Raw genomic sequence first — 72089 nt, 5'->3', positions numbered from 1 at the left:
TTGTCTTGTGGTTCTTTCTTTTACGAACAAAGGTTCGTAGTTAAACTTAGTCCATTCATTCAATATCTTTATCGATCCTTGTTTACTGCTAGAGGATTTCTGAAGCAGTTTAGTTAGTTAGTTGTTCATATCGATTCTTTAGGTTAGATCTAGTAAGATCACTGTATAAAGTTAGTATGTAGGGATCGATGTTGTTAGTTCCTGTTGAGTAAATCTTGGTGACGATGTGACGTCGTGCCGATTAGATAAATCTTGGCGACAATGTGACTTCGTGCCTATTTGACATAAATTGTTGAAGGAAAACAATGTTGTCACCCCGGTGTTTGTTTTATTTGACATAAATTGCTGAGAAAGCAATGTTGTCACCCCTAATGAAAATCCTTAGGCTAGGTTCCTTGTGATAGTTGTTTTAGGGATGTAACGTGAGGATAACGGGAATGGGTAATTGGGGTAATTTGGTTGACTGATTGATGTTTAAACATAATAAATTTATGTATTGTGGGTTGAAAACCCTATATGCTCACCAGGCTTCCAAGCCTGACCCACTCAGCTTTTTATGATTACAGGTAGTGGACCCCGAGCATACTCGGATGATGATGATGAGTGATTTTGGATTATAGGCCATTAGTTATAAATAACTGTTGTAAGGCTTATAATGTCTTGTTTATGCTTTTGATCTGTATCGGAACATGACATCCCGAGGTTTTGTTATGAAATAAAAATATATATTTCTTAAAGCAAGGTTTTGATAAATTTTTATCATGTTTGACTTTGGGAACAAATTCCGCAACACTTTTAATGAAATACTCTGATTTTATTTTAAAAAGCATAAACGAAATCGGTCTTTTCTGGCCGTGAAATTGGGGAAAATGGGGATGTCACAGTTTCTAAGGTACTAAGGTGCTGTTTGTTTTCTTAAAAAAATCTCTTCAAACCACTTTGTGATACGCGGCGCAGCACACGTGCAACACCTTACCTCTCGCAACAGTTTGTTTTTTGGAAGACTTCAGACTACAAAACCTCTGCGCGTATGCTGCGTGGCGCAGCACTTGACTTGCTCTTCAGCTTTATTTTTTCCAAGTGTTTTTTTAGAATTTTGGTATAACTTATTTTTTAAAAAGCTTTTATTTTTTTTTTGAACTTTTATTTACGGATTTGATTCACTTTCTTTTTATAGTTTCCATAAATTTTTTTAACTAGATTTTTTTTGGAAAAAGCGTTGATTTTTAAATTTTTTTTTTACCATTTCGGTTAATAATATTTTCAATTTCAGTTGCATCGTTTTTAACTTGTGTAATTTTTTACAAATTTTGTGAACATCATTTGCAATACTTTCTTAATTTTTATTTTTATTTTTTCTACAACTAGTTTTTTTCTAAAATAAAACTGTTAGCTTCTTTTATATATTTTTAAGTTCTTTTTAAAAAGTTTTGTATTTTTATTTTTTGCATGCTCTTTTTAGTATTCTTTTAATGTTTTAAAACTAGAATTATTAAAATTTTGGCGTTGAGAACTATTTTCACTTTATAAAATTAGTTTATTTAAATTTCAGTTTACTGCAGCAGTTTGCAGATGTTAAAAAACAAACATGCTTCTTATTATAGGGTGCAGCCGTTTGTTCCACCTCTTCTGCTATTGCAGAGGTGGACCGCAGACTTTATAGATTTTCTCTTCGAAAAAACAAACAACACCTAAGTTTCTACAGCGAATCTTGAGAACATCCTTCAATCTCTAAAACTTTCAACCATTATAGTCTGTCAAACTCCTTGCTTAAGGTTGGTTGTTCACCTGCCCGACAATAAATAACATAGGCGTACGTTCCAGGTTTATTTATTATAACAACCATCTTTTTATCCCAAAATATTTTTGTATTATATATATATATATATATATATATATATATATATATATATATATATATATATATATATATATATATATATATTATCCAAAACAAGGTCATACTTAATATACAAACGAAAAATAGCCAAAATGACTAAAGGTTTACAAGAAAGTATAACTACATAATGTTTCTACATAAAAGTTTAGTAAAAAAATAGAAATATTTTCTGTAACATCCAGAATTTCAGGTATTATATTTATTCGTTGTATTTCAAGTTTTGTGGAAAAACTCGGCGAGTTGGTGCGTAGACTCGCCGAGTAGAGACGCGAATCATTATCCGGGTGGATGGCCGGACTCGGCGAGTCCATGCTGTTTAATGAAACCCTAATTCCTCGGGTTTGGGGCCTATTTAAAGGGCCTTATGGGCTTCATTTTCGGCTACCAGACCCCAGAGAGAAACCCTAAGTGAGCTAAAGCGATTGTGAGACGAAAGGAGCCATTTCTTGATCATTTGTTAGTGCTTTTGCAAATAGAAGAGGACCAAGACAAGAGGAGGCTGAAGAGGGTGCTAATCCAGTGATTCCAGGGCTCAGAGACTTCATTTTGAGGTATTCATTCGACCCTTCTTCAGTTTATGGTGTAATTCCTAGAGTTAGGGCTTTTTAGCCCCTTTAGAGGAAGGTTATATTGTGTAATTGGTCCCTTCTCGTGTTGGTGCTGTAGATCTGGACCCAAAGAGGTCCAGAGACCCTTTTCCCTTGAGCTTTATGAGTGTTAATGGGGGTTATAAGCTTAGGATGTCATTTTAGAGGTCATATCTTCAAATAAGGCCTTTGAGCCTTTGCATGAGCACCAAGATGTTAGCTTTACGTGATTATAATGCTTTGGGAAGCAGGATCTACGGTTTAGAGGAGCGGATCCGACCTCAGGAGATCAGTTTAGCTTGAGCATGGCATGAACTCGCCGAGTCCAATAGCCGACTCGCCGAGTAGGACGAGGGTTTTCCCGATAATCACACAGTTGGTGACTCACTGAGTTGGGGAAGTGACTCGGTGAGTCAGAGGGAATCTAGAGGACAGAGTGCACGATGGTACTTGCCGAGTCAGGAGCCGGACTCGGCGAGTTGGGTCGGGACATTTCACAGATTGTGATCGGTGATGATTTGTAGAGTTGAGGTTGACTCAGTAAGTCGAATGAGGACTAGGAGAGTGAAGAACACGTGTGGACTCGCCGAGTCACAGTTGTGCACTCGGCGAGTTTGGTCAAGGTTGACCGTTGACTTCGTTGACTTTTAGGGTTAGTCAATGTTTGGACCTTAGAGTCATCGGAAGGGTAGGATAGTCTTTTACCTTTCCTAGAGGATGTGTAGAGAGAGAGAGAGATAGATTAGCCTAGCCCTGAGGGTTGTATTAATTAGAGTATTTATTTCATGTGATTAGTCAGGAGCTAGACCAGGGTTTACCGAGTCAGAGATTTACTGAGATATCCGAGTTGAGTCTTCTCACTATACTTTACCTTGAGTAGGTAATCAGAGTTATGTGATACAGTGTTTGTATGTTATATAAGTGTTATGTGTTGCACTGCATTATTCTATGTGATTTATGTTGTGCATGTTTACAGAGTTAGAACCGGAAGGTTCACAGAGATAGAACCTCACTTAGTTTCGTGCTTACAGTGTTATGTGTTATGTGTTTCAGGTACTAGTGAGGATCGCGGGAAGGCGCCGACCTGATCAGTACACACACAAGATTTTTATGTTATGAGATCTTGGGATTGATATATGTTATGAATTGACTTTCAAACAATGATGTTTTTATGAGCAATGAATGAATTATGTTTTTATAAAATGCGAAAAATTGTTTTGAAATTTACGGTGTTACAACTTGGTATTAGAGCCTTGGTTTGAGGGATTCGAGTACACCTTCGGGCGTATTTGAACTCAAACTGAGGATTTGAGAAATATTTTCAAAAGAGAACCAAGTTTTCTAAAAAGAGTAAAAGATTTTTGGAAAACACATAGCAGAGTCGTGTATACAATCAGTTAGCGCCCGAACGGTGATTTCCTAAAATACCCTTATGTTATATGTTTATAAGATTGATATGATGTATTCTCGTGCTAGATTGGGCTAGGTATTCCTATTAGGACTTGAGTGGCCTGATTTGTGATGCCTTAGCCTAGGGGGGTGAGCTGCTATGAAATGCTTGAGAGTAAGTAGGTAGCAGTGAGGAGCTTATGAGAGATCTGTTAGAGAGTGGATTATGCATAACAGAGTACTTGGGATTTAGGATCCTAGGAGGAGGACTTGGGGTGTATACTGATACGGTGTGGACGGTAGTATTGGGCCCGTACTACCGAAAACACCGGGGCGGTGTACAGTTCAAGTAAGAATCTTCGGGATGCCAGGGATCAAGGAGGGATGAGTTATCGAGTGCGAGTATGCTCGAGTGAGTTTCTAATATATCGTATGTTGTATTTCAGAGGTAAATCATGGTGAGGAAATGTCATGCGCCAGAGAGCAGCGGGTCTAGTGATGAGGATATCCGCCGGATCATCCATGAGGAGGTGGCTGCGGCCATCAGGGCAGAGATACCAGAGATGTTTGGGTCTATTTAGACCACGCTGATTGAGACTTTTAACGAGCGTTATGCCGCTCTTTCTGAGGCTGCTGTTGCAGCGGCCACCGCAGCCGTCATTGCTGCTAGGCCGTAGGGGGGTGACTCGTTGTTGTTCAGGGAGTTCAGCAACACGAAGCTACCAGAGTTTGATGGGATGCAGGATCCGATTGCAGTGATGAGATGGGTATCTGACATTGAGAGGTGTTTCTATACATGCTCGTGCCCGGAGCACTTGAGGGTTCGGTTTGCGCTAAACCAGCTTCGCCTGGGGGCGAAGGACTGGTGGAAGTTCACGACAGCACACTATTCTCCAGCAGAGCTTGCTGCGGTGACCTGGGAGAGGTTCACCGCCATGTTTCGTGATGAGTACGTTCCCCCGGTGGAACGGGATCGGTTGGCACATGAGTTTTTGACCCTCAAGCAGGGTACGGAGTCTGTTACGGTTATTACCAGGATGTTTCATGAGAGGGCGATGCTCTGCCCTGAACACGTGTCTACTGAGCAGGCACGCATGAGCCATTATCTGAGTATTTTGAGGAGAGATATTCGGGAGTTCATGGCGAACTCCTCATACCGGACATTTGCCGAGCTTCAGGAAAATGCCCGTAAGAGGGAGATCGAGCTAGAGACTCAGGCTAGGGAGGAGGCGGAGTCTCAGGGGAGGGATCGACGGCTGACACGGTCTCAGCCGATAGCCAAGCGGGCCAAGCCCGATGATCCCAGAGCAGGGAGCCAGAAGGGCCGCACTTGTGGAAAGTGAGGCAAGAGTCATGATGGAGTTTGTAAAGCTGGATCTTGATACAACTGTGGCAAGGAGGGGCATATGGCCAAGGACTGCCCTAAGGGGTTTGCAGTGTGTTTCCACTGCAACCAGACCGGACACCAGAAGGCCGAGTGTCCACTGCTGCGAGGGTCAGCACAGGGAGCTTCTCAGGGGTTTGCCCCTGCTGCTATTAGAGCTTCTGATAGTCGGCTGGTGAAGACCGAGACGCCGAAGGCTCGGGGGAGAGCCTTCCAGTTGACTACGGAAGAGGTCCGCGCAGCGCCCGATGTCGTGGCTGGTATGTATTCTTTCATGTATTTATTTTAATTTCTGAGATTTTGTGCTTATATTATGTTATGCGTAGGTACTTTTCTTGTGAGTTCTGTACCTGCTTTGGTGTTATTTGACTCGGGTGCGAGTCGATCTTTTATATTGTTGGCTTTTAGTCAATACATCAGTATTAGTCGAGAGGCGTTGAGTCGGCCTCTGAGAGTCTCCATCGCCGACGAGAGAGCAGTGTATGCCACGGAGGTGATTCGAGGATGTGTACTCAAGATTTTCGGTGTAGAGTTTCCTATTGATTTGGTCCCGATTGTGATGGGGGACGTCTGTGTCATCGTAGGCATGGATTGGTTGAGCAGATTTGGAGCAGTTATCGACTGCGAGCGGCAGCTGGTGACTATACGAGACCCAAGTGGGGGAGTTCTTACGGTGTACGGCGAGGGTACCCGTCCCGATTCAGCGTTTTGTTCGACTGCTAGAGCGAGGCAGAGTCTACAGCAGGGCTGTAGTGGTTTTGTAGTGGATGTGATAGATACGAGAATTGATGCAGAGAGACTAAGTACGGTTGAGGAGGTTCCGATGGTGCGTGAATTCCCGGATGTCTTTCCCAAGGAGTTACCGGGTGTGCCTCCCGAGATGCAGGTTGAGTTTCGCATTGATTTGATTCCAGGGGCAGCACCTATTGCCAAGGCGCCCTATCGCCTTGCACCTCCAGAGATGCATGAGTTATCCTCGCAGCTTCAGGAGCTGTTGGGGATGGGGTTTATACGGCCGAGCAGCTCGCCGTGAGGAGCACCGATCCTTTTTGTGAAGAAAAAGGATGGTTCGCACCGAATGTGCATAGATTATCGAGAGCTAAACAAGTTAATGGTCAAGAACCGTTATCCTTTGCCGAGGATCGACGATTTGTTCGATTAGCTGCAGGGAGCATCTTGGTTTTCCAAGATTGATTTGAGATCTGGATATCATCAGATGAGGGTGCGCGAGGAGGATATCCAGAAGACCGCATTCATGACTCGTTATGGGCATTACGAGTTTGTGATGATGCCATTCGGGCTCACCAATGCGCCTTCAGCGTTCATGGATCTTATGAACAGGGTATGCAGACCGATGCTAGATCGATCAGTGATTGTGTTCATTGACGAAATTTTGGTATATTTGAGATCCAGGGAGTAGCATGATGAGCATTTGCGAGAAATCCTCAGTTTGCTGAGATCGGAGAGGCTTTATGCCAAATTCTCGAAGTGCGATTTTTGGTTACGAGAGGTGCAGTTCCTTGGTTGCCTCGTTAACCAAAAGGGGATTTTGGTTGATCCGGCCAAGATCGAGGCGGTGATGAGTTGGGAGGTGCCGAAATCTCCTTCCGAGACCAGGAGTTTTCTAGGGTTGGCCGGCTATTATCGGAGGTTCATCAAGGATTTCTCCAAGATTGTTGTTCCTTTCACTAGGTTGACCCAAAAGGGTGTGGTGTTCAGCTGGGGCCCAGAGCAGTAGGCCTCATTTGAAACTCTTCGCCAGAGATTGTGCGAAGCCCCGATGTTGGCTCTTCCAGAGGGAATGGAGGACTTCGTGGTGTATTGTGACGCATCAATATCTAGGTTGGGCGCGGTGTTGATGCAGAGGGGGCATGTGATCGCGTACGCATCGAGGCAGCTGAAGCCCCATGAGGCAAGGTAACCCACCCACGATCTAGAGTTGGGGGCTGTGGTGTTCACCCTCAAGATTTGGCGCCATTATCTGTATGGGGTTCGGTGTATGATATACACGGATCACAAGAGTTTGAAGTATTTGATGGATCAGTCAAACCTGAACATGCGTCAGAGGAGATGGTTGGATGTAGTAAAGGATTATGATTGCGAGATCCTGTACCACCTGGGCAAGGCTAATGTTGTAGTCGACGCCCTGAGTCGTAGGGCAGAGAGTGCCCCGCTTCGGGATATTTGTATGAGGTTGACGGTGATGACTTCGGTGTTGGACACCATCAGAGGGGCTCAGGCTGATGCAGTGAGACCGGAGAACCGTAAGAGAGAGCGAGTTATCGGGCAGGTGTCAGAGTTCGTGACCGATAGCAGAGGGCTTATGACCTTTCAGGGTCGGATTTGGGTACCGTTTGTTGGAGGAACGCGTACCATCTTGATGGAGGAGGCGCAAAGATCAAGATTCTCAATCCATCCCGGGGCCACTAAGATGTTTCTGGATCTTAAAAGGGAGTATTGGTGGCCATGTATGAAGAGAGATGTAGCGTGGTTTGTTGAGAGGTGCCTAACCTTTCATAGGGTTAAGGCCGAACATCCGAGACTGCATGGTAAGTTGCAGCCACTGGAAGTCCCAGAGTGGAAATGGGAGCAGATATCCATGGATTTTATCACCAAATTGCCGAGAACGACGAGGGGTGTCGATGCGATTTGGGTGATAGTAGACCGCTTGACAAAGAGCGCTCACTTTCTCTCCATTAGTGAGAGTTCTTCTGCGGAGAAGTTAGCAGAGTTATATGTGAGAGAGGTGGTATCGTGGCATGGGGTGCCGATCTTGATTGTGTCAGATCGGGATGTGCGTTTCACTTCCAGATTTTGGAAGAAATTCCATGAGTAGTTGGGTACGAGGCTGCATTTTAGTACCGCATACCACCCACAGACTGACGGTCAGAGCGAGCGGACGATTCAGATGCTCGAGGACATGCTCCGAGCATGTGTGTTGGATTTTGGCGGAAGTTGGGACACGTATTTGCCCTTAGCGGAGTTCTCTTACAACAAAAACCATCATTCGAGCATTGGTATCCCGCCCTTTGAGCTGTTGTATGGGAGGAGGTGTCGGACTCCCATTTGTTGGGGAGAGGTAGGGCAACGAGTGATGGGTAGCACGAAGATTGTGCTTCAGACGACAGAGCAGATACAGTGGGTCAGGCAGAGATTGTTGACCGCTCAGAGTCGCCATAAGAGTTATGCGGATAGGCGACGATCTGAGCTTGAGTTCCAGGTTGGTGATTATGTTCTCCTGAAGGTATCTCCTTGGAAAGGAGTGATTCAATTCAGGAAGAGGGGCAAGCTAGGGCCCCGGTATATTGGGCCGTTTAGAGTGATAGCGAGGGTGGGCAGGGTAGCGTATCGCTTGGAGCTACCTGCGGAGTTGGAGCGGATTCATAATACCTTCCACGTGTCTCAGTTGAGGAAGTGTATAGCCGACGAGTCGGCGGTAGTGCCGTTAGAGGACATTCAGGTGGATGCGAGCCTGAACTACATGGAGAGATCAGTTGCGATTGTGGATCAGAAGATCAAGGTTCTGAGGAGCAAGGAGGTGCCTCTGGTGCAGGTTCAGTGGAAACATTGGAGAGGATCCGAGTTAACTTGGGAACCGGAGCGGGAGATGCGTGAGCAGTATCCGGAGCTATTTCTTGGATGAGACTTCAAGGACGAAGTCTAATTCAAGTGGGGGAGAATTGTAACATTCGGAATTTCAAGTATTATATTTATTCGGTGTATTTCAAGTTTTGTGGAAGAACTCAGCGAGTTGGTGCGTAGACTCGCCGAGTAGAGACGCGAATCATTATCCGGGTGGATGGCCGGACTCAGCGAGTCGCCCGGAGGAGTCGGCGAGTCCACGCTGCTTAATGAAACCATAATTCCTTGGGTTTGGGGCCTATTTAAAGGGCCTTATGGTCGTCATTTGCGGCTACCAGACCCCAAAGAGAAACCCTAAGTGAGCTAGAGCGATTGTGAGAGGAAAGGAGCCATTTCTTGATCATTTGTTAGTGTTTTTGCAAATAGAATAGGACCAAGACAAGAGGAGGCTGAAGAGGGTGCTAATCCAGTGATTCCAGGGCTCAGAGACTTCATTTGGAGGTATTCATTCGACCTTTCTTTAGTTTATGGTGTAATTCCTAAAGTTAGTGCTTTTTAGCCCCTTTAGAGGAAGGTTATATTGTGTAATTGGTCCCTTCTCGTGTTGGTGCTATAGATCTGGACCCAAAGAGGTCCAGAGACCCTTTTCCCTTGAGCTTTATGAGTGTTAATGAGGGTTATAAGCTTAGGATGTCATTTTAGAGGTCATATCTTCAAATAAGGCCTTTGAGCCTTTGCATGAGCACCAAGATGTTAGCTTTACGTGATTATAATGCTTTGGGAAGCTGGATCTACGGTTTAGAGGAGCGGATCTGACCTCAGTAGGTCAGTTCAGCTTGAGCATGGCATGAAATCGCCGAGTCCAATAGCCGACTCGCCAAGTAGGACGACGGCTTTCCCGATAATCACACAGTTGGTGACTCACTGAGTTGGGGAAGTGACTCGGTGAGTCAGAGGGAATCTAGAGGACAGACTGCATGATGGTACTCGCCGAGTCAGGAGCCGGACTCGGCGAGTTTGGTCGGGACATTTCACAGATTATGATCGGTGATGATTTGCAGAGTTGAGGTTGACTCAGTAAGTCGAATGAGGACTAGGAGAGTGAAGAACATGTGTGGACTCGCCGAGTCACAGTTGTGCACTCGGCGAGTTTGGTCAAGGTTGACCGTTGACTTCGTTGACTTTTAGGGTTAGTCAATGTTTGGACCTTAGAGTCATCGGAAGGGTAGGATAGTCTTTTACCCTTCCTAGAGGATGTATAGAGAGAGAGAGAGAGAGATTAGCCTAGCCCTGAGGGTTGTATTAATTATAGTATTTATTTCATGTGATTAGTCAGGAGCTAGACCAGGGTTTACCGAGTCAGAGATTTACTGAGATATCCGAGGTGAGTCTTCTCACTATACTTTACCTTGAGTAGGTAATCAGAGTTATGTGATACAGTGTTTGTATGCTATATATGTGTTATGTGTTGCACTGCATTATTCTATGTGATTTATGTTGTGCATGTTTACAGAGTTAGAACCGGAAGGTTCACAGAGATAGAACCTGAGGGTTCACAGAGTTTGGGTGCACGTACCCACAGAGTTATAGCCTCGAGTGGCTAATATGTGTTATATATGGTATTTTGGGGAACTTACTAAGCTTCGTGCTTACAATGTTATGTGTTATGTGTTTCAGGTACTAGTGAAGATCGCGGGAAGGCGCCGACCTGATCAGTACACACACGGGATTTTTATGTTATGAGATCTTGGGATTGATATATGTTATGAATTGAGTTTCAAACAATGATGTTTTTATGAGTAATGAATGAATTATGTTTTTATAAAATGCAAAAAATTGTTTTGAAATTTACGGTGTTACATTTTCTATCCCCGTTTACATAAGATCTTCACATCCTTTTCTTTGATCCTAAAAATAAAATTTGCATTTTGAAACATATGATTAAGTTAATGAATTTCCAAAATAAACCCTTTATATAATTTTCAATTTCCAAAATTCATATAAGTTGTTAAATCAACATCATAACATCATTTTCCCCTTTCTCCAATTCTTAACTTGTTAACCAATTCCATGTTCCCATTTTAGTCTCCATTCCAAGACTCTCAAATTTCACTTCAAACGTAGTTTATCATGTAACTCCATTTTGAGTTATGATCAAGTTTTCCTAATAATTCTATCACCATCATATACCAAGACCTTGATAACTAAACATCATATATATATATATATATATATATATATATATATATATATATATATATATATATATATATATATATATATATCTATAACTAAAAAATATTCGTTCAAAAACTTGTAAGTAAAATGCACTTTTAATCACATTGTCTCCTACAGCTTGTGTGGATGATAACTTGAAATTGAGACTTCTTTGCTTTTACCTTCCTTTTGTTTCCCTATTAAACAATCATTTATTGTTAACACAATGAATCACACATTTATGCTCATTCATATCACTCTTTATTATTAAGGTCATACGATCCTTGATTATTAATAAGAATCTTTACATATACAACTTGAATTTATACATAAATTCCCTTATCAAGTTCATTGTAACTGTGTTATATACATAAACATCACAACTAATCAATTAAGGACTTAACTCATTAAGTCACTTCTTCCTTAACCTAGAGCTCAATTCCTCACAAATTCCAAATAGCATATAAAGTCCATAAACAATGTATTAAGCTATATTCAAAGTATGTAATATCAATTAAAGAAAAAACTTTCATCTGTTGAACAAAAATTACCCATCTAGGTTTTCAATAAAAAAAACTACATCTACCCTTAATTTCAAAGAAATTGATGTTATAAACGTATAAGTGTTACCTTAATGCAACAAATTGAAGTTCAGACCCTTCAATCCTTTCAAAATAGCACTTAGGGAGTTTAAGTATGTAAATTGCACCGTTGGGTTAGTGTTTTGGGGTATTTTATCCGTAATGTTCTGTTCTTAATCAGAATAATTTAAGCCTGTGATTCTTGTTCACATTGTGAGCCTGTTATGCTCACGCCAGGAGCTACTTTTCATGACACATTCCTCGCATGATAAAAATAAGATTTGTCATTAATCATATTTAACAATCTACTTTCTGACGCTGTAAGAATTGGACGCTTACATCATGAGGAATCAAAGTATGATGTTTTCACTTTTTATTTGCGTAACTTTGATCCCGTTCTTGCATACTCACGCCGTGATACATTATGCTCACATCGTGAACCTCAAACTTTTGTATATTTCTTCCATTCATTCCTAAACACTTATACTCTAGGTACAAGGAACTTGTTGGTGTTCTACTTATTCATTAAGTAAACAAATTATACCTAGCATATGTACTCATATAGAATTGAAATAAGATTTATACGTAATAACCTTCCTTGATTTAAGTATATGAAGATTTTAGGTATATCACTTATTTAATAAGTAAACTATTATACCTAGGATATATACTATATGTTGGAGACAAGTATGAGTCAGAATGACACTTTTAAACTATCTTTTATACTTTTGAACGTGGAAAAATTACTATTTTACTCGAAGTGAAAACATGTGGACTCACCAACTTTATATTGACGTATTTTAAAAATGCATATGTTTTCAGGAACTTGATAAGCTAAATTTCTCGAATAGGATAAGTTTTACTATTATCCTTTCTGTTCGTATCGAACATATATCTATTAAGACGTGTACCATATTTCGGATACTATGTAATAATTACTAGGAAACGAGAATAATGTAACTTTCTATCATCAATAAAGGTGTGTAGTTTATAAAATTGTTTTGTACTGTTCAATATATATTTGATAATTGTGATACAAGAATGAATTTACACTGCCCGGTGTTTATGCTGCCGGTCGGGGGTGTGACATGATGATTAGATGAGAGATCTTTGGATTATTGGCCATTAGAGTATTAGATCTTTGTAAGACATGTATTATTTCTGATTATGCTTTTACACTGTATTGACGATGACATCCCAAAGTTTTTAAAATGACCATAATACGTATATGAAAATTTTATACTAGTTTATTCGTAACAAAATGATAAATTGTTAAATAATGATATTTTTATAAACTATATTTATTATATTTCTGCATAAAAAGAAATTGATTTGTATAAACAAAATATTTAGGAACATGTATCCCCCCCCCCCCCCGCGAAATATTAAAATATTAAAAAATGCCATAAGCACTCACCCGTGAAACGTGAGTTGGAATCGTTCGAATTCGGTTTCTTTGAGAAGCTGGACATGATAAACTGCAAATCCAGAATTCTTGAACTTTGAAATACTCTAGGTCCATTTTGTAAAGAATTTAAACTATTGGGGGGGGGGGGGGGGGGATTTGGTAATTTAATTAACCAAAAATAGGACTGCATTTGTTAAAATATTTCAAAGGAGAGACTGAAAGGGTTTAAATGGAAGTTAAGTTTACAAAATGGACTGATTTTGCTATGAAATCTCCATGGGAGGGGCTGGTTTAAATAAATGAAATGAATGTTTGGGGATTGAGACTGATCTTGTTAGGTATTTGTCAAATGAAGGTAGATTTTGATAAATTTAAATGAAAGTTTGAGTTTCTTTAGATTTTGACTTGGTCAAAATCAACGTGTTTTTGTTGAAGCCTGGGAGACGATCGGTTGATCTAACTTAAAGGAAATTAGGGCTCATTTGTCCCCGTCATTTGTTGAAGGATGAAATGAATCAACGAAGTTGGTGGAACGGATGATTACAGTCGAGAAGAGGCGCACGAAGGCAGTAGCGCGGCTTCTGCTCCCTTGCTCGTCGCAGGCCTAGAAGAGGACTGAAAGAAAGGAAAAGCTCGCACGAGGAGGTGGAGGCGGCGAGGCTTCTTCTTCTCGTCCCGCTGCGGGGTGTGAATGGGGATAAGAAGCGGGTCCGCCTGGAGCGATGCGAGCAGCAGTAGCGACGAGTCTAGATCCTCGGTGGGTTTGCTCGACGGAAGAAGTGGAGGGTGCGAGGGGCTCGATCAGTGGAAAGGGAGGGTTCCGGTATGGCCGAAGAGATGGAAAAAGGGGAAAAAGCTTCGCTCTCGGTGGTGATCGACGAGCAATATGGAGAGGGACAGCCTCCCTCCGGCGATTTGCAGGTAATTAAATGGGGGCTGCTCCAGCAGCTCCCTTGTTCTTCTTTTCTCTTTCTCTCTCTCTCTCTCTCACTCTCTTTTTTTTTTTTTTTTTTTTTTGTGTTGGCTGATATCGATGGATGAACTGGGATAGATGTTTGGGTTTATGTTTTACAGGGAAATCGATGGGTGTTTGTTCTTGTGTTCTTGACTGGAACTGATGCGGAATGAAAGGAAACATGGAGGCGTTTGGGTTTGTTTCATTTGACAGTTCACGAAGAAGAAGAGTCCAGGTGAAACTTTGAATGGTTTGAAGGCCGATTTCTTATGATTTCATTTTGTAATCAGATGAGAGATTTTAAGTTGAGTTTGAGTCTTAATTCTTCCTTTCTTCTTTTAATTGGGTATGCATTTGTTTGATTTGGTATGTATTATTGGTGTTTTCCTCTTGCATACACATGTATGTATACTAAAAACTTTTACAAACCATTTCTTAATAATTATAATCTATTTTCATATCATAATTAGTTATATAACCTGTACAATATATATATATATATATATATATATATATATATATATATATATATATATATATATATATATATATATATATATATATATAAAAGTTTAAACTCGTTCCTTATGAATGTAAAATTTATAAATTTGTTAAACCTTGGTTTGCTAAATTAAAAATATACGTACAATTATGACAATTTTACCAACCATATGTAATTGATCATGACACATGTTAATACCCGTATATACATACATATATATAGTTGTTTACGAAATTATATATACATACATATATATAGTTGTTTACGAAATTATTGAGTGTTGGACTATTCCTATCGTAAAAATCCACCACAATTGGTTTGGATTCCTATATTTTTCCGGAATACATTACCAATAATAGAAATTATGTTGAAATTAATCGTTTAAGGTTTCGCGATTAATAATTTGAAAACATCTGTTTTTTTTAACTTTTATAAATACTTTTATAAAAATATTTCAAATGTGAAATTAAATATTAAGCTATAGCTTGAGTCCAAAATTTCTTTCAAATTTTCCATTTGAGGTGTGCAAGGCCCTCAACGGATATAAATAGTTTTAGCAGTTTTAAGAAAATCAGTAGTATATTTGTTTTGGATTTTTAAAATGGTCATATCTTTTGCATACAAACTTTGTTTTGAATGTTCTTTATATTTTCGGAAATCAAGGAAATACGTACTGCAAAACTAGAGTGTTTGTATTGCTCACAACGGCTTAGTATGAAATTTCAGTTTTTCAGATGCATTGCTAAAGTTGCAGTTTGAGCTATTTGATTTGGTTGTCAGATTCTATATTTGCAAGTAAGATACCATCTGGTATCTCATGATAGTTGAAATAACTCATTTATTTTACATTAGTTGTACTAAAACTCAATGAGTCAAATTACCAAGAGATTTACTATGAACCTGACCATTCACAGTCTTTGACCTAAATTTCGGGATGTCACATTAGGCATTATCATGACTAGGCATAATATCTTTCTTAAAACATAGGCAAGGTAACTACCAAACATAGTATTATACTAATGTTGCATTCAGTTTAAAAACTACTGATATATTACAAGAAATAATTTTTTGTAAAATCGTTGAAATAGTTTTATAACATGTATTCCACCCATAAAACATTTGAAAACAATAAAAATGGGTCGTGAAACGCACCTTAACAGCGTGATTTGAAAGACTCAAGTTAACACATCGGGAACTTCCAACCATCTCGGGAGGAGGAGAGGATTCCATATCAATTTATAAAGAAAGCGAAAGAGTTTGAGGTGTGAAGATTTGGAGAAGTGAAGGTCTATTTATAGGGTCGATTTTTGGCATGTGCGCGACACAAATATCTATGCGCGTCATACACGGGCTTCCTGGCTCCATTCAGAAGTTGTAACGTGTAACTTTCCTGATAGTCCATGTCTCTTTTATCTCAACGAATCTGGGTGTTAGACATGTGTGTCGTGTGTGGCGTGCATTACGCTCACACGATTAATATTTTATAAAAGTTCATATATTTTTTTATATGAATTTTGTTTCTTACATTCTTTATATATTTGTGTAGTACTTACTCCGTTTTTGGCCTTCTATGCCTCTAAGTTCTTATTTCGGGGAGCACTACAACTTTCATTTTAATAGTTTTAGCCAAAATTCAACCAATCTCTTAGTACTATTTTGATGTTTTTAATTTTATTTACGTGAATGATATTACTTTTTACAAAAATCATAACTCCTCCAATTGAAGTTAGATTTTTATAAAGTTTCTATTCCTTGAAATAGCCTCGTAACCTACTTTCTTAATATGTTACCCATTTATACTAGTTAACGCAACTTTTTGTGCATTTAATAATGCAATTTGCGTATATTTTGGACTATTTTCTCTTATATACCGTGATTCTAAGCCTTGTGTTTAGATACTTATCATTTTTCGAGTTGTTTTACAACCGCTGACCGGTGACACTTGTCACAATTGCACAATATCTCAGACGTTCCAAGCCCTCGCTAAAGTAGCTGGAAACTAGAAAGTATCGGGACAAGAGCGTAGAAGGTATTCCAGAGGATTCTAGGAGAATAGTGTGAGAAAATGAGATGCATATCGAACGTTTATATAGGGTTGATCTGACTACACACTGCACGTATGGTTGGTGTGTACCGTGCACTTGGTTGGGGAAGGGTAACGTGGCTTCAGTCACCGCTTGACACATGGCAGATTTCTAGATGAGTGTCAGTGCACGCCACAGCTCTTGTATATTCGTGCGGCTGCGTGCGAAAAGTTTTATTTTCTTTAAAAATGCGCATATTCTCCGTGCGAGCTTCGTGTATTTTTATGTACACGCATAACTATTGACAAGATCTATAACTTTCATTTAGACTTTGTCAGCTAATTTTCAATTTATTTTCAAAATTATACTTTAAACAGACTTAGACTGTTAAAGTCCGTTAAAAATTCATAACTCTCTCATACGATATCCGTTCTCGACTATCTTTATATCGACGGATGGATATTGATGAGATCTTCAACTCTTGTTTAGATTGTGTTTTTTTAACAATCAACCGATCTTAATTTATGTTTCTATTCTAATACAACTACAATGAATATTTCAAAAAATCAAAACTTTCTCTTATGAAGTCAGATTTCGATGTTCTCTATATGTCTTCTCCCGTTTATTGACTACTATGACTTTTGTTTAGATTATTTTCCGTAAATAATCTTTTATCAAAAGTTTGTTTTACTGATTACTAGGTTAAAACCCGTTGAACCCACGGGTGTCAATTTTAAATAAAAAAAATAAATTATGTAATAAAATAATATATCAATAATTTTGAAAAACTTATGAATCGTAATATTGTCTTTTTTTAATAACTTTGTAATTAGTATCATTAAGAATGTATGTTCCTATATAAACTAAACATGTAATTTCAAATACTAATGTGATGGATTTATCATTAATAAATAAAATAACAAATTTAAGTTGCCCATTAGCTAAGGAAATTTCAATTTTCTGGCCAAAAGATGCCCAAGTTATATTATGTTTTACTTGCAATTTATCAAACAATTGGAACATGTCAAATAATCAAAAATCATCTAAAAGATATTTTCTAATGATACAACTTATTATTATTTTTTTTAGAAAAAAAACATACATTAGTATTTGATATTATAGCTTTTTAATCATATATAATACTAATTATTCATAAAACTCATAAAAGTTCGTGGCTAGCATTTACAGGATTCAACTTGCTTATGAATTCATAACTGGATAGTAAGGTTAACTTACTATATTGGTGAATACACTTTTGTTTGCTCATTTGATCATCCAATTATGTTTTACAACATAAAACATTTTCCCCTTGCCAACCATTGTCAAGATGTTCTATACAGTTTTGAGTATACCTGCTACAATTGACAAATCCCCATAAACACCTTTATACCCTTGGTTCTTCTTATTGCACCAGATCATCTCACCTATATTGTTCTTCCTTCCAAGAAAACTAAAAGTCGTCGGTTTATACACAAAGGTTAAAGATACTACTATTAGGTAAATTATTCAAGAGTAAATTGCACGAATGGTTCCTATGGTTTAGGGTAATTTGTGTGTTTAGTCCCTAACTAATTTTTTAACTCGGAAGGTCCCTACTGTTTGTTTATGTAAATTATTTAGACTCACTCATTTGTCAAGTCAAAGATAGTTGAGGAAGGGTGAAAATGGCTTAAAATCACAGCCATTGATCATGTTCTTGTGAAGACAATGATAGGAGTAGCAACAGTGTTGGCTATTGTTGCAGCTTGGAAGGCAAAAATTTCACCCATATGGCTCTACAATATTTATAAAATACACTTAATGACCATTTTACCCTCCCATTCCAAATTTCAAATATTCATCTATTAGTGCATAGCTTGTACGCCAAGTGACGCGAAAGAGAAACCGAGTTCAAGTTGACTTGCGAACTTGACTCGATTCTTAATGCCACAGTGTGCATAACTTTCACAGCTTTTAGTGGAAAACTGAGATAAGGTTGAATGTTAAAAATGCATTAATAATTTAGTAAAATACAGATAATAAAAATGATGATATTAATAATAAATCCAAAAAACTTACTTTCCATGATCAGTTTCACCTGAAAGCATGACAACATCAGCACCTTGTCTTACTGCTATTGCAATGTCAGAAACTTTAGCTCTTGTTGGAGTTGGATGATCAATCATGCTTTCTAACATGTTTGTTGCTACTATAACTGGTTTTTGCAACTTTTGACACCTTCTAATAACATCTTCCTATTTGTTAAACAACAATCAGTTATAAAATTATGTAAATTTAGCAAGAAATATTCAAGGTTATTATTTATTAAAATCAAGTTTACCTGCAATAAAGGAACTTCTTCAATTGGAAGCTTTGCTCCAAGGTCACCACGTGCAACCATTGCCTTAGTACATGAATATTTAAAACTTAATATTAATAATAACAATAATATTAATGGAGTTAAATCAAATCATTGAAATTAAAATGCTAACCCCATCAGATGCAGAAAGTATGGAAGGAAGATTGACAATTGAGTCTACACTTTCGATTTTTACAATCACACGGACATCTGCATTGCATCCTGCAGAATACATTTTCTAGAAGCTTAGTTAAAAAAAAATAAAAGGAAATATTATTTTATAATTTACAAAGAAACCTTACTTTTTAGATAATCTTTCTGCTCATGAACCACTTCAGCATCCTTCACAAACGAGACAACATAGAAATCTACTTCGTTATCCACTCCAAAATTTATATCTTCCCAATCTTTATCTGTAAATGGAATCAAATTCATAATTCAATAAAAGTAACAAATAGTTTTAAACTAATTGTAAAATAGGATGAAAGTAAACCCGTTATTGAATGTAAAGTTGCACTTTTTGAATGCACGTTAAGATGTCTCCTTGATTTCAATTCTCCACCATCAATTACTTCACATTTTACTAAATCTCCAGTCTTGGATTTAACACCCAATGATATCATCCCCCCTTCAAGAAAAAGAAAAAAAGCACCTTTATACATGGGGATATCTATATAACATTTTATAAATTTTGTCACTTGTATCTTTTTTAGAAGTGTTAATGAGGTAATCTTACCATCAACCAATAGTATGTCACTAGGTTCAACATCATTTATAAAGCCATCATAATTTACACTGACAATGTTATTTGTGCTGACTCCTTTTTAAATGGTGAAATTGAATTCTTGCCCCTCACAAAGGAGAATTGGCTTAGCTACATCTCCACTTCTGACCTCAAGTCCCTAATGCAACTTAATTCATATGAAAAATAGTAGAAGGAATACTTTTATATGTACTTTTGATCTCTTTGATTCTAGGCTTAATAGTTTAGAGATGAAAACAAAATGCATACCTTAGTATCCAACATTATAGCTATGACTTTTTCATTGAACCGAGCATTGTATTCTTTGACAATATCAATGGTGTTCTGGTGTGATGCATGATCTCCATGTGACACGTTAAGGTGTGCCACATTCTTCCCTGTTTCATGTGATGCATGATCTCCATGTGACATGTTTCTACAAGAAATATCAAGGCATATTAAAATTAGTTGCTTTTAAATAAACCAGGCATATACTTACAAACTTAAGCATAAATGGAGGGTATATTAAATGGACCTTGCTTGATTTCTCAAATGCAGCTCCCATAGCAGATGCAAGACCACTTATACAGGTCAAAGTGGTAATGATTAAATTCTTGTTGCTTTCATATGACCGAGTTGTAAGAGCCCCAAACACTTCCACTGAAATAACAACACATCACAGTGAAAAACATGAAATAACTTCCATTTACTTTTAAGTTTTAACTCATTAATGCAAATTATTACCAGTTCCAGTAGACTAATTTACCTTTTCTAATCTTTGCCAACACACTTTTACTAATTATTATATAATCATTTAGGGATCAAATTATAATTTTAAAATATTCATATTCATGCTATCTGGAATATAACTGATTGTCAAAGTAGAGTAAAATTGCCTACATGTCCTTATTTGGTCTATTACTTCCTTAAATTAATCGAAATTTACCACTCATCCTAAAACTATCAGCACGACATATAATTACAACTGATTGCTTGATTCTCATTATTCAATATCACACATGGAAGTGATGTCAAAGTCTCAAGATTATTTGGATTACCTATGGAGATTTGGAGTGTAAAAATATACAGGGGAAGGGATGACGATGTAGTAACTCAAGCGCCATATTATGGATGAACATGAAGGTATTCTCCGATCGTTTCTTTTGGAGTTCTAGTTGCTTCAAACAACGACATGGGGGAGGCGAGCCCTAACCTGAAAAGAGAGACATGCAACAATTGAAGAAGTGGCAGAGCTTGTCGATTACGAAACCAAAAAAGGCATGGAATCAGCTCACAGCAGTCCAAAGTAACCCTTCACATCAAAACATACCTGAAAGAGAGAAGCGATGAAGGAGGGAGAGAGAGAAGAAAAAAAAACCAAAAAATTGAAGCTTGCTTGTACACTCATATTTTGTCTAAGAATAAGGATGCAAAGAAAAAGAGAAGAAGGAGAAAGAGAAATAAACCAGATGAAAAGGTGGAGGCGGTGGAACTTGGTGGTGGTTGATTCAATATAGTAAAGCCTAAATCTAGAGAATGTTTGAGAGGATTAGGGTTTAGATCAATAGATATGGAGTGATCTCTTCCTGATTTAATGGGCTTATGCTTGATGATCGGTTAAAGATTATATGATTTGCTGATATTGTGGGATTGATTGCAGTGAGATTTAAGAATACACCGAGTTCTACAACATTTGAGTGGAATGACTGCATAAGGGCAAAGTAGGAATTTCACATAGATGAAATGAGCGGGAAAACCCAAGACGGATGGACTAAGGTCGTGCCACGTGTCATCTAATCTATTGTTTTATTGGAAGAGAAGATTATATATTAATCGTCTAGGCCGAATCTACGAGCGTTACACAAACTGATGGGGTATGTTAGTTTATAGCTTTATTTTCAGTTGATGTATAGTGCAGGGGCTTTATGTATCCTTTTTTGTGTGTGTGTATATATATATATATATATATATATATATATATATATATATATATATATATATATATATTGCAATACAATACCCTCCTTAGGGGATTCTAGCAAAAAAAAAGTTAATGATTCTAAAACTTTGACCAATTCATGGACTTGATTAATAACACTTTTGAGGATGTTCAAAAAAAGATTTTGATAGAAATAAGTCATCAAAATACACCTAATAAATATGGAGTTTAATAAGAAGAAACATCAAAGATTGAGAGTGGAAGCATAATGATAATGAATGTGAAATTGGAAGTACTTGACAATGTATTCAACTAATTCACACTAATTGAATATTGAATTGCATAATAAAGGAAATCATAGGCTTACCAAGAAGGAAGTATCGATTGCCACATTTTAAGAAATACCTTCAAGAGTCAAGACAACATCCCTTCTCTCCTGCCTTTATTCTTGGTTTGTTCCTTCTTATCTACTCAATCACTAGCCGATTTTTTCCTTCGCTTATGATGTATGACACAAGAAAGAGGATTATAGAAGGATTCGATCGGTTGGCTTAGCTTGTAAGTGTAACCGTGACCCAAAAAAACGAATGTAAAGAGTATGATCAATCTTACTCCTTAGGGGTTATACCCGATTTTAACAATTGGGCCCTCATGATTCAACTTTAATCTCCTTCCACGCCAACCCTAGATAAATTTACATCCAAAGTTTCATTTAATGTCAATCCAGTCCCTTTATTTCTTTTTAAACCTTTTAATGAATTATATTTACCTTCAATTCCCACAAAGTCATTTAATTAAAGTACATACCCATTAAATATCAATTATTTCTTTTACATCTCAATTAATATTCCTTTTTTAATTTATTTCCATTCATACACTTAGAATTGAAATAACTTTACAACCACTAATATTTGACTAATAGAAATCTAACGTCATTAACAAAAGGAGTTTTAGGTTGTTACAATTCTACCCTACTTAAAATGATTTCGTAATCGAAATAATATACCGATACATACAACTTATTGTAATGAGCCTTCATGTATTCTTAGACCACTTAGGTCACTTCTGACCTGTACCCATCCTCCCATTGGAACTTAACGAGCTTGACTCATTTCATCCTACGCTACTTGGTCTCTCTCTAACCAAGATTACTACCAACTCTCCCATCTCGTGCATCAATTCCTCGATTTGTGACTTGTCTAGCAGTAGGATACTCACCACTTAGCTTGCCTTTATTACCAAAATGAATAACTATCATCGCTAAACTTTGTGACCACCTCCACGAGAAGGTACCCATTGACATCCTTGAACCCTCCACCATATGAGCCAAGGAACCTCACACCTACTCACTACACACTTGTTCACCACAAATCACAAATGATGGAAACAAACAATAGATTCCTCTCCTCACAAAGCAGGCATAACTTCACACGAATGCGAAACTTGAACACGCTTTCAGAGCATAGAATTTCAGTCTAGCTAGTTGATAGCTAAAACATATCAATGACAACATCGCACGACTTTATCCCGATCAGAGTTTGAGTCAAAGGGAAAAAGTTTGTCGAACCATCACATTAGAATGCTCATCGTACATTTCCCCAAATAGGAAAAATAAAGATTTCCTTCTGTAATCACATTTTCTAACACAAAATTTTGAAAATTCTGAAGTAACACAAAAGAAGCACCGAAAGCAGAAAATACAAGTTATTTACTATCGCTAGAATCAAACATAAATAATACATATCAAACAAGAACTTAACTATAAAAGTTATGAGAATACCTCATCATCGTGTCTAGCCTCCTCGGCGATCATCTGAAATGCTCGCTCTTGCACCTTTGGTGCACCGGGCTTCTTACCTCTGCCACTTGGATACACTTTAGGATTTATACACTACCCACTCATGTGCCATGTATGACGACAATTGAAGCAAAGTGGCTCAACACTCTTACATTCTGATTGCATGTGGCCCAATTTGCACAACATATGCAACTCATAACACCAACACTACACAACCCAATTGTGTGAGGAATGACACCTCATACAAAAGTTCAACCTGCCATCCTTCTTTTCATGGTGACATTCCTTTGTCCTTGAGGATTTATACAAACCCTCACACTCCCTCTTCTCCTTGATCATTGCAAAAACACGCCCTAGTATAGCCAAGTCAACTTCAACCTTGAGAGCCTCGTGCATGGTAGTCGATAGAGTGTTGTGCTGCCTCATAGTCGTTCGATAATCATCTGATAACTGCTCCGCATAATGCTCTACCTGTTTTACATTAGTGGGGCAATAACTCTTTACAAACTGTAGCTTCTCGAAAAAAATGGATAGAAACTCACGCTTAATCCTATGCATCCACCCGAGTATGTAGAAGCGTTCTTGTACTTTCTAGCTAAAAATTTCTCTGGGTATGGCACGCCAAGAAACATTAGTGATAATTGGGTCCAAAACCACCCACGACTCGAGGGCCTTACCATCCATCTTCAAAACTTTGTAGTTGACTTTTTGAGATTCAATGAAATTTACTGAACACAATATTTGATTCATCTTGCATAACAAATGCATGAACACAGTCAATTCTGCTCTACCTCGAAAGACAAGGGATTTACGGTTCGTAAATGTTCTAAATGAGCTATCCTAACCCTTGCCACAATCTCTAATGGGATCCCTGCTCTGCTCCCAGGGAACTGAGAAGCTCTCAGCTACCACGTCGCGTAGCTCCTTTTCATCATCCTTATCCTCTGGGAGTCAAGTCCAGCAGTCCACATGACCTGCTGCATATTCTCCATGGCTTAATCACACCTCATCAACTAAACATACCACTTCGAAATCAAGGCATCTATATTGAGAAGTCGAGAGATCACTCATAAACCTACAACTACTAACAAAAAACCCAATAACTTGAAAATACGCAACTGCAACCATTATCCTTCTTTCACTAACAGTAAGACCCAACTCCTAGTGAAAACCACTCAAACGGGGTAACTTCTCAAAAACTACAACCAAAAACCATCTCCGACAATATACTCCTCGGAATCGGGAACCCACCAGTCTAAACATCAGAAACCAGGCTTTAAGATTGATGATCATCCATTCTTCATAACACCACCAAACACCAAAGAAAGAATAATCAAAACATCCTGATTGTGAATTTCGCCCAATCCCAAATCCAAAAATTGTTCCCAAAACCTTGAATACACACTTGACTTCCTAAAAAGTCTTCACCAACCTACTGCTCCTACGAGCATAATGATGGTCAATCCCAGAATCTCACGTAGCATCTGAATCCCTCATAAACTCAGGGGCACATCCATCTTAAAAATCACTCGAGACGTTGACAACAAACTTCATGACCCAAGATTTTAGAACTGATGCCCAAAATTGGTAACGAAACTACTAATAAACAACCCATAATAAAAATGGGTCAACAATTACAAACATCCATCAAGTGACTTCTGACACACAACTAATACATCAACTAAAACAAACATTTACTATCCACATGCTCCAAACAAGTTGGTCACTAAGTCTTCTGACTCCAAAAAATGAACTAACACATAATAATGCCAATAATACTAATGATCCGAGACCTAAGTGTCTCAAGCAAATGACTACCGGGTCCCACCCATATGAGTCATATAACCACTGGTTCACGATACATCGTGGCACTCTCTATCCATAAAAATGATAAGCTCACAGTACTACGCCGATCTTGATGTTATTCCATCATTGTCCTAAAGAATCACGACCCGCACCACAGGGGCCTAAAGGTACTCAACCATTAATCCACCAACTTGTAGAAACCCAATCAACATCCCTCTCAATGGTAATCGAACCTAACATAGGCCATACCCGTCTATCATGTACAATTCCTTTCACAGAACAGGCCGCTACAATGCAAAATCCAATGAAAACATGGTCGTACACAACTAGAGAATGAGATAGGCAGTTGCACTCATAACCAAATAAGAATTATGCTAATAACTCGATCCAAGTGCTACTTTGCTATCTTGTTTAGTCCACATGAACCAATCCTGACAATATCTATTGAACTTACTACAATACACACCCTCAAGAGAACCCCAAGCTAACTCCGGATCTACTGAATTCCATTTTTCCTCATGAAATTACCCAAAGGGTGAAGTATCGGTAGATCTAAGGAAATGACGAACCTCAATCATTAATAGAAACATCCTAATAAATGTTTGAAACAGGGTCCTACTCATTGAATTAAACTTAACAGATTCCACCAATACGTAACTAGCTTGATAAAAATTCCAAATTTATCCAAAAATGTTGCTAAAACCTTGGTCAGGTAAATTTAAATACCAACCATGTTGACACAACATGCTGAAATTGGATTCTGCATAGATCCAAAGCCACACCTGAAAAGGTAAATAATAATGCTCTGACGTTCGAACTCCCAACAACCAAGGACAACTGCCAAACCCGTGTCTACTATGAACAATACTTCCATAACCAACTAATGAGGGTACCCATACCCATAAACCAAAAGGCACAATGTACAAATTTTGATGATAGGTTGATGCATCCCTTGAACTTCCACTAATACAATGCAAGACTTTCGAAAAACCTCAGACCTTGACGATGAACGAAATGGTTTACGATCGAGAATGCATTGACAAGTAATCTATTGATCCAATACACTACTAAAAAAAGCCCATGTTGAACTACACATATCGAACTCAAAAGTTTATTTCCAGCTCATCAACTACTTATCCTAGACTATATATAGAAATCTATACAATGAGATAATAAATACTTAAACAACCAATACTCAACCTGAGCGACCCAAATGCCCCATGACCTAAACATCGACAATCCCGATAGAAACCACTAAATACAATGAGATCCTTGCCTAATGACATCCTAATGCAAAGAAAAATCATGCATTCTTGAGAACATACATCTGTTGGCAACATGCTTTGCATGAACGACTTCATCAAATCTTGAACAAAAGTCTCGCATACCCGTACCACAGATCCCTATGACCCATTATTCTGATACCAACAACTCGCACAGATAGATGATTCTCTAAGCAAAATATCCACTTCTCCCCTACTTAGGGTTCGAACTACCTCCAACTAACATTGCAAACAAACTAAAACTCAAATCGACTCAAACAGACACATAGCATCCCCGACCCTTGGAATAAATAACACAACGCAAGATGATCTTCCAGATAAAGACCAATCAAACTCACAGAGATTCCAAATCGCCACTACAGACCTTGGAAACTCCCCAATCATGACTACCCCAAACATAAAGAATCACATGCAGATGCATATAAACAATGCTATTGACAGTCCATTTATAACACTGAGTCCTTTATCTAAAACAAATGGATTACCACACACATTGCCTATAAATCCCTAACCATCAATTAATCGCGAGAATCCTTCATAAATTCAAAAGGCATCATTCCCATAATCGGGATATTAGGGACAACAAAAGCTTTTCATTCACGATTCACGTCCCTACTCACCTAAAACAACGAACTAGCACCCGACCTAAATAAATTCAAAGAAAGAAGACCATTAATCTCATATTGAGGCAATCATACCACAAGAATCCTATTGTGCATTCCCATACTGCCATACATGTTACCAAAAACCAAAACTATCTAGCTCCATGTTCGGTCTATATTCCAACTTTGAAAATCACATGTCTGCTTTCTCTTTACTCTGAACACGGAAACTTGGAAGAACATAACCCCTATCAAAGATAGTGACATCCCAATCCATCTGCCAATCACTCAACCTCCGACTGTAATCCTTGAGCCGATCATCACAATCTCTTCCTTCTTGAGTCCCGCGACTCAACTGGCACTACCTCGAGCAATGACCTCGAGACCTAAAAATCAACTAACTCACCTAGGTCGGTACAATTCGAAACCCAGAATGACGTGGTCACTAAGGTCTAAGCAATCGCCAGACCCATCCCCAGCTTGAACAACCATAACCGATAATCCGGTAAGGACAAAAACATACTATAGTGAATCATGGTGCCAAATCATACAATCTACCCTCAATCAACTCCTTAGAATCCACGAAATCCTCTTCGATTCGAGTACAAATCCTATACTTTCAATCGTAAGGGCCCAAAACTACCTTCCATACCTATCCATACTTTTTCTCAAGAATCGTCTCGGATCCTCTATGTAACTAGTCATGTCTACTACCGACCGATTCAATCAAATATACCCGCTCTCAACAAATACACACCACTAAACAACTCACCAATTCATCTAAGGCACTTCCTAGGATCTCTCAAGATTTGTACCTTACTATGCCATCAGCTGCTGAAGAACCCCTACTAATATCAACTAACTACTTCATGAATATAATTACATGCAACAAAACTGAAATAATCTTTCGAGTAACAAACCCAACCCTACAACGGTTATACTTAAACGAGAGTTGCGCAATAGGGCCAAATCAATCATTCTAGTATTATTTAACCCTTGAAGCATGTAACTTGACATATTCATTTAATAGTTAGGTCACATCAATATGGTTCCCATAGAGCACAAAGCAAGCAACATTCAGGTACTAACACTCTATAGGCCATAAAACATAAAAAGGCACCCCCAACTAACTTGCTTATGTAATGCTATGAACTTCTACCAACACTACCGATTGCCTTATGCATGAAAATTATACACAAAAAGGGATCACATAGGCAATCGAATGAATGATTCTACCCTAAGCCCACAACCAGACAAGGAACAGGAAATAAGGCAAAATCAGTCCTTCTAGGGCTATATGATCTTAATCGTATACAATTTTTAAAGAATACGCTTAACAATAAATTCCACCAATATAGATTCCAAATATGCCATAGCATCCAATTCCTCCTACTCTACAAAGCGTCATAAATCAGATCATTCTATCCAACATCTGAAATCCATACTAGCATGTTGTTCCAAAAGCTCAATCAACAAGCATATGCATACATCTCTCCTAGTATTCTATCATGCAATCCTAAGTAGATCCTTATCCATAATCTAGCATGGATTTCTCATATATTCATACAAAAACAGTAAACATAACACATCTATGAGTATTTTGTCAAATAATTACTTGAGCTTGGCTTATTGCATGCATCACACCCTTTTTCCTTGTAGAAACATTATAGAAAAACTATTTACTTTCAAAAAGTTTACCAATTCCTCAGTTTGAGTTCAACTACACTCGAAAGTGTACCAGAATCCCTCAAACCAAAGATCTGATACCAACTCGAAAGTGTACCAAAATCTCTCAAAGACAGTCAAAATAATAGTGTTCTCAAAATATCAAAGTAATTCGTAAATAGTTAGTGCGGAAAAAATCTTTAGGGGATACAGTGCGATCAAGTCTTCCTTTTGAGATTATAAGTACTTAAAAACATTTTAAACATAAGCCATAAGTAAAAAGCTTAGCGAATTCCCCAAAATACCACATACCATACATATCTTGGGCCTAGCCCTGGGGTATATTCCAACCCAACATACAATAACGGGCCTATCCGTGTCGTTTTTTTCAACCCAACATACAGTTATGAGCCAAACCCTAGGGTATATGTCAACCCAACATACAATGATAGGCATAGCCCTATGGCCAAACCTTAGGGTATATTTCAACCCAATCAGATATGCAAGAGTCACAAAGACAACTAGCATTCTTTAGAAAACAATCTAGTGGGTCGACATTGGTGCCTTTGACCCACAAGTACAGTGAGAATACTCACCTTAAACGATAGTCGGGTAAAACACACTGTCACACCCCCAAACCAGAACGGCGAAAACATTCGGGGGCGGAGGACGTCATGTTCAATATCATAACAGTTCATAGTAAGGAAAGTACACACCACCATACATATAAAGGTTTCAATATGTTTACATAAATGTATTTCTTACATGTTCAAAAGGTAATTACATAAACATCTTTCAAAAGAAGTAATTAACGTCGGAGCGTTAATCCCCAAAAGTTGGTTTCCAAACCTGCTTAACGGTTCCCTGAGAATACAAGTTATTTCAAAGAAAAAGTGACAACGTTTAAGTTGGTGAGTTTATAAGCGGATTTTAGAAAAATGTAAGCCATGATGGGTTTTGGTCATAAGAACATCCTAAGTGCTCATACAAACCCTAATGCTTGGATGTAGGTTTCTCTATTGTACATGTAAGTTATCCAAGACTATAAACCCTAGATCTAGAATATGATAACCAATATAACATATAATTAGGGTTTAGATCATACCTTGATTGTTATATAGCAATAACAATCCCAATTCCTCCCTATATTGACTTTAGAAAGCTTAGAGTCACAAATGTCACTCCTCTAATGGTTCACAAACACCAAGAGCAAGAGGATGAGGAGGAGAGAGGATGGAGGCTGCCCAAAAACGTGTGAAACCCTAGAAGGATGCTTAGCCATGTTTTTGGGTCATAGGGGATGTATATATAGTTAGGCTATTAGGGTTATCTTAACAAGGAAACCCTAATTTGGATGCTTAAGCCCTAAGCAACCCATGGACTCCTTTCTTTAAGGCCTTGGACGATTTCTTCTTGGGTTTTCCCCATAGAATTCGTCCACTCCTTAATATAAGGCAATCCATGGCCCAAATTGCAATTATCTTATAATTACAATTCCAGTCCCTTAAGTTTAATTAATCTCTTTTAGTCACAAAAACTAATTACCAATTAATTCTTGATTAATATTAATTAAACAATATGATTTCTCCTTTAATATATTATTCTCATAATATATTAATAAATCGTATTCAATCCTTTCTCTCCATAATTCATCCTATCAAGTTGCTTTGGTGAAGGCAACCCAAAAGGACCATGCACCATCGGGTCAAGTACATACCAAAATAGTTATGGACTTAGACACTAATCCAACAGTCTCCCACTTGGATAAGTCTAATAACTATTATGCATATGACTCCAGATCCTGATCTGCAATCGTAGCTTTCCAAAGCCGCTGTCAACTCTGATCCTATCAGATACGCGTGTCCTTTAGATAAGGGATCATATATTCCTCCATTCTAGATATCGTATGAGACATGATTTCTCATCATTCTCTTTGTACTATTTCTCGATTCCGATTTATGACGACTGACTAATTGAACAAATCAAATTAGCCCTAGCCCGGCCGAGCATTTACGTTTGTCATCACTAAATCATCGAGGGTCCCAAAGATATCGCTTTTATCCTACTTTGAATAAAAGGAACGGATAAACTTTGATTAAATGCTTGCTTGCACTTACTCACCGAATCACACACAAAAATATGTTTTATAACACCAAGTTACTAGTGCGTTTCATATTATCAATGCGCAACCGATTTGCAAGATACAACTCACACATCTCGGTTTCAAGAATATAAGATGTTATCGTCTCACCAATCAATCGTGATACAATTTCATGGAGTGATTCAAGTGAGAGTGGGTTTAATCCAATGCTCAAATCATATTCATAAGCACTCATGAACGTTGCAGCAAACATTTGCTTATGTATGATGCTCTTTAGACAATCCACACACCAATTCACGACAGTCTTCATTCATACCTACTTCCAACATATGAACGACTGTGGCCCGTTCGAATAATTTTACTGTTCTAAACCACTTAAATTATTCAGAAAGTCAAAACATGAAAAGTGAAACACAAGAATAATACTAATCCCATATGGCCTCAACCCTTTGACCATAAATAAAACACCTTTTATTTATCACCATATCGATTACTCATTATTTGTCATTTCGGGTAATCAACTTCTTACTTGAATTATTACACTTGTCCCATGCTCCTAGCATGCGCACAATGTTTACCTATGGTTCTTACTTTGTGAAATAGACCAAATTGAGCACATTTCCAATCATTCTCATTTCACAACTCCAAATCCTTTTTCCATAAGTGAAAGAATATCAAATTCTTGCTACTTATAGAATATGCTAGATTCTAACATTTTATGCAATGATCCTTTCGTAATGTCACTACACCAAAGTCACAAAGACTATTGCCAATGAAATTACAAAGTCCTCTATCGGAAATTGTTATAATACAATTCCTTAGATATGATGTCTCTCACTCAAAGTACATTTCTTTGAACATCCTTTTGCATAAAAGTTTCTAATCTAGTCATAGATTTTCAATATTCAATTCCCAATATGGAAACATTTTCATATTTTCCATATGACAACTCATTCTTAATAGAATCTTATATATTCATAATAATGTCGATATGTTCCATCCAATATGGAAACATATCCATATTTTCCAATACTGTACTTCCAACTACTCACAAGAGACCAATCCTCGACGAACTTTGGATTGTCCTTTGATAATTGTTTAATTATATTAGTCAAAACCGATTCTTGTCCTTTTTCCCTCTAAATGCGCTAGACATTTGGAAAATTTTAGAATGGTCAAATATTATAGCATTTTCAATCGATCCTATACCCGAAGCGTATGGGACACAATGCAAAATGTCTTACATAAAGATTTGATACTTCATCAATCTTCTGCCATAATGTTTTATTTGCTATGTTCTCAAAATTCGAATTGTGAAGAGGAATCCCGTAATCATAATCGAAATTTAAGAACACACTATGTACCTTTGACTAAATTATTAACATTCCACAACCTAAGCCTTTAGATTTGAAATGAAGCATAATATTCTCTCCCTTAATTATAGCAAAACAACTATTCCATCCTTACAACTTTGCAAAGAATGACTCTTGTTTTCTATAATTAATATTGCTAACTTGCAATACTTGCCATAATAATTATACAATCATAACTTTTATGCTCCCACTATCATGATGATTATTATAAACATAACACTTATGCTCCCACTAGCTTTGTCATGTATTCAGAAACAGTTTAACTTTCAGAAAAATAATGCTTATTGAATTTCTTAAGTTCATGTTTCTAATACTTAGTGCTTTGATAATCTTTTATCAAGGCTTCTTGAAGTTATACACCTTTTCCTTAGATAGCTCATATGTGTGTCTAAACAATTAAGACTAATTGTCAAATCTCACAATTCAAATTATGGAGAGGGATACCATAACCATAATCGAATTCGAGAACACAATTTTACAATCACTATCTTCTTAAAATCTTTCTCAGTGAAAGAATTTCCTCACAATCATTTTCATGAAGGAGTAAATCTTATGACACTTAGATTTAAACGGTGTATGTGTTCTTATCAATGTGAATTTGTTAAAACCAAAGTTTACGACAAATTCAAACTCATATGGATCGAACTTTCTTAATCTCGATTTCTTGCCTTATGGTAGCACAGCTGCCCACCATGTCTTCCAAGTAGTTAAGCAGCTCACCCTTTCCTATCAATGTACCTTTCATTGATTAAGGTGCCTTGCCTTTTATGCGTTCAAATAAGAACTCATAGGACTCACATGCATAATTAACTCAACTGGAATGGCACAGAAACAAAATAGTGTCAACACGATAGGTTGTAAACCTCAACTCGTGTGCTAGTGATGATCGATAAGGTCTATTTTGATTTGTTCTTGAAACTTTTCAAGACCATTAAGACTCCCACTGACTCCTTGACATATAAGATTCTCTTGTCAATAACCATTTCTTGACAAAAAAAATATTCAAGAGTTAGTGTAGCTTTTATCAAAAACATTTCATAAATTGGTCCTAGTTGGTCTTTGTCTTATCCAAGACATCACAACTTACCAATTTCAAATGTGCGAGAACAAGAAAACCTTTTTCATATTCTACATTTGATGAATGTTATAAACCTTCTTAATACTTGTCAATCATTGTCACAATCTTAACTTTAAGACTTGTTATTGGAACGAAGTATGATTGACTTCTTGATTTAACCATTTCTTCAATCCTTGATTCCTCTTCTTAAACATACAATTGTACTAAGACTCACTTAGAGGATCAATTGAGATATGGTTCTTAATCATTAAGACCTATCATAAAGAATAAAAGCTACTCTCCCTTCTTTTTACAATGGAGAAACTTTTATCTTTCTGCCTACTTGATTCTTCTTATTCGTTCTGCTATTGATTTAAACTTTTTCAATGAATTCAGAATTACACTTAATCTTTTAAGTATAATCATATTTACTAAACCTTTAGTAAATCATGACGAATATTTTTTGTTATTCTTATGGTGGACTTGATCAACACGCAACTTTGTGTACTCGATCTCCTAGTCCTTCACTTGACACTTTGTCAATGAATTAGTCTAATTTCCAAATATGAAATTTCTCATTCATCGTGCAACCAAGTTGCATGATTCCAAGTTTCTGTCCAATTGAAACTTGAGCGATGAGAAACTCTTCCTATTTGGTAAATTCTCGACATTTCCACAAACAACATAATTAAGAATCAAATCCATTATTGCTAATATTAGAAACATTCAAACATCAATTTTTCATACACACCATTGCAAGGATAAACAAATAAATAAAAATCAAAATTTATTTTATTGCGTAACAAATCTGTCCTTACAATGCAATTCATTGAAAAACTATGCTAATACATATTTCTTAGCAATTCAATTCTAACTCTAAGTAGTAGCTCAAGAATCTAATCTTTAAGTAATGCGATCAAAATCCATTTCTTCACGGTTAGATTTTGCTCACTTATTCCCTTAAGCTTCCTTTCTTTTCTTCGATCCTACAAAACATCAATTGTAATCTTATCACATTATGTATTAAGAATCTACAATAGAAGCTTAAAAGAGTTAGTCAATGGATTTTACCTAAAGCAGAGCCATACGTTTCGACTCTCCCATCTCTTAGATCTCTTAGGTAAATAGGGCAGCTTCGTCTCCAATGCCCCTTCTCTTGGCAATAAAAGCAAATCGACTCTTTTGGAACAGCACATGGAACTACTTCAGACATTGCCTTTCTCTTATGATCAAACTTTTCGATCATAGCATGTCTTTCGTTGCCATTTCTTATATCCATAGAGGTCTGGAAGGCAGATTCACCAATCAACTTTGCTTCTCTATTACGCCAAACCATTGCTGATTCAGCATCAATAAGCATATAGGTGAGATCTATAAGGGTTACATCGTAGTTCATCATATGGTACTCTCTTACGAACTCACTATATGAATTAGGAAGTGACTAAAGAACCCAATCAACTGCCATTTTCTCACAGACAACGGAGCCCAACATTCTTAACCCATCAATGTCTGACTTCATCCCTAGGACGTGTGCACACACCGACTTTCCTTCTTTATGCTTACTTGCCAAAAGGGCTTGAGTGATTTTGAACTTTTCAAGCCTTTGAACTTGTGGGTTAGGGAGAACAATTGGAGAAGTTGGAGGAAGTGAAGCATGATTTCTTGTTCCTCGATCGAATCGTGGAATATCATCTTCATGTGGAATGCTTGTTTCACGGGATTTGGGAAGACCATAGTTGTCGAACTTTGACATCTACAAAACGGGAGAAAACGAATTCAAGTTAGTTGATTGATTGAGTCCTTAGTAAATCACACAAATGAGATACTAAGGCTAGGACCCAACACAATATTCTACAACTCGGGAGAGGGATGCCGTAACCCAAATTGCAGAACATTTGAAGGTAAGTGAATGACGATTCACTAATTTCCACCATGAAAAACGAAAAAGAAATTTAAGTTTTAAATCTATGAAAACTCCTAGATCCTATGAGATTTATTGAACATTTCAATGGCATGTTTAAATCTCGATATGCCCCTCTTGTTTGTGCCTGGGATGCCGAGGATCACAAAGCGGGTGTGAATAACCATGCAAACTACATGGTGCCCCCACATGTTACAGTCACCTATTCGATGTGCCGGTAAACCACACACACTCCACCGAACTATGACAAACATTGATTCACCCTTTGCTAACTTTGCTTAGAACCATTTAGTGTGCCGGTAAACCACACACGCTCCACTAATGTCTTCGCAAGGGCACAAAGTGTAATTTCATGGAATTGCATCAATTCACTTTGCCTAAGTAACTAAGATTGGGAATTTGAAAAACATTTAGTTATTTTTACAATTCATTATACTTATAATGGAAGGTTTCGTCCTATCCTACCCGTTCGGCTAAAGACCCTCCACTAGTCAAGAGTGCGGTGGGTAAGAGTGGATACCCATTCAATCGCCATTTTATAGGCAATTTCCTTAAACACCCCTTATAGACCAGCTACGTGAATGAGGCCTACTAACGGTAAGACTGACTTTTACTCATACATATATATATATATATATATATATATATATATATATATATATATATATATATATATATATATAATGTTAGACTTTTAATGTTATATATAGTATAGGGTGTATTTTACACTTTTAAAATATTATGTGGTCAAATTTAACAATTATACTTTTAATTCAGTTAAATTGTAAACTTAAACTTTTATGGATTTATTAAACATCTTTTAATTATACACCTTAATTAATTAATAAAACCATAAGAGTGTGATTTGAACTTTTCAAAAACAATACTAGGGTTTTAGAATTTAACATTCCTAAATTAAACCTTTAATCAACTTTTAAATTCCAAAACTTGAGGGCAAGTTTTGAAACATTTCAAAACATTAGGGTTTAAAATTTAAATATACATCAAAATTAAACAATTAATCAAAATTTAAATTCCAAAACTTGAGGGCAAGTTTTGAAACCTTTTTTCAAAACATTAGGGTTTCAACTATTTAAATTTCAAAACAACAAAACTTTTGGGTTCAAATTTAAACTATAAAACCTAAAGGGAAAAATATGAAACTTTTCATAATACAAGGATCAAATAATCAAATAATCTAAATTAACAATTAATCACATAATTATCCATATTTGATTTATTTAATGATTTCTTGCAAAACAATTCACCAATTTAATCAAAATAATTAATCAATTATCACATAAGGAAACAAATATTTTATTAATTGATAAATATATTCAATTAGATCAAGAATATACTCATATATGTCAAAAAATCGGATTAATATTGATCTAATATGATAAGGCAACTATCCTTAAGCAAAAACAACAAGAAATCTCGGTTTTCCTTCCTTCTGACCAGCCGACTCGTCGAGTCAGCATGAACTCGGCGAGTTCATCTATGGACTCGGCGAGTTCAGCAAGCAGAACCACAAAAAACGAATTTTTTCAACATACTAAGCATCAATACAATAGAAACCAATCTAGGCTCTGATACCACTGATGGGTTTTGGTCAAAAGAACATCCTAAGTGCTCATACAAACCCTAATGCTTGGATCTAGGTTTCTCTATTGTACATGCAAGTTATCCAAGACTATAAACCCTAGATCTAGAATATGATAACCAATATAACATATAATTAGGGTTTAGATCATACCTTGATTGTTATATAGCAATAACAATCCCAATTCCTCCTTGTATTGACTTTAGAAAGCTTAGAGTCACAAATGTCACTCCTCTAATGGTTCACAAACACCAAGAGCAAGAGGATGAGGAGGAGAGAGGATGGAGGCTGCCCAAAAATGTGTGAAACCCTAGAAGGATGCTTAGCCACGTTTTTGGGTCATAAGGGATGTATATATAGTTAGGCTATTAGGGTTATCTTAACAAGGAAACCCTAATTTGGATGCTTAAGCCCTAAGCAACCCATGGACTCCTTTCTTTAAGGCCTTGGATGATTTCTTCTTGGGTTTTCCCCATAGAATTCGTCCACTCCTTAATATAAGGCAATCCATGGCCCAAATTGCAATTATCTTATAATTACAATTCCAGTCCCTTAAGTTTAATTAATCTCTTTTAGTCACAAAAACTAATTACCAATTAATTCTTGACTAATATTAATTAAACAATATGATTTTTCCTTTAATATATTATTCTCATAATATATTAATAAATCATATTTAATCCTTTCTCTCCATAATTCATCCTATCAAGTTGCTTTGGTGAAGGCAACCCAAAAGGACCATGCACCATCGGGTCAAGTACATACCAAAATAGTTATGGACTTAGACACTAATCCAACAAGCCTTTCCAAAGGTCGTACATTTTCCAAGAAAATCCCTTATTTTCTTATAAAAGTATGAAATGCATATGGATGTTTGTGTTGTGAATTGTAAATAGTTGCACCAGGAAAATCCCCTATTTTCCTAAAGTAGCAGGCAGTCTCTAATGTCCAAGACCGAAAATCACAAGCAACTGACATGCTTAAAAGGTTGAGGCATAGTGTTATATCATAAAGCTATGAGAAGACCGCACTTGTTAGATGAAGAATAGTTTTAATAACTACTCAACCATAAAATCAGAATACCATAATAATTGTCTATCCTATGAGTTTTATAACCATACTAAACATAATATGCATGTGGCGACGGTCTTCAGGCGTCGAAACGTTTATGACAAACTGTCACCCAAAGGACTGTAGCTAACAGTCAGGGCGCGGATCATGACCTCCCGTATAGATCTATACACATTTGACATGCTCTCCAAACGGGAGACTCTGGTTATAATAGACATGACTTTAAGTTGTACCTTTTCGCAAAAAGGTAACGTTGAAGATGTAAATGCCTCACGGACTGTCAACTAAGTCTGTATTAAGGTGATAGTTTTGTATACAATGTTTATTCTGTTTAACAATGTTTGAATAAGCATAAATCTTAAGCTCTTTGAATGCATAACATGGTTTAACAAGGATGGCTACCCTGAATACTATGCATTTTTTATAAACCTAGTGCATGCAAGATATAACAAGAGTTTTCACATTTTCACTCGAGATTAACCGGGTGTTTACTTGTATTCTCCCCTGAAATGTATTAAAAATAAATTATAAAGTATTTGAAGGTGTATAAAAAGGGTATGAACTCACTTGATTGAAGTGGTTGTTTGGAAGTAGTCGAGAGAAGAATCGAGCATAGCTTCGACTAGAAAGAGTTGAAATCTCGGGATTCTCGGGGATCTCAGGAGTGTAGAACATCCTTCGGGACTCGAGTATGAAAAACCGAGGCTTCGGGAAGGCTTATCGAGGTAAAAACGCAGAGTAACAACACTTAGAAGTAAAGAAGTGAGCACCAAACCCGACACCCTTAAGCTTCTATTTATAGGGGCTGATTTGGGGTCTCACGTCCTGAGTTTTGGATCCTCACGTCATGAGGCCTAGTCAGCATGATCCTCTTCGACGATTTGACGTGGCTGACACTCTGGAACCCATCAATCACGAGCTCACGTCGTGAGCATGGTCCCCTCACGTCGTGACACTGAGTCAGCCTCAAATTTTGTGTGTCGAACTTGTAAAATCCATAACTTTTGCGTACGAGCTCTGATTTCAACGTTCTTTATATGCACGTGTAGGTGTGAAAAGGATCTACGACACTCGTTTAGACTTTGTCGGCTAATTTTGACTTTATTTTTATTATATTATTTTTAACAGGCCGGACCTAGAAAAGTCCGTTTAAATCCCATAACTCCTTCATCTGATGTCCATTTGGGGCGTTCTTTGTATGTATGCTCGCAGTTTAAAGATATTTACTACTTTCATTTAGATGCCTAAGGCTAAAAAGTATTTGATGAAATTCTTATTACTTTACAAAGAGGTTACAAGACTCAATTTTTAGTCATTACATTGACCTAAAATAACGGCTTGTTACATCATCCCTCCATTAGATGGAATTTCATCCCGAAATTAATTACAAAATAAAAGCTTAAGGACTAGGGAAGAGATGCGGATACTTCTGTTGCATCTGATCTTCTCGCTCCCATATGAATTCAGGTCCCCTCTTAGCATTCCAGCGGACCTTCACTATTGGTATGCGACTCAGTTTAGTTTTCTTGATTTCCCTATCCATGACCTCGACAGGTTCTTCAACAAAGTTAAGATTTTCGTTAAGTTCGATTTCTCCTAGTGGAATCACAAGAGTTTCATCGGAAAAACACTGTTTCAGGTTAGATATATACGTGAAACACTAGATGTACTTTGTTAAGCTCGATCGGAAGTTGAAGTCTATAAGCCACTGGACCAATCCTTGAAGTAATTTCAAAGGTTCCAATGTATCATGCCCTTCCAGGGTGAGACCTTCAGTAGAACTCGATCACCAACCAGGGTGAGACCTTTAGTAGAACGCGATCACCAACCAGGAATTTCAAGGGTTTTCGTCTTTTGTCGGCATAGCTCTTTTACCTATCCCTCGAGGCTTTCAAACGTTCTCGAATTTGAACGATCTTTTCAGTTGTTTCTCTAATGATCTCCGGACCAGTGAGAGTGCTATCAGGGACTAGACCTTTTTCCAACTGCGTGTCGCCTACTTCCGCCCAGCATAGAGGTGATCTGCACTTACGGTCGTAAAGGGCTTCAAATGGAGCAGTCTTGATACTAGTATGATAACTGTTATTATAAGAGAACTCGACTAATGGTAAGTGAACATCCCATGTTTTATCAAAGTCGATTACACATGCTCGCAACATGTCTTCTAGGGTTTGGATCGTTCTCTCACTCTGTCCGTCAGTTTGCGGGTGATAGGTTGTACTCATATCCAACCTTGTTCCCATGGATTTTTGCAATGATTGCCAGAATCTGGAAGTGAATCTACTGTCTTTGTCCGAGATGATAGACGTTGACACTCCATGTAGTCGCATGATCTCTCAGATGTAGGTTCTGTTAGCTTTTCCATCTTATCAGTTTCCTTGATCGGTAAGAAATGAGCAAACTTGGTTAGTCTGTCGACGATCATCCAAATGGTGTCATGACCACCTTGAGTCTTGGGCAGTTTTGTTATGAAGTCCATGGAAATCTGTTCCCATTTCCACTCAGGTATTTCGGGTTGATGGAGTAGGCCTGAGGGCTTCTGGTGTTCTACTTTTATCTTGGCGCAAGTCAAGAACTTGCTCACATAGATAGCAATTTCTGCTTTCAAGTTTGGCCACTAGTAGAGTTGTTTGAGATCCAGATACATCTTATCTGAACCTGGGTGTATGGAGTATGGGGTCTTGTGTGCTTTGTTCATAACTATCTCTATGAACCCAACAAACATTGGTGTCCAGATTCGGTCCATGAGGTAGCGCACTCCGTCACTCTTGATTTCTAGATTCTTGTCTATCCCTCTAAGGGTTTCACCTGTCACGTTTTCGGGTTTCAAGGCTTCTATTTGAGCTTCCTTGATTTGTGTCGACAGATGGGAATGGATCGACATGGTTAATGACTTCACTCTTCGACCAGAGTACTCTTTACGACTAAGGGCATCAGCTACTACATTCGCCTTTCTCGGATGGTATCGAATCTCACATTCGTATTCGTTGAGCAATTCGACCCAACGTCGTTGTCTCTTGTTCAACTCCTTCTGGTCGAGTATGTGTTAGAGGCTCTTGTGGTCCGTAAATATATTGTACTTGGTACCGTAAATGTAGTGCCTCCAAATTTTTAGAGCGAAGACCACAACTCCAAGTTCTAAGTCATGCGTGGTGCAGTTGACTTCGTGTGTTTTCAGTTGTCGTGAGGCATACGCAATAACCTTTCCTCGCTGCATTAGCACACATCCCAACCCTTGGTTCGAAGCATCGCAATACACCACAAAATCCTCGATCCCCTTTGGAAGAGAAGGATTGGGTGCACTGCATAGGGCCTGTTTCAGGGTTTGAAATGCAACATCTTGCTTTTCTCCCCAGTTGTATGTCACACCTTTCTGAGTTAGGGAGGCAAGAGGCTTTCCGATGCTGGAGAAGTTCTGAATGAACCTTTGATAACAACCAGCAAGGCCTAGAAATTGGCGAATCTCCGTTGGTGTAGAACAATTTTCGATAGCCTTGATCTTAGATGGGTCCAGGTGGATTCCTTCTTTGCTAATCACGTGACCTAGGAAGTCCACCTTCCTAATCCAAAACTCGCATTTTGAGAACTTCACATAAAGCCTCTCAGCTCGTAATATCTCTAAGACTTGTCTCAGATGTTGGCCATGCTCTTCCTTACTCTTTGAATAAATGAGTATGTCGTCTATGAATACTATCATAAATTTATCCAAGAATGGACGACACACTCGATTCATTAAGTCCATGAATACGGCAGGGGCATTGGTTAGTCCGAACGACATCACTACATACTCAAAATGCCCGTATCTTGTTTGGAAGGTCGTCTTGGGAATATCACTCTCTAGGACTCGCAGTTGGTGATATCCCGATCTCAGATCGATCTTGGAGAAGTAGTTGGCTCCTAGGAGTTGGTCGAATAAGTCGTCGATTCGTGGTAGAGGATATTGGTTCTTGATGGTAAGTTTGTTGAGCTCTCGGTAGTCGATGCACATCCTAAATGATCCATCCTTCTTCTTCAACATTGGTGCTTCCCAAGGCGAGAAGCTCGGCCTGATGAATCCTTTGCTGAGTAGCTCATTCAGTTGGTTGGATGGCTCTTGCATCTCCACTGGGGCTAATCGATAGGGCGCTTTGGCTACTGGGGTAGCTCCGAGAATCAGATCGACTCTGAATTCGACTTGTCTCGCGGGTGGTATTCTTGGAAGTTCTTCAGGAAAAACATCGGGAAATTCACATACGTCAGCCACACTCTTGATGTCCTGGACTTCGCATTTCACATCCACGACATGTGCCAAAAACGCGTGACATTCCTTGCGTAGGCACTTCTGAGCTTGGATACTCGAGATGATACGGATAGTGGTACTGGGTTTGTCACCATAGATAATGAGGGTTTTGCCGGTTGGCAGATTAAGGCGAACGACTTTATCGTAACATAAAATGTCCGCATGATGAGAAATCAGGCAGTTCATGCCCATGATGACATTGAAACTCTTAATCGATACTGGCATGAGCCTGATTGGAAAGGGATTATCGTTTAGAGTTAGGGTACAGTTTAAGTATATCTCTTTAGTGCCTTCTGTTTTACTGTTGGGCATTTCTACTATAAACGGTTCACTTAATGATTGGGGTGTTTGATTCAACAAGCCTTTAAAGTTACGACTCACAAAACTCCTCTCCGCTCCACTATCAAACAAAATGCATGCATACAAGTTATCAAGAAGAAATGTACCCGTAACAATAGGGGGGTCTGCAACGGCTTCATCCTGTCCCATGACGAACACTTGGCCCCTTCCGCCAGTATCCCTGCTGTTTGCCTTTAGGCAGTCCCTGCGGTAGTGTCCCGTGGCTCCGCACTCAAAGCAGGCGCGACTTACTCTGGCATTAGCAGTGGGGGCGGCTTGTTGGGCTGGCTCCTTGCAGAAGCGGGCCGTATGCCCCTTCTTATTGCACCTTGTGCTTTTGAAGTCACTACAAAGACCGTGGTGGTAGCAGCTGCACTGGTTGCACTTCGGAAATCTCCAACTGTAAGAACTTGTGGGTGCAGTGGTGGTAGGGACAGTAACAGAGAGAGCCGCTACCACTTGTTTTTTCTTGGGGTTCCCCTGTAGGGTTTTCCCCCTTCTCTTGTTCCAAGGCCTTCCCTGGCCTTGTACCTCCTTTGATGGATCGGCGGTAGTTGCAACAGTACCCTGTTTGACCCCATGGTCGATGAGTCGCTGGGCCAAGCGCTGTTGAAAGTGATAGGTTTAGAGGCCAAGACGTGACCTTGAATTTGGGATGACAACCCCCAAATGTACCTTTCAACCTTTTTCGGTTCTGGGTTGACCATGGCAGGGCACAAGGTGGCAAGGTCGCTGAACCTGGCCGTGTAGGCTACTAGGTCAGACCCAGTCATCTTCAGATTCCAGAGCTCTTGCTCTAGCTTTTGTACCTCACCCCTTGGGCAGTATTCTTCCAGTAGTAGGACCTTTAAGTCCTCCCAACTTAAGGCATTGGTGACGGTGAGAGTCACGGACTTCACATGGCTTTTCCACCAGGTGAGGGCGCGATCAGTGAGGGTGAAAGCGACGAACTTGACTTTGCTCGCTTCTTGGCAAGAGCAGATCTAAAAGACCGTTTCGGTCTTTTCAAACCATTGCATTAGTGCAATGACTCCCCTTGTTCCATTAAAAGTTTTTGGCTTTGCGTTGGAGAACTCTTTGTAAGTACATTCCCATACTTGACCATGACCAGTGCCATGGTTGGGATGATTCGTGCTTCTTCCCGTCCCTCCATTTCCGTTGGAGTTTATTTGAGAGAGGGCGGCGGTTATTGCTGCTGTGATAGCAGCCTGGACGATGGCCGGATAATAAGTTGGTGGTGGAGGTGGTGTTGGTATCGTGCCCGACCTAGGTCTTAGGTTTGGACGAGGAAGCATCGTGCTGCCAAGAATTAAAAATGAATGATCATTAGTTTTGGTGGTCGAGGGTTGAATGAGTTAGCTGTCTTTAATAGTTTTAAAATTTTGGTTTGGACCAGACCGGGCTTTGAGTTTGATTCACAAATGAATTTGGATAGCAATAGATAAACTCATGAACTTTAAAGAAACGCACAAAATTTACACATGAAAGAGTATGCCTTATATATATATATATATATATATATATATATATATATATATATATATATATATATTAAACATATGGTTGTGTTACATCTGAAGTTAGAACAAAATTGACCTTTCTAAAGGTCTCCGATTACAGGAAGTTAAAGAAAGTAAGACTTTTAGCCGGTGGTCCTATTCTATATCAAAATTTGGGAGTTAGGCGAGCACTACTCACGGCGCGGGTTGCACTTGGAGCTCGATTCCGCATCTGATTGCTTGGATCCCATGAGACGCCTGTCAAAGGTAGCTTGTTGCTCCCTCAAATCTCTCATTTCAGAGAGAGCTGCAGTCATTTGCTCTTGGAGAGAGTTAGTGTGGAGTTGAGCATTCCCTTGTAGAATGTCAAGGCATCGGATATCAGCTGCATTATCCTCCATCCTCATGTCAACCTCGTGAATTCGGGTTTCGTGGACTCCGGATTGATAAGCCTAATGGGCATGTTTGCCTACCATAACTGGGAGTGCTCGATTAGCTGAACTTCCTCCGCTGACATCGTAGAAGTCCCGACACAGGCCGTAAGGAGGGCACAGTCCTTGCTACTGGCTCCAATGATGGATGTGGCTTCCCCAGACGGGAGTTGGTCCTTGAAATCCCATCCTGAAAGGAGGTCAAAAGGATGGAGGTCGGACGGCTGGCAGATTGATTACCTCGGGCTCTGAGGCTGAGCTATCTGGATCTTCCTCTTCCTCGTCTTCCTTGGGTTCCTCCTTGGAGTCGTCTACAATCCATCCCTCATTACCTTGGTTGGGGTAGTAGGGGTCGCCGGGGTGATGAAATTCAGCCATTGAGTCTATACGAGAATAGGGTAAAGAATTGACTATAAGCTAAAGCATGTAAATTTTTACCCTTAAGTTTGATGGTTGAAGATATCCAAATACTCCCATAGTATTCTAAATGATATGCTCTTGGTAAGTTTTAAACTTGTTGTCCACTGCAGACAATGCCTGGCATACATTAGTCGGCTCTCAGACAAATATAGTTGATTAAGCTATATTCATCCCAGTTCCAATTACATATCCCAAGGCACACCTGCACTGCACAATTTATTTACAATACTTCTATATTGATCTATTTATGACACTGCTATTAATATGAAATGAATGCATGCCTACTTTACAAAAATTAAATAAAATAATTTTTTTTAAAGTATGACTCTTACTCAGAGTGTTTTTGCCCAGTTGTGTTTATAGTTGTATACCAAAAATGGTTTTGATATACTTAATTCACTATAAACAATGCTCTGATACCAATCTGTCACACCCCCAAACCAGAACGGCGGAAACGTTCGGGGGCGGAGGACGTCATGTTCAATATCATAACAGTTCATAGTAAGGAAAGTACACACCACCATACATATAAAGGTTTCAAAATGTATACATAAATGTATTTGTTACATGTTCAAAAGGTAATTACATAAACATCTTTCAAATGAAGTAATTAACGTCGGAGCGTTAATCCCCAAAAGTTGGTTTCCAAACCTACTTAGCGGTTCCCTGAGAATACAAGTTATTTCAAAGAAAAAGTGTCAACTTTTAAGTTGGTGAGTTCATAAGCGGTTTTCAGAAAAATGTAAGCCATTCCAAAGTTCATACGTTTTCCAAGAAAATCCCTTATTTTCTTATAAAAGTATGAAATGCATATGGATGTTTGTGTTGTGAATTGTAAATAGTTGCACCAGGAAAATCCCTTATTTTCCTAAAGTAGCAGGCAGTCTCTAATGTCCAAGACCGAAAATCGCAAGCAGCTGACATGCTTAAAAGGTTGAGGCATAGTGTTGTATAATAAAGCTATGAGAAGATCTCACTTGTTAGATGAAGAATAGTTTAATAACTACTCAATCATAAAATCAGAATACCATAATAATTGTCTATACGGTGAGTTTTATCACCATACTAAACATAATATGCTTGTGGCGACGGTCTTCAGGCGTCGAAACATTTATGACAAACTGTCACCCAAAGGAATGTAGCTAACAGTCAAGGCGCGAGATCATGACTTCCCGTATAGATCTATACACATTTGACACGCTCTCCAAATGGGAGGCTCTGGTTATAATAGACAGGACTTGAAGTTGTACCTTTTCGCAGAAAGGTAGCGTTAAAGATGTAAATGTCTCACGGATTCTCAACTAAGTCTATATTAAGGTGATAGTTTTGTATACAATGTTTATTCTATTTAACAATGTTTGACTAAGCATAAATCTTAAGTTCTTTGAATGCATAACATGGTTTAACAAGGATGGCTACCCTGAATACTATGCATTTTGTATAAACCTAGTGCATGCAAGATATAACCAGAGTTTTCTTATTTTCACTCAGGATTAACCGGGTGTTTACTGGTATTCTCCCCCGAAATGTATTAAAAATACATTATAAAGTATTTGAAGGTGTATAAAATGGATATGAACTCACTTGATTGAAGTGGTTGTTTTGAAGTACTCGAGAGAAGAATTGAGCAGAACTTCGACTAGAGAGAGTTGAAATCTCGGGATTCTCGGGGATCTCGGGAGTGTAGAACTTCCTTCGGGACTCGAGTATGAAAAACCGGGGCTTCGAGAAGGCTTATCGAGGTAAACACGCAGAGTAACAACACTTATAAGTAAAGAAGTGAGCACCAAACCCGGCACCCTTAAGCTTCTATTTATAGGGGCTGATTTGGGGTCTCACGTCATGAGTTTTGAATCCTCACATCGTGAGGCCTAGTCAGCATGATCCTCTTCGACGATTTAACGTGGCTGACACTTTGGAACCCATCAATCACGAGCTCACGTCGTGAGCATGGTCCCCTCACGTCGTGACGCTGAGTCAGCCTCAAATTTTGTGTCCCGAACTTGTAAAATCCATAACTTTTGCGTACGAGCTCTGATTTCAACATTCCTTACATGCACGCATAGGTGTAAAAAGGCTCTATGACTCTTGTTTAGACTTCGTTGGCTAATTTTGACTTTATTTTTATTATATTATTTTTAACAGGCCGGACCTGGAAAAGTCCGTTTAAATCCCATACCTCCTTCATCTGATGTCCATTTTCATCACACTTTTGACTATTGTACTCCTATTGTCGGGGTCTTCAACTTTCGTTTAGGTTGTGTCGGCTAAATACCGCTCGATATCTATTTTGAGTTTTTAGTTGTCTACTGCTAATAGGTCAGAAACTTCGAAAAATCATAATTTCCTCATACGAAGTCAGATTGGGGCGTTCTTTGTATGTATGCTCGCAGTTTAAAGATATTTACTACTTTCATTTAGATGCCTAAGGCTAAAAAGTATTTTATTGAGATTTCTCGATTTATGCTTAACAGCGCTTTATCGGTAGTGTTACGAATCTTTGATTGGTAACAACTCCTTTGTTATAACTCGGATTTTAGCGTTCTTTATATTTTTGGAAACCTTATCACTATATCCACCACATAGTGTACCCAAATAGAGCTGTTTGAACATTTCATTTTCGATGAAATTCTTATTACTTTACAAAGAGGTTACAAGACTCAACTTTTGGTCATTACATTGACCTGAAATAACGGGTTGTTACACACACACTTGAGCTGTTATTATCAAAAGCTCCTCACTCTATAAATACCTAAAACAATCCCAATTAACACTTAAGGAAAATTTCCAACTTAATATGTCCAAAAATAACATGGCTAACCTTTATTTTGGAAAAAGACCATTTTGTGCTTCCAAGTCTTAAACCCCTCACAATTGACTAAAAGTCAACGGTCAACCCATTGTTGACCTACGCGTTGCATACTCTAACTCTGCGTTTGGCGTAGAGCTTCAATCTAGAAAACGGGAATAAATTAGGCTACATAGGGGGTAGCGTGAATTACATATGACGTACTGCCTCAGGTTCCAATACTCACATAATGTATAAAATTTCCAACTTTATCCGTTAGGATGGTCCAAACAACGAAGATCTAGTCTTTAAGTCTTAAAGGGACCAAAATGCATCTTTCTCAACTAATCCAATAAGTTCAAGTCTACAACCTTCATATCTGAATCAATATGATATTTAGATGGATAAAGTTTCAAAATTTATCCATAACAACGTTAAAAACTTCTACGATCTAAACTTTATGCACTAAGATGATCAAAAAGTGGCAAATATGGCAAATATCTAGATCTATGAAATCCATGATCATGTTAGTAGCTTTCTACTCACAATGGTCCAAGAATGATGTGATAAATGTCAAAAATTACTTTTTGATAGAATATTATTTAGAGTAAATAATCTTAACCAAGTTATAGTTTATGTCACAAGGATTCCATACATATAAAGAACGCTAAAATCCGATTTATAATGAAGAAGTTATGACCTGTCAAAGTTTTGCGATTAAACTGACACGGATCTGAGTAACGTAAAAATTAAATTTTGGATGAAATAATTTTTAGCCTTAGATCTCTAAATGAAAGTCGTAGTAGATGTTAAACCGAGAGCGAGCATATAGAGAACATCCAAATTTGACTTCATTTGAGGAAGTTATGAATTTTCCAAGATTTAGCGTAGTAGTATACAACCCAGAAATCGAATTTTAGCCGAACTAACCTAACCGAGAATTGAATATCTCGTTAATAGGATCTCAACGATATAAAGACATTCGAAAACAGACGTCGGATGACAAAGTTATGAATTTTTAACGGACTTTAACGGTCCAAGCATGTTAAAATATAACTTTAAAAATAAATTCAAAATTAGCCAACATAGTCTTAACGAAAGTTGTAGAACCCATCGATACCTACGCATGGATATAAAGAATGTAAAAAATGGAGCTCGTACGTAAAAGTTACGGATTTTAGAAGATAATTAGTTTTTGGAGTAACCAACGAGTGACACGTGGCACAATCTGAGCCGTACCTTCTTCCCCACAGCTTTGCATGAGATCACGACACATGGCACATTACGCCCAATGTAATTTTCAGTATGCTCAGCATAACCCTTAAAAACCCATTACGCTCAACGTAATTCTTGAGTACGCTCAGCATACTCAGTGCTAGCAGCCTTTAAATAGAAGGTGTTTTTCACTCTTTTTCTCATGTCTCTTCACCCATTTCTCTCGTAAACACCCCCAAACCCTCTAATCATTTCCCTAGAACCTACCAGGTGTTAGTAGCGTGTCCCAGAGCGCCAGAAGGCCCCGAGAAGAAGAGCTTTTGGCTCAGAAGTTCTTCCCGCGCAGAGCCCAGTTCCTCGCTAAAACCCCTATAAGTGAGTTATGCTTACCATACTTTAAGTATAACTTATGTTTAAATTCATTATCATTATTATGAACCTATAGACAAGATTTATCAGTGTTTCCAAGTTGTTATACTGATTGATCGACTTACGAGGATGATGGCTAGGCTGTGATTTAGCAAGATGTTTAAAGTGGGATTTCCAAACAGTATACTACGTATACCAAACAGACCTTACCTGGTTTTTCTTACTTGATAGATCATGAAAGTATACTTTGAGTTAACGATGAATCTAGAATAATAATCATTGACATTAAACATTAGACTAAAACTTATAGATAATAATGCTAGGTTATGTCAAAGGAAAAGACAGTTACTAGAAGCAAAGCGTTGCCCGAATTTCGAATCATCACTTTAACATGTGAGTGCATAGTCCTTTTCATGAACATGATTTTAATACAAGTATTAATAAAAGCGTTAAATATATGTTGAAAGTGTATATGTGAGTTATATGCTTATTGTCACACCCCCAAACCAAGGATGGCGGAAACGTCCGGGGGTGGAGGACTTCATGTGTAGTATCATAACAACAATGGCAATAATGATGAAAGTAAACACAATCAACATATATATAATTGAAAGAGTTACATCATTGTATGAATTACATGTTTCAAAATCGATTACAATATGTTGACAAAATATGATAAGTTTGACGCCTCAACGTCCCATCCTCAAAAGTACTTTGTTACCTGTTTAGCGATTTCCTGAGAATACAAGTAGTTTGAAAAAGTGTCAACACAATGGTTGGTGAGTTCATAAGCTTTTAGCAGTAAGAGTTGGAAAATCGATCCTTATAATGAATTGTATGCTACCAAGAAAATCCAATATTTTCCTTATAAAAGTTATGTGGTCCTAAATACCAGGACCGAAAATGAACAAGTGATTTCCAAAGTTAATGATATGAACGTGGTTTTAAGTCAGCATAAAACCCCTTTTTAACATGAAAACGCACAAGTATTATTCCATACTTAAAGTAATTTCTGAGAGCTAAATCGACATAACTCACTAATTTAAAGTTAGAACCCGTAAATCTTATGATTTTTAATACCACATGTGAGCTATCATAACCATACTTGACATAGACGGCCTCGTAATACGACGCTCTTCAGGCGTCGCTGTTAAATGACACTTGTCACCACAGACCTGCCGGTCTAGCTGTTGCAAGCAGCTCTGGTGTGGGTTTGTCAAACCCAATATAGATCTATACACAACTATCACGTTCTCCCTACAAGAGACTCTGGTTACAATTTACAGGACTTTTTGACTTTGTTACTTTGGAAGTAACCCGAAGGGAATGACTCACAAATTTATTCATTAACAGATTTACGTGAACTAAACTGAAAACCTTTGGTAAATAAGTTTGAGAAGTAAATGATACATAAACTATACCTATTATAGTTTATCCAAAACGTTTGTAATGCATGAGAATTCTTTTATGAAAATGCCTTAATGCTATGAATCCATAAACTATGCTCATTATAGCTTAATATACGTGTTCTAAATAAATGAATAATCTTATCATGAATGACTATGTTTCATTTTATGATGATAAACTAACAAGGAAACACATTCAATATTTAGAACTTATCGTTATACACTTTGCTCAACATAATACAAAGTGTTATGAAAGTTATAAGCTGTTAACAAATTTTCAACCTTCTACATTGTTTTTGAAAAGTCATAGAAAAATCATACGAAGTTGAAAACTAAATCCGTAAATTCTGAGAGTTCCCAAAATGTGTCTAGTTTACTCATAATTTTTATCATGATTTTTAATGATCTCCAACTTGGGTGAAAAAGTCCATAATCACAGACTGGTCTGGATTGGTGTTTGAAATGATAGGCAGTTTTGTAAAAATCACCATATATTGTAGAAAAATTGTATGGAGATGTGCAAGTAGTCATTTTAAAGCTAAGAACTGGAACTACTTACACCTAAAACAGTTTTTCAAACAAAAAAGTTTATGTTGTCCAAAACAGTCCGTGAATGCAGTCCCACTTTTCTGATGAAAGCTGTTAGAAAAATTTAGTAATGTTCTTGGTGTTTTAACTTGTATTCCCCCCCTAAAAACTTAAGAAAACATAAAAATGTAGGGGTATGAACTCACCTTAAGTGATTTCAGTGGATAATTGTTGAAGAATGGAAGTGTTTAACTCAAGAACACTTGGAGATGCCTTGAAGATTTTCGAGAATCTAGCATCATAGTTATGGAGTTTGTGTAAGCAATCAATGATTTGAGTAGAATGAAGTGCAATAATCACAAGGAGGATGAATTATACTTACCAAGAGTGGAAGAACACTTGATGATCAGCCTTGGGATCTCGAATTGGAGAGAAAAGTTTGAGGGAAAAGTTGGAGTTGGATCTTTGGTGAAATGAGAGTAATTGGAAGAAAAATGAGGAGAGAGGATAAATATCTAGCTCTCAAAAACGTGGGAATAACTTGTTAGAGAGGTAAAAAGGACAAGGAAGTGACAAGGTATAGGTTGGTGGTGAATAGTGACATGGAGTGGGTATGGGAGTGGTTTCTTGTGTCATAACTTAAAAGAAAGTCAACACTCCACCTTTGTACTTCACCCACTCTTTTGGATAAGGTTTTATCTTTTTAAAAACGTGATAATTTAATAATTGTGGGTCCTTATATGTTAAAATAAAGTTTTGGGTGAAAATCCCATGTTAAAACACTTAAAAACGGGTCTAAAACACAAATTTAGTCGAAAACCGGGAAGAAAAGCATTCCCAACGAGACCTCTCGGTCCTAGGCCGAGGTTCGGTCCCTAGGCCGAGGTTCGGTCCTTGCTGGTGCCGAGTCGGAAGCGAAAGGTGCGAACCAGAAGCGAGAAGCGAAGGGCGAGGGGTCAGTCCGAAGGCTCGGTCCGAAGCAAGATAGAAACGAACTGGACCGAGGGAACCTTGACCCGAAATGGACCGAACGTTCGGGTTCGGATGAGGCATGCGAGGTTCGGTTCCAGGAGCCTTCGGGTTCGGTTCTTTGAGTGAGGTTCGGTTCAGCAGCCTTCGACTCAGGAGGGTTCGGTTCTTAAGGGGACTTTCGGTTCCTAAGAGGGGTTTCGGTTCCTAAGAGGGGTTTCGGTTCCTAGGAGGGGTTTCGGCTCCTTAAGTCCGTTTTTCGCTTAGACTTCCGTTTTTGGGCTGTTTTCGCCAAATTCGAGGGTCGGGATGCCCCGAGTGATTATAGAAAGTTGGGAGAGATTTCGAGAGAGATTTGGGAGAGATTTGACATACTTGGAGAGATTTCACATACAAAGAGATATTTGGGAGAGATTTCATATTCTTAGAGAGATTTGACATACTTGGAGAGATTTCACAAACAAAGAGATATTTGGGAGAGATTTCATATTCTTAGAGAGATTTGGGAGAGATTTGACATACTTGGAGAGATTTCACATACTTGGAGAGATTTCACATACAAAGAGATATTTGGGAGAGATTTCATATTCTTAGAGAGATTTGGGAGAGATTTGACATACTTGGAGAGATTTCACATACAAAGAGATATTTGGGAGAGATTTCATATTCTTAGAGAGATTTGGGAGAGATTTGACATTCTTGGAGAGATTTCACATACAAAGAGATATTTGGGAGAGATTTCATATTCTTAGAGAGATTTGGAAGAGATTTGACATACTTGGAGAGATTTCACATACAAAGAGATATTTGGGAGAGATTTCATATTCTTAGAGAGATTTGGGAGAGATTTGACATACTTGGAGAGATTTCACATATAGAGAGATATTTGGGAGAGATTTCATATTCTTAGAGAGATTTGGGAGAGTTTTGACACTAAAGGGCGATAGAGTGAAAACGACTGAGAGTGGCTTCATGTGTGACAATAGTGAGCGTTTGGCTCCTCAATGCAAGGTCCGTGAACCCCGTTAAGCCATGTTTTAGGATCTTACACACTCCCGATGAGTATTTGGGAGAGATTTCATATTCTTAGAGAGATTTGGGAAAGATTTGACATACTTGGAGAGATTTCACATACAAAGAGATATTTGGGAGAGATTTCATATTCTTAGAGAGATTTGGGAGAGATTTGACATACTTGGAGAGATTTCACATACAAAGAGATATTTGGGAGAGATTTCATATTCTTAGAGAGATTTGTGAGAGATTTGACATTCTTGGAGAGATTTCACATACAAAGAGATATTTGGGAGAGATTTCATATTCTTAGAGAGATTTGGAAGAGATTTGACATTCTTGGAGATATTTCACATACAAAGAGATATTTGGGAGAGATTTCATATTCTTAGAGAGATTTGGGAAAGATTTGACATACTTGGAGAGATTTCACATACAGAGAGATATTTGGGAGAGATTTCATATTCTTAGAGAGATTTGGGAGAGTTTTGACACTAAAGGGAGATAGAGTGAAAACGACTGAGAGTGGCTTCATGTGTGACAATAGTGAGCGTTTGGCTCCTCAATGCAAGGTCCGTGAACCCCGTTAAGCCATGTTTTAGGATCTTACACACTCCCGATGAGTATGCAACATTGTTTTATTGTTCTTGTTCCTTGTTTAGCACTAAGGTTAGGAAAAATTAAACACACAATTTTTTTCCAAGTGATGTTTTCTCATTAAGATAGTGAGTTATACATAATTACATAATACAAACCCTAATATACAAGGTTTAATTGAGTTGACCGGTTTGACTCATTGACTTTGTTCGGCTCAGACTTGACCCGCATTTGACTATTGTCACATCATCCCCCCGTTAGAGGGAATTTCGTCCCGAAATTTATGCTTTGGGCGGGACTTCAAGAGTTTGGGAAAAGATGCAGGTATTTTTGTCTCATTTGGTCTTCGCGTTCCCAGGTGAACTCAGGTCCTCGTTTAGCGTTCCATCGAACCTTCACGATGGGAATACGACTTTGTTTCGTTCTTTTGACCTCCCGATCCATAATCTCAACTGGCTCCTCTACGAAGTGGAGATTTTCGTTAACTTCGATCTAGTCAAGAGGTATTACAAGTGTCTCGTCAGACAGACACTTCTTTAAGTTGGATACGTGAAATGTGGGGTGTATGTTTTTAAGTTCGTGAGGTAATTGGAGTTTGTACGCCACAGGACCAATCCTGGCAAGGATTTCGAACGGTCCTATGTACCTCGGGTTTAGTTTCCCACGTTTACCGAAACGTATCATTCCTTTCCAATGGGAGACTTTTAGTAATACTCGATCTCCGACCTGGAATTCTAAGGGTTTGCGTCGCTTGTCTGCGTAACTCTTTTGTTGATCACGAGACGCTTTCATTCTTTCCCAAATTTGAACAATCTTTTCTTTGGTCTCCCTTATGATTTCAGGACCAGTAAGGGTACTATTAGGGACTTGCCCCCTAGCTAGCTGAGTATCCCCCACTTCGGCCCAACATAGGGGTGATCTGCACCTGCGACCGTAGAGAGCTTCGAATGGAACGACTTTAATGCTGGTGTGATAGCTGTTATTGTAGGAGAATTCAATCAGCGGCAAATGGGTATCCCATGCTTTACTAAAGTCTATCACACAGGCTCTCAACATGTCTTCTAATGTTTGTATAGTGCGCTCGCTTTGCCCGTCGGTTTGTGGATGGTAGGCCGTACTCATGTCTAGCCTAGTTCCCAAGGGTTTCTGCAGGGACTGCCAAAATCGCGAAGTGAATCTACTATCTCGGTCTGAGATAATAGATATTGGTACACCATGCAGTCGCACAATCTCCTTGATGTATATCCTGGTTAACTTCTCCATTTTGTTGGTTTCCTTTATTGGCAGGAAGTGCGCAGACTTGGTCAATCTGTCTACGATTACCCATATAGTGTCAAACCCGCCTGAAGTCTTAGGCAACTTGGTTATGAAGTCCATGGTTATCCGTTCCCACTTCCATTCTGGTATATCAGGCTCTTGTAGTAGTCCTGAGGGTTTCTGGTATTCCACCTTGACCTTGGCGCAAGTCAGACACTTGCCCACATAAGTAGCAATCTCGGCTTTCATATTCGGCCACCAGTATAACTTTTTAAGGTCTAGATACATCTTGTCTGACCCTGGATGGATGGAGTATCGAGTCTTGTGTGCTTCATTCATGACCACGTCTCGGATCCCACCGAACTTTGGTGTCCAGATTCGGTTACTGAGATAACGAGTTCCGTCATCCTTGACTTCTAAGTTCTTATCCATTCCCCTTAATGCCTCACCTGCCATATTCTCTGGTTTCAAGGCTTCTAGTTGGGCTTCCCTGATTTGCGTGGTCAGGTGGGAATAGATGGTCATGGTTAAGGATCTTACTCGGCGGCCCGAGTATTCCTTCCTGCTTAGGGCATCAGCCACTACATTGGCCTTGCCCGGGTGGTAGCGAATTTCGCACTCATAGTCGTTTAGCAGTTCAACCCATCTCCGTTGCCGCATGTTGAGCTCTTTTTGATTGAGGATATGTTGAAGACTTTTGTGATCGGTGAAGATGGTGCATTTTGTGCCGTAGAGGTAGTGCCTCCAGATCTTTAAGGCGAACACTACCGTCCCCAGTTCAAGGTCATGGGTAGTGTAATTAACTTCGTGTGTTTTAAGTTGCCTTGACGCGTAGGCGATGACTTTCCCTCTCTGCATGAGCACGCATTCGAGGCCTTGATTTGAAGCATCGCACTATACCACGAAGTCATCAGTTCCTTCCGGAAGAGACAAGATTGGCGCACTACATAGAGCTTGCTTTAGTGTCTGGAAGGCGGCTTCTTGTTTATCTTCCCATTTGAACATCACACCTTTCTGAGTCAGGGTGGTGAGGGGCTTAGCAATCTTGGAGAAGTTCTGTATAAATCTTCGGTAGTAGCCCGCGAGTCCCAAAAATTGTCGGATTTCCGTTGGCGTTGTGGGTGTTGCCCAATTTTCAATTGCCTTGATCTTGGAGGGATCCACATGTATTCCTTTCTTGCTTACCACGTAGCCAAGGAATCCCACTTCACGGAGCCAAAATTCACACTTTGAAAACTTGGCGTAAAGCTTCTCGGATCTTAGCGTCTCCAATATTAGTCTCAGGTGTCGCATGTGTTCTTCTTCGTTTATTGAATAATCCAAGATATCATCGATGAATACGATCACAAATTTATCCAAGAAGGGTCGACACACTTGGTTCATCAGATCCATGAACACCGCAGGCGCGTTTGTTAACCCGAATGGCATCACTACGAATTCGTAGTGTCCATAGCGGGTTCTGAATGCCGTCTTGGGGGTATCTTCTTCTTGAACTCGCAATTGATGGTAACCCGACCTTAAGTCGATTTTTGAAAAGTAGCTCGCTCCCTGAAGTTGGTCAAAAAGGTCATCGATTCGGGGTAGGGGATATCGATTTTTGATGGTAAGTTTGTTTAACTCCCTATAATCGATGCACATACGAAAGGATCCATCCTTCTTTTTGACAAATAGAACTGGTGCTCCCCAGGGTGAAAAGCTCGGTCTGATGAATCCCTTGTTTAATAGCTCGCTCAATTGACTAGACAGCTCTTGCATTTCTGCCGGTGCGAGGCGATATGGTGCTTTGGCTATAGGGGTAGCACCGGGAACCAAGTCGATTCGGAATTCGACTTGTCGTGCGAGCGGTACACCTGGCAGATCTTCTGGAAATATGTCGGGGAAGTTGCACACTTCCGGAATGTCTTTGATGTCCTTTACCCTTTGATTCTTATCTACGACGTGAGCTAAGAAGACGTGGTATTCCTTTCGGAGATACTTTCGGGCTTTGACACAAGAGATGATTTGTAGGTTCGCACTAGGTTTGTTGCCATAAACGGTGAGGGTGTTGCTATTCGGCTGATTGAGGCGGACGACCCTTTCGTAACATAAAATGTCGGCACGATTAGGAGCCAACCAATCCATACCAATGATGACGTCGAAACTTTTTATTGTGACTGGCATTAGATCGATTTTGAACAAGTGGTTGTCTAGAGTGAGGGTACACCCTATGTAAATATCGTTAGCGCGCTCAACCTTTCCGTTTGCCATTTCTACGACGTATGAATCTTTTAATGACTGGGAATTTTGCCTAAGTAAATGTTTGAATTGGTGGCTTACGAAACTTCTTTCTGCCCCACTATCGAAAAGTACGCATGCATAAGAATTATTGAGGAGGAACGTACCGGTAACCACCGAGGGGTCCTTGACTGCTTCTCCGTGTCCCATCGTCAGGACTCTCCCTACACCTCCAGCATTGGTGTTTCGTGCTTTTGGGCAGTTTCTTTTGAAGTGCCCTGCCTCTCCACATCCGTAACAGGTTTGACTTGCTCCGGTGTTGGTGGCTGGGGCGACTTGAGGGGCGGATTGGGCTGACACTTTACAAAATCGAGCAGTGTGCCCCTTCCGGTTGCAATTTCTGCAGTGCATTTCCCGACAAGCACCGGTATGGTGGAAGTTGCACTTGTTGCACTTGGGAAGAGTTCCTGCTTATTGCTTTGGTGGCGCTGGAGAGGTAGCAGTAGTGGCTGCACGGACAGCAACAGTCTGTTGCTTCTTTGTGGGGTCCTGCGCCGGTTGTTTCTTTTTATTGTTCCAGAACTTCCTCTTGTTGTTCCCTCCTTTTGTTTGGTCGGTGGTGGCGACCATGGTGCCACGGCTAGCCCTATGATCGATAAGTTGTTGTGCCAATTCCTTGGCACTCTCAAAGGTAGTAGGTTTCAAGGCCAGAACACTATCATGAATCTGGGATGATAGCCCCCAAAGGTATCGTTCTACCTTTTTCTCCTCCGGAGTGACCATTGCAGGACAGAGGAGTGCTAGGTCATTGAATCGGGCGGTATAAGCTTCGAGATTCGTCCTCGACATCTTGAGATTCCAGATTTCCTCTTCGAGTTTTTGTATTTCTCCCCTCGGGCAATACTCCTTTAACATCAACGCTTTTAAGTTTTCCCAGCCTATGGAGTTAGCCACTGCAGGAGTAAGTGACTTAACTCGGCCATTCCACCAAGTAAGAGCTTTTCTTGTGAAAGTGAATGCCGCATACTTGACTTTGCTCGCTTCGGGACAAGCACAGATTTCGAAGACTGCTTCGGTCCTTTCGAACCATTGCATCAGCGCTATGACGCCCCCGCTTCCGTCGAAAGGATCGGGTTTGCCATTCGTGAAGTCTTTGTAAGAACACTCCTTAGTACGCCCCGTGCTGTCCCCCTGATTCGAGTTAGTATTCCCGGATCCGGAACCGCCGGAACCATTTGTACCCATTTGCGACATTGCTGCCGCCACGGCTGCTGTTACTGCAGCCTGAAACATCACAGGATCAAACTCCGGAGGTGGTGGCGGAGGGGGTGGTGCTGAGTTTCCGGAAGGTCTTGGTCTTTTCCTTGGCGGCATGGTTCTGACAAAAAAAAAAATAAATAAAAAGAAAAGACTTTTCGGTAAGAGTTCAATGGTGATAACGAGTCGAGCGTTACTTGTTTCATCTCAATTGTATTTTATCCGAGTTTACTAATTTAGAAGGTAATTCATCAAAAAGTTTATGCAATTAAACTTATGAATTAAATAGTGTTGACCCGAGCAGAGTCATGTGTTTGGTTCGTGTCAGCATCTAAGGAAGTAGAATACATGCCACATTCATTGATAATTTGTTAGTACATATTGTTTTGAGAAATTTGGCCTCACAAGGGTCTACATTACATCATAATAAAAGATAAAGTTTTGGCAGTACAAAAGCCCCTTTGACTAGTGTGATCACTTACTCGCGAGGTCAACCTATTCGCAATAAAGAGTAGCACCAACGCATACTCGAAATCCTAGATTTATAACAAAATATAAGTAGCGCGAACACTACTCGCGGCGAGTAGTATCTGGTCCATGGTGGCCTTGGGATGAGGTCGAGGCTCCCTGAAGCTCCGCAATCTGGCGTTCGGCCGCGATCACTCTCTCCTCGAGAGCTGTGTGCCTCTCCTGGTACTCCCTTACCTCCGCTCGAGCAGCGGTAAGGTCCTCGATGAGTTGGTCCACTGGATAGAAGTCCCTCTCCAAATCCCGGGTGCGTGCATCGGTAGCTGCCGTAATAGTGCGGAGATTTCGAACCTGGTCTGCCATTTCCCTACTCTGGTTCCCCAAGTTCGTGATGTGCTGGGTCATAACGGGGAGAGCTCTATCAGCCGGTCCCCCGTGACTGAGGTCATAGTAACCTCGTTGGTCGCCATAGGGTGACCTCTGGCGTTGTTGCCGGCTCCACCTCTCGATCATAGTTGCCCAACGGGGCTCAGGCCCGTTGTGCCCCCAGCGGTTTGCAGGTACCCTCGCGATGTAAGGAGGGTTGAAGACTTCCTCCTCTGGCTCTTCTTCACCTTCATCCTCATCCATGTCCACCTCGTCGTCTTCCTCTTCTTCTTCTTCTTCGTCTACCTCCTCTTCTTCTTCTTCTTCTTCGGGTTCTTCTTCGGGATCCTCTTCGGGATCCTCTTTGATCAGCTCTTCGGGCTCTTCCTCAATCCAGCCGGCATTTCCCTGGTTGGGAAAGTATGGGTCTCCTGGTAGGTGAAATCCTGCCATGTCGTCTACGCGAGAATAGGGGTGTAAGAAGCAGATAGCGGTAGATATTAATAATATTGCGATATAGCAACATACAAATACTCCTATAGTATTTTAAATGTTTAGATTTGGTTCTTATAGCATTCTTTGTAGGGTGAAGTTAGGTTATTAGATTTGTTGCCCCCTACGACTATCCCCCGATAAGAGTAAGTCACCTCTTGGACAAATATAGTTGATAAGGCTATATCCTTCCCAGAACTGATTACTCGTACCAAGGCATACTCGTAGCGTTCAACTCCTCTTCTTTTAGTTTATGTTCTTCTAGTTATGACACTACGCGAGTATGTAATGCATGTAGGTATACTTTTAAACAAGAACTATTCGTTTTCTAAAAGTATGACCCGTTAGAATGTTTTAAAATCAGAGACTCTCAGTCCCAAATGTGTTTATAGTTTGTATATCCTATGTTGTTTGATATACTTAATTCACTATAAACCGTGCTCTGATACCAATCTGTCACACCCCCAAACCAAGGATGGCGGAAACGTCCGGGGGTGGAGGACTTCATGTGTAGTATCATAACAACAATGGCAATAATGATGAAAGTAAACACAACCAACATATATATAATTGAAAGAGTTACATCATTGTATGAATTACATGTTTCAAAATCGATTACAATATGTTGACAAAATATGATAAGTTTGACGCCTCAACGTCCCATCCTCAAAAGTACTTTGTTACCTGTTTAGCGATTTCCTGAGAATACAAGTAGTTTGAAAAAGTGTCAACACAATGGTTGGTGGGTTCATAAGCTTTTAGCAGTAAGAGTTGGAAAATCGATCCTTATAATGAATTGTATGCTACCAAGAAAATCCAATATTTTCCTTATAAAAGTTATGTGGTCCTAAATACCAGGACCGAAAATGAACAAGTGATTTCCAGAGTTAATGATATGAACGTGGTTTTAAGTCAGCATAAAACCCCTTTTTGACATGAAAACGCACAAGTATTATTCCATACTTAAAGTAATTTCTGAGAGCTAAATCGACATAACTCACTAATTTAAAGTTAGAACCCGTAAATCTTATGATTTTTAATACCATATGTGAGCTATCATAACTATACTTGACATAGACGGCCTCGTAATACGACGCTCTTCAGGCGTTGCCGTTAAATGACACTTGTCACCACAGACCTGCCGGTCTAGCTGTTGCAAGCAGCTCTGGTGTGGGTTTGTCAAACCCAATATAAATCTATACACAACTATCACGTTCTCCCTACAAGAGACTCTGGTTACAATTTACAGGACTTTTTGACTTTGTTACTTTGGAAGTAACCCGAAGGGAATGACTCACAAATTTATTCATTAACAGATTTACGTGAACTAAACTGAAAACCTTTGGTAAATAAGTTTGAGAAGTAAATGATACATAAACTATACCTATTATAGTTTATCCAAAACGTTTGTAATGCATGAGAATTCTTTTATGAAAATGCCTTAATGCTATGAATCCATAAGCTATGCTCATTATAGCTTAATATACGTGTTCTAAATAAATGAATAATCTTATCATGAATGACTATGTTTCATTTTATGATGATAAACTAACAAGGAAACACATTCAATATTTAGAACTTATCGTTATACACTTTGCTCAACATAATACAAAGTGTTATGAAAGTTATAAGCTGTTAATAAATTTTCAACCTTTCTACACTGTTTTTGAAAAGTCATAGAAAAATCATATGAAGTTGAAAACTAAATCCGTAAATTCTGAGAGTTCCCAAAATGTGTCTAGTTTACTCATAATTTTTATCATGATTTTTAATGATCTCCATCTTGGGTGAAAAAGTCCATAATCACAGACTGGTCCGGATTGGTGTTTGAAATGATAGGCAGTTTTGTAAAAATCACCATATATTGTAGAAAAATTGTATGGAGATGTGCAAGTAGTCATTTTAAAGCTAAGTACTGGAACTACTTACACCTAAATCAGTTTTTCAAACAAAAATGTTTATGTTGTCCAAAACAGTCCGTGAATGGAGTCTCACTTTTCTGATGAAAGCTGTTAGAAAAATTTAGTTATGTTCTTGGTGTTTTAACTTGTATTCCCCCCCTAAAAACTTAAGAAAACATAAAAATGTAGGGGTATGAACTCACCTTAAGTGATTTCAGTGGATGATTGTTGAAGAATGGAAGTGTTTAACTCAAGAACACTTGGAGATGCCTTGAAGATTTTCGAGAATCTAGCATCATAGTTATGGAGTTTGTGTAAGCAATCAATGATTTGAGTAGAATGAAGTGCAATAATCACAAGGAGGATGAATTATACTTACCAAGAGTGGAAGAACACTTGATGATCAGCCTTGGGATCTCGAATTGGAGAGAAAAGTTTGAGGGAAAAGTTGGAGTTGGATCTTTGGTGAAATGAGAGTAATTGGAAGAAAAATGAGGAGAGAGGATAAATATCTAGCTCTCAAAAACGTGGGAATAACTTGTTAGAGAGGTAAAAAGGACAAGGAAGTGACAAGGTATGGGTTGGTGGTGAATAGTGACATGGAGTGGGTATGGGAGTAGTTTCTTGTGTCATAACTTAAAGGAAAGTCAACACTCCACCTTTGTACTTCACCCACTCTTTTGGATAAGGTTTTATCTTTTTAAAAACGTGATAATTTAATAATTGTGGGTCCTTATATGTTAAAATAAAGTTTTGGGTGAAAATCCCGTGTTAAAACAATTAAAAACGGGCCTAAAACGCAAATTTAGTCGAAAACCGGGAAGAAAAGCATTCCCAGCGAGACCTCTCGGTCCTAGGCCGAGGTTCGGTCCCTAGGCCGAGGTTCGGTCCTTGCTGGTGCCGAGTCGGAAGCGAAAGGTGCGAACCAGAAGCGAGAAGCGAAGGGCGAGGGGTCAGTCCGAAGGCTCGGTCCGAAGCAAGATAGAAACGAACTGGACCGAGGGAACCTTGACCCGAAATGGACCGAACGTTCGGGTTCGGATGAGGCATGCGAGGTTTGGTTCCAGGAGCCTTCGGGTTCGGTTCTTTGAGTGAGGTTCGGTTCAGCAGCCTTCGACTCAGGAGGGTTCGGTTCTTAAGGGGACTTTCGGTTCCTAAGAGGGGTTTCGGTTCCTAAGAGGGGTTTCGGCTCCTTAAGTCCGTTTTTCGCTTAGACTTCCGTTTTTGGGCTGTTTTCGCCAAATTCGAGGGTCGGGATGCCCCGAGTGATTATAGAAAGTTGGGAGAGATTTCGAGAGAGATTTGGGAGAGATTTGACATACTTGGAGAGATTTCACATACAAAGAGATATTTGGGAGAGATTTCATATTCTTAGAGAGATTTGGGAGAGATTTGACATTCTTGGAGAGATTTCACATACAAAGAGATATTTGGGAGAGATTTCATATTCTTAGAGAGATTTGGGAGAGATTTGACATACTTGGAGAGATTTCACATACAAAGAGATATTTGGGAGAGATTTCATATTCTTAGAGAGATTTGGGAGAGATTTGACATACTTGGAGAGATTTCACATACAAAGAGATATTTGGGAGAGATTTCATATTCTTAGAGAGATTTGGGAGAGATTTGACATACTTGGAGAGATTTCACATACAAAGAGATATTTGGGAGAGATTTCATATTCTTAGAGAGATTTGGGAGAGATTTGACATTCTTGGAGAGATTTCACATACAAAGAGATATTTGGGAGAGATTTCATATTCTTAGAGAGATTTGGGAGAGATTTGACATACTTGGAGAGATTTCACATACAAAGAGATATTTGGGAGAGATTTCATATTCTTATAGAGATTTGGGAGAGATTTGACATACTTGGAGAGATTTCACATACAGAGAGATATTTGGGAGAGATTTCATATTCTTAGAGAGATTTGGGAGAGTTTTGACACTAAAGGGAGATAGAGTGAAAACGACTGAGAGTGGCTTCATGTGTGACAATAGTGAGCGTTCGGCTCCTCAATGCAAGGTCCGTGAACCCCGTTAAGCCATGTTTTAGGATCTTACACACTCCCGATGAGTATGCAACATTGTTTTATTGTTCTTGTTCCTTGTTTAGCACTAAGGTTAGGAAAAATTAAACACACAATTTTTTTTCCAAGTGATGTTTTCTCATTAAGATAGTGAGTTATACATAATTACATAATACAAACCCTAATATACAAGGTCTAATTGAGTTGACCGGTTTGACTCATTGACTTTGTTCGGCTCAGACTTGACCCAAATTTGACTATTGTCACACTTATTATCTGAAAGTATGTGTTATATGTATATTTGAAGATATACACTATGCGAACCAAACATGGTTATGTATGTGTTGAGACGTATTTATATGATAATAATAATATAAATATTATAAATGAGAAGATAAATGTATGTTAATACTTAATCCTTACTATAAAATATTACACTAAATTATGATAGTGTTGTCGTAACAGAGTTAGTACTGAAAGTTGATTATAAGCATTATAGGCTTGCTTAGTGATGAAATAAGACTTAAAAGAGATGCTTAGTTCAATTAAGTTTGGATATTGGGTAGTATCTTATTAAGGGTACGTGTGTGGTCAGAATAGAGAGTAGAAACTCTGTTTGAGGAGTCTGATGATCGATAGAGTATTTTCTACGTACAAAGGTACTTTCTATGTACCAAGTCTTTTTCAAAGATCTGTGTCTTAGGTGCTGCTTGTGTCGGGGTATTATTATGTTCTGGGGTACGAGTCCTACTCACACCAGGGTACTATTATGTGCCAGAAATACTATCATGTACAAAGTCTTTTTTTTGAGACTATTGTGTGTCGGGGTACGAAAGCGTACGAGAGTAGTTTATTTGTATTTCCCCATACTTTTTATTTTGAAGAGCTTTGGAGTTATCGTTTCTTTTATGAAGTGAACGGATGAGCTTCGTATGTCAGCGTTTCCTTTCACTAAGTAATTGAGGGAACTTCGTAGAATGCCTAATATAATGTGTCAGTAATAGACCACTAGTAGGTATATCTGATGTTTTATTTTTGGATAGGATGATTCTGGGGGTAAAATACCCCAGGATGTCTGACCACTGCTAGGCATAGTTATCTAGATAAACCACCCATGACTTAATTGTCTTATTGTTTTTATAAATGGAGGATCTTGGTGAAACTTATTCCATTCCCCTCATTTGATGTATTTATTGATCCTTGTTTGTTGCCAGGGAATTTCCAAAGCAACATCGTCAGTTTGTTGTTCATATTGATCCTTTAGGCTAGATCTTGTAAGATCGTTGTGTAGGATCTATATGTGGGAATCGACGGGAAGGGATAAATTGTTTTAGAGGTATGAAATATTTGTGTTAATGATAATAGTTGGATTTGTAGGTTTGAGATATACATTATTATCGCATCGTGGGATTGAAATCCCTATGTACTCACCAGATTTCCCAACCTGACCCAATCAGTTTATTGTATTACAGGTGGCTATATGAAAGATACATTATGCTAAGAGATTCAACGAGTATTAGGCCACTAGTTTAATTATTGTAAGGCTTGTAATATTTCGTTAATCTTATGTTTCTATATTGACAATGACATCCCAACGTTTTAACATAAATAAAATACATTTCTTCGGAAATGCTTTAAAAATATCATTACCATGTTTTATGGAAACAAATTCCGCAATATTATTCTTCAAAAATGATACTCTGATTTTTAAAAAAGCATAAACAAATCGTCTTTTTTGGAAATGAATTGGGGATGTCACAATCTATACTTAAACTCTTCTTCTATCCTGTAACATCCCAAAAATCGAGACCAAAAATTTTGATTTTTAATTATAATACTTATAAAAACTAGTTGAGTAAAACATTACTGATATCACATGAACCCACAAAACATAGTTACATGTTTCGAAAAACCATAGTGTTAAATAGTATAATGTCAGAGTACAATCCCATGGTTCTCAAATGCGGAATCATGTGTGTGCAATGCACTGCTACCATACTGGCTCTTTCCCCTTAGACGAAGAGGTACCTGAAACCAAAACTGAAAACCGGAAGCACAAAGATTAGTGAGTTCCCCCATCATACCACATACCATACAATAATACATACTGTCGGACAATTTTGGAGTGCCCGACCTACCCATGTCAAGCTATTATGGGGTGCTGAGCTACCCGTGTCAAGCCATTATAGGGTGCTGACCTACCCGTGTCAGGCCATTTTGGGGTGTCTGGCTACCCTCCGGTCTATCTCACCCAGTCACGGGGACTATTTCACCCCTACCACTATCACATAATAACATATCATAATCATGCTGTTAGACATATATGGGGTGTCCAACCTACCCTTCGGTCTTAACGACCGAATCAAGGGACTATTCCCCTCCTACTACCACTAACACTTATAGCATATCTTACTGGCATATAGAACACATTAGGTAGTAGTGGAGTGCGTGTGGTTAACCAACACACAATTAGGGACTAATAAAGAGTTGTAATGGGAATCTCATAAATTATCATTGTTGATGGAGTGTGTGTGGTTTACCAGCACATTAATTAGGATGATAAATGACAATGAGGTTACCAATCACATTTGCATGGTTATTTACATCTTGTTTATGATCATTGGTATCCCAATAACAAATAGAAGAGCATAATATGAGATTAAACATGCCATTTAATAGTTTCAATGAATCTCAAAACGCATATGAGTTTCACTTAATTTCATTTCTTTTCTGGTGGAACTGGTAAATCGTCATTTACCTACCTTTATAAAATTTACAATTAGATTACGACATCCCTTTTCTAAGTTGTGAATTATATAGTTGGGTCCTAGCCATATTATTTTATTTTGGGTTACTATATTAAGGATTATTCTTATCTAACTGAAATTACCTTCGTTTTATAGATGTCTACTCCAGTTGATGCTTCTGCTTCCTCCTCCTCCAATCACCATAACTTCTTGTTGTCGTTGTTGTCGATCTTCTCAAAAGATACATTGGATGGCACCAACTATAATGACTGGATGTGTAACATAAAAATGGCCCTTCAATTCAAGAACAAGGATTATGTACTTAAGAAGGAACTTAATGAAATCGACGAAGAGAAGGCCACTCCTGACATTCCTCACACTTCTGATCCAAAAGAGGCCACTCGCTTTTACTTCAATGATAAGGGGAATTAGAAACGAAGTTGCCCAAAGTATCTGCAAGATATCAAGGATGGCAAGGTGAAGCCATCTTTTGTAGGTATATACACTAGTTTATCTAATAACTCGTCATCTTCTCGTTGTTGGGTCCTTGGTGCTAGGCTCCTAAAGGTTAAAGACAAGTAAGCTACTACACAAGGTAATCTTCTAACTGTTTTTTATGATTTAAATGTTACATTGCATGCTAGTTTAGGCCTAATGCTTTGGAAAACAATGTTGCATGTATAATTAGATAAAACTTATATCTAAAGCATTAGGGTTGTATGTGCACCATAGGAATGTTAGAGTACATAAAACCCATCAGTGGTATCAGAGACATGGGTGTTCTCTATTATATTGATGGAAATGTTTGATTTTCAAAGTTGGAAAAATGACTTTTCTGGCAACTGCCTGATGAACTGGATGAGTCCATAGATGGACTCGACGAGTTGGATGAGTTTTTCCATGAACTCGATGAGTCCAAAGCCTGGCTCGACGAGTTGGCTCATCAGATGGTAGATTTTTCGAGTTTTTTTTTTGCATGTTTTGGATTAGGATCATTACCACAAACTGTTTTGGTTCATAAAATTTGATTTTAGTAATATGGTAATGTTTATCCCCATCCAAAACGATGAAGTTTGTCAAATTTTAAGATAATTACTTGATTTTTTGAAAAACTAATTATTGGAAAAATTTGAAACTATCTTGAATATGAACTAGGTCAAATTGGTAAATGATGAATTATATGATAACTGGATTGGTTTAGTTTGATCTATGTGTTTCTTTAAAAGGTCCATAACTTGTCCTCAAGTTATGGAATATTAAAAGTCTTTATTAATGAAACTATTAACTCTTGTAAGTTATAAAATTCAAGAGATCTTGAAAGGTTTCATAACTTGTTCTCAAATTTGGAATTTGAAAGGTCTCATTCATGGAACTTTAAAATCCATAAGTTATGGAAATCCGTTGTTTCTACTCCTACTGCTACTGCCCCTGTCATGGAAATTGGACATAGGAAGGGAAAGAAGAGGAAGAATCCTTCCAAGAGCCACAAGGGAAGGTCCCATGATGGATCCTCTTCTAGTGGTACGAAAGTTGGTTCTGCTAAACCCTCTTCCAATCCAAAGGAAGCCGAGTGCTTCCATTGTCGTGAAAAAGGGCACTCGAGACGAACTTGTCCCAAATACTTGCGGGACATAAAGAATGCAAAGATCAAACCCTCCTTCGTAGGTATTTATACTATTCTGTCTAATAACTCATCACATGCTAATTCTTGGGTCCTGGATACAGGATGTGGTTTTCACATTTGTTCTGATTTGCATGGACTAAAAAGAAGTAGGGATGTGGAGCACAGGAAGATGAACTTGATCGTGGGGAATAGGAAAAAGTCGCCTGTCACCAAGATTGGAGTTTATACTTTATTGCTTAGTAGTGGGTTAAATTTAGAACTGAATAATTGTTGCTACTCGTCTGATATATCAAGAAATATTATTTCCTTTCATAGGTTGTATAAACAAGGTTTTACCTTTTCTTTTAATAATGAAATTGGTAGTCTTAATGCTTATTATAATGGTACATTTTATTTTGAATCGTTACCTTGTAATGGTATATATGAAACTGTGATGGTTGTAGATAACTTAGGAAATAATGTGTTGCATATTGATTCGTCCAATGTTTTAGATAAAGCATGCTTATGGCATTGTCGTCTTGGACATGTTAATAAGAAGCGCATAGCCCAAATCCAAAAGGATGGAGTATTGGAGTCATTTGACTTAAAGTCGGATGACACTTGTGAATCTTGTTTGCTTGGAAAGATGACCAAGTCACCCTTCACTGGTACTTGTGAAAGAGGTGAGGGTTTTTTGGATCTCATACACAGCGATGTGTGTGGACCCTTCAAATCCGCCACAAGTGATGCTAACCGCTTCTTTGTGACTTTTACTGATGGTTATAGTAGATATGGGTATATCTACTTAATCAAGAATATGTCAGAAACCTTTGACAGTTCAAATATTTTAAGCAAGAAGTGGAGAATCAGTTGGGGAGGAAGATAAAGATGCTCTGATCCGATTGAGGAGGAGAGTATCTTAGTATCGAGTTTCAAGACTATGACATCTCCATTTTCACAGCTAGAAAAGACCGATTTGGTTTATGCTTGTCTAAAAATCAGAGTAACATTTTAAAGAAAAGTGTTGCGGAATTTGTTCCTAGAAAAATGTAATAAATACATATCAAACATTTTCGAAGAAATGTATTTTATTCATTTTAAAACCTTGGGATGTCATCATCAATATAGAAACATACGCATAAACAGAACTTACATTCATTAACACTAGTGATTTACATCTCTTTAATCTCTCAGTGTAATGTAACTTCATATCGATACCTTTGACACAATAAACTTGAGTGGGTCAGGTTGGGAAACCTGGTGAGTACATAGGGTTTTCAACCCACGATAATATAATTATGTTTAATCATTAAATAATCAACCCAATTACCCATCCCCATTATCTACTTTATTTCTTAACGATCTACCCTAAGAATCATTTATCATTCACTTATTCAGTCCTAAGGAGTAGGCACGATGTCCATCGTTACCAATGACACAACTGTCAATATTATCTATTAATCACATTTGCCAATATTATCATTTAAGCGCAACTACTAGAATTATGACATTTTCTATTAGGCGCACCTGCCGATATTGTCCTTTGGGCGCGAATGCCAGGGTTATGATGTCCTCTATTAAGCGTAGCTGCCGATACTATCCTTAGGGCGCAGCTGCTAGGATGTTTAGAGTAGATCAAAAACATCTACAGATTGTGGAGCAACTGCCAATGCTCATCTATAGAGTACTAGGTCCATTGCTGCTAGTGTTCACCTATAGGGCACTATGTCCATACTGCCAATGTTCCTCTATATCAACTTTCATCCCTTATCATTCATCTACCCATGTTTTTTCCCAACATATTTTGTAGATATAAAATACGTATACAATTTAAATCATTTAAAACATGTATAAAATCGTTAATCCAACATAGAAAACAAGTATACAGATAATATGCACATATAGCACGTCATTTATATAAAATACTTCATATCTATGTGTAAGATGAAAGTACTTTTGCACTCACTTGTTATAGCGACGACTCGAAATTCGAGCAGCGCTTCGCTTCTTAACAATATGATTTCCTTCGACGAAACCTAGTATTATTACCACTAGATTTTAGTCTAATATTTATTGCGACTAATAATTCGTCTAGACTCGTCATTAACTTAGAGTCTACTTCATGATCTATCAAGTAAGGATCAGCCAGGCACGACAGTTAGGAGGCAGGACCATTTCAGCATATAGCTTTTCTAAAATCCAACAACCAAACCCAACGTAACCATTCTAGATACCTCTCCCGTAAGTAGTTAAATCAGTATAACGACTTTGAATAACTGATAAATCTTATTTATAGGTTCATAATAACGATATTATATTTATATATAAGCTATATTTAAAGTATGGTAGGCGTATCTCACTTACATCAGGTTTTTATTAAAAACCGGGATTTGCTAGAGCAGCATTTCCGAGCTGAAATGCGTATTTTCTTGGAGTCGTTGGGAGCTCTGGGGCTTCCTTCTCGTGCTAGGGGTTACCCTAGGCTTTGAAGGGGGGGGGGGGGTTAGGGGTGTTAGAGAGTGTTTAGAGAGAGAAAGAAGTGGGAAAAGGTGTGAGGAATGAGGCAGCCCCCGCACCTCTATTTATAGGCTTCCTGGAGCGTCTCCGCGTCGTGGTCTTGCGTAGGCTCCACGGCTTCGCCTGGTGCTGACACGTAACACTAGGCGCAGGTAAAACAACAAATTTTTAAAAATTCACAACTTTCGCATATAAGCTCCATTTTTGAAGTTCATTATATTCACGCATAGGTAATGACAATATCTACAACTCTTCTTTTGACTCCGTCAGCTAATTCTCGACCGATTTTAAATTTAATAGTGTGAGAAGATTATACTGTTAAATGACTATGTAAAATTCATAACTTCTTCATACAGACTTTGTTTTGTCTGTCTTTTTATCATTGAGTTCCTATTAATGAGAACTTCAATAATTCTCATTTAGGATGCGCGGGCCAAAAATTGATCGATCTAAAATTCGAATTTTGGGTTGTGCACTGTTATGCCAAATCTTAGAAAAATCATCATTTCCTCATACGAAATCAGATTTGGACGTTATTTTTATGCACACTCTCCGTTTAACATATACTACGACTTTCGTTTAGATCTCTAAGGCTAAAAAGTATATTATCGTAAATTCAATTTTTACGATTCCCGGTGTCATGCCGGTTTAGTCGTAAAACTTCGATGGTTCATAACTTCTTTGTTATAACTCAAATTTCAGCGTTCTTTATATGTATGGAACACTTGTGACATATACTATAACTTGGTCAAGACTATTTATTCTAAATAATCTTATATCAAAAAAGTTATTTTTGACGCTTATTGTCTCTAAATTGACTAACCCGAATCTGCGGGTGTTACAACTATCTCCCCCTTAGGATGATTACGTCCCAGAATCATCAAAAAAATAGGGCTTGTATAATGACTTCATATGTTATCTTTTCATCCTAGGTAATAACCGTAACTCCTATGTTCTTCCGAATGAGTATCTAACTCTTGGACTTCTGGATTGCAGGCGATGCTCGATCTTGCACCCGCTCTCTATCTCACGTTGGACTTTCAATCTTGACCTTCAAGTCACAATCTCGATCCTTATTGGAGACTCCTGCTCCTTTGGAAACAGTCTTTACTTCAATTACCGTAATAGACCAATGAGGCATGTTCTAATGACATCTCTTCGTATGATACAACGCTTAGACTCAAGCTTTTTAGAGTCAAATTTCAGAATGGAATATACCTTTCTTCATGTTCTAATGTGATATAATCACATTCTAGCATGTAGCACTTCTAGGTACAAGCTTCTAATCTTAACAACGGTTGTGATAGTTCTACTGATCACTTCAATTATCTTTCACTTTAATCTTCCAATTTAAGTCAAATGCTGCATCGATCTTGGTTCCCTGAACCATGTAACATACTCATCTTAGTCGGACTCGGCATGATATGACCACTAGGGTCGGAATAATAATCATCTTCTTAGTCATTACCGAAATGATGGTAATGACATACATGAACAAAACGGAATCAATTACTAGTACCTTGGTAACCTTGTGACTTTCCCTGATCCAAGC

General features: G+C 38.5%; 1 pseudogene; it reads right to left on the bottom strand.

Annotated features, from left to right (window-relative positions):
* Positions 1–18151: 18151 nt before the first annotated feature.
* LOC145063780 (pyruvate kinase isozyme G, chloroplastic-like) lies at positions 18152–44352 on the bottom strand (annotated as a pseudogene).
* Positions 44353–72089: the final 27737 nt, after the last annotated feature.

The sequence above is a fragment of the Lactuca serriola genome, chromosome 7 (assembly GCF_051521515.1).
Source record: "Lactuca serriola cultivar US96UC23 chromosome 7, Lser_US96UC23_V15, whole genome shotgun sequence".
Lineage (NCBI taxonomy): Eukaryota > Viridiplantae > Streptophyta > Magnoliopsida > Asterales > Asteraceae > Lactuca > Lactuca serriola.
The sequence above is the reverse complement of the archived record's forward strand: the minus strand, read 5'-3'. Positions and strand labels throughout refer to the sequence as shown.